This window comes from Bolinopsis microptera, chromosome 7, assembly GCF_026151205.1.
Source record: "Bolinopsis microptera isolate Bmic1 chromosome 7, MBARI_Bmic_1.0, whole genome shotgun sequence".
Taxonomy (NCBI): Eukaryota; Metazoa; Ctenophora; class Tentaculata; order Lobata; family Bolinopsidae; genus Bolinopsis; species Bolinopsis microptera.
The window spans coordinates 6,905,985-6,978,073 of NC_087078.1; the positions used below are offsets into that span (position 1 = coordinate 6,905,985).

The following is a 72,089-nucleotide window of genomic DNA, read 5'->3' on the forward strand; positions in this document are numbered from 1 at the left end:
TTACCACAACAGATTCGAATTTACCAGTCGATGGAAAAATTGTGATATGCACTACCACTATATACCATAAATTTGTCTTTTACCCGAGAATCTTAAAATATTATACACCCGAACAAACTGCAACAAACTCTCATGATATTGATATTTATTAAGTCGGCATAAGATATTACTATTACATTTTGAGATATAACCCTTATCGGATCGTTGGCATGTTCAGAGTGGGTCTCATTTATGAATAACTTAGCTTATTTGGGGTTAGGAGGAGGAGACGTATATATTACTATGGTAACGTTTAGGCTCACAACATAGCCATTTTTCACGTTTGAGACTTATAACTTTATACTTTTATAAATGGCATACTGTTCAATATTAAATTGAGTATACCTGTACTGCGGAACATGAAAGATAGAACTCCAATTTTACACTATGCAAAATTTCATTCGATTTGAAACATGCTGCACAGTAACTAATTGAAATTTTACTGCTAATGAATCGCATTTACCAGTCGATGGCAAATAATGACGATGCCCCCTAAATGAAACAGTGAATAAGTGTCTCCAAAATATGTGCTAGAACAATGTACAAACTGTAACACACTGTCACGTCGGCAATCGGCATGGCAAATATAGCATTGAAAGGATTAATGGCATGTTTGTGATGGGTCAGATTTAGGAATGACTGTCCGGTTCGTGTTAAAACCAGCTTTATTCAATAGTTTTATGAGTTAAACAAGTGAGTAAAAGTCACGTTTGAATAGCGCCCTCTCAAAGAACTAGTAAATGTTTTAACATAATATTTATATTGTTATTTGTTCCGCTAGTACTAGTACTACGCCAAGTACTAGGCATCCGTATTTCTTATGACTTTATGTTTGATCTATAAAGAGGTATTAGCATAATTAAATTTAATGCCTTTGTCATAGACTTCGCTAAAGCAATGAGAGTATCGAACGAGGGTCGAGGAAACAATAGGAAATAATTAAAATGAGTAAAAAGTAAAATTCCACTTTAACTTCAAGATAAGGCTAGTTTCACAAGTAATCAATTATAAAGTTATAAGTACAGTAAAATATGTCAAAATTTAAGTCTTTGTCGGAAATAATTCGCAACAAAATGATTTCAACGGGAAATGGTCGGGACAAATTTCAGAAATCAACCCAGAGCCCAGAGGGATCCCAAAATTTCCTACGTCAGATAACTCCACAATTACCACTTTTTTACCACGTTGATTCCCCGCTAATAAGTCAACTTCAGAATGTCGTAGAAGGTTCTAAAAGTTCTATTAGTCATAATAGGTTTAAAAGATTTAGAAGGATTCTCCCAAGTCTCAACTAACACAACATATAATTTACAATGAGCATGATGTCGCGTATGAAAATAAGATGTTTTTTGTCACGTTATTGCAGGGTAAACCAGTGTTTATAAAGAGTCAAACAGAAGCATTTTTAGTGACTTGCACCATGTCCACGTGGTGTTGTATTTAGAAGAATTCTATACAGATTCGAATGACACTATATAAACTAATTTAATGTCGAGCGGTCACGTGATATGTTTGGGCTGATCACGTGGTATGTTGATAAACACATCTGACCCTCCTGATTGGGTGAGAGTCAGAACTTTATCAGCACAAGATTAATAATAAATACACCTGAACTCCATGATTTGCCATAATATACTGAACACTGCAGGAACCAAGCAGAAGCGCACAGTGAGAGGAGGTTCAGACAAGTTGAGATCAGACGAGGGTTACCTTAAAACTGGACCACTTTTATATCTTTAGTAGAGGCACCCGGTTTACTTGCTTAACAGGTAAGAGGTTCAAGATCCCAAGAAACCAATGAGATCTGTTAATTTTATTTCCTGTTTTAGTTATGTGAGTTAAATTTAACTAAATATGTGCATAATGTACGGTTGAAAGAGGAATTTTAGGTTTAACAATTTAACGGATTACTAAAGAGAGATTTGTGAAAGCAATTATCTGGTTCTAATGAAAAATATATGCAGTATGCACACATTTTCTCTGCGCTATAATTTTAATGAGAATAATAATTTAATGACACACATTTCCTTTAGGTCGAAGCTTATTAATACGAAAAAGCAGCTGTTTAGGAGACTAGACAAGATACGAACTCGAAGTAAGGACCTGTTCGGAGTATGAGTTTTTGAAGAATTCTGATCCCGTTTATCGAAAAAACCCGTATAAAGAGCCTGTTAAGTGTTCAATATTGTGCGATGCTGTTGAAGAAAATACATGTCTCCAGATAAATATATACATGTCTCCAGACGTATTTACTATTCGGACTGTGATTGGATAAGACTGGATTTCATTTACAGGTAATATCTCAAGCCTGACCAATGAATAGTGTGCATTTTGTAATCACACAGAATTTATCATCATATTTTAAATTAAATGGAACTAAAACCTACTGCTTATCTTAATCTACCACCATAATGGGACCTGATAAGTGAAAACTGCAGTTGGTAACCCGAACTGAGTCAGAAATTTCACGCAGGTCACTTTAAAACCAGACGTCAGGGAAGTAGTTACCACTACCAGGTTAAACTGACAAATTCTCTCAAAACGATATGTTAAATTTTCAGAGGATTCACTGGAGATAGAGTGGGGGTGACTGCCAGTTCTTCAGAGGTTCAGGTTAGTTTTAGTTATTAGTTATTAGTGCTTTTCAATATAAATAAAAAACGAGGCCTTCGTGTTATGGAGCCAGGAATTGGATAGGCTTTTACCCGTTTAAATACCCAATAAATGCAATAGACTTGAAGTGTTGTATTACTGATCTGTTTAATTACTGTGATAGAGTTAATAGTGTAAAATCCGGATTGGAGTATTATTTATGAGTCGCATTGTTGTAATGTATTCTGGGTAAAATTATCTTTATCCCGGTTGTTGCGACAAGTAAAAATGCTCTTATTAGGGAAAGGAGATTACTCGACGTTTCAATGTAACTACATCGTATTCATGATCTCAAATTATTTGTTATATAGTAGTGTTGAAAGTATTAAAACATGAGTTAATAGTAACATAAGTACACTTGAAACAAGATTGTGAGTCCCCTGCGGGCAGAACATCTGGTTATTCAATGTTTAAATGTAATTTCAGCTCCCTCAATTACCTGTAAACACCGTTCTGATGGGTAAAGTAGATACTTACGCTACAATTTTCATTAGCGAAAGTTGTGCAGTAGCAATTTGAACCGCTTAACACAGTGCATATTGAACATTGATTCATATGATTTCCTGTGTCAAAATTTCACAGTTTTGACAGAATTTGTCGCGAGTGACAAATTATTAAGTTAACTATCGGTGGAATTAGACAGTTACAGAAAGAGTATTGATAAATGAGAAATCACTAATATGTTCTACCGGACATAATATATAAATAGCATAGCAACCAAGTGCGATCCAGGCCTTTCGAATGCTTGAAAAAGGTCAAAATGAACGGGCAAGAGAACAAATTAATATCGATCATATTTCAATTAATTTATGCCCCGGATGAGTAAAGAAAGCAAGTCACATCACACGGAATTACCCAAATCGGGCCACCAGTAGTAACCGAACTGTAAGCTAACTTTAATACAACTCTCATCTTTGCGAGCGAATCATTATTTGCGGTTAACTGCACAATCGACGGTCACTAAAGCCCAGAGAAATGAATGATCTACCATTATATTGAAATAAGTTGAAGTACTAAAGATTTAGATAGGTCTAGCTCTACCAGTACCAGGATCCTTATAAATATATATATATATTATATATATATATATATTTTGTTCAATTCTCTACAGTGATAAAGAACTCAGACAGAAATATCAAAGTGCGATTGCTGAAAGATTATCGGGTAAAACTTATCCAGATGACCCAAATGAGAAAATGAATGAACTTTTTAGTGACATACGTGCGTGTGCTGAAGAAACTATACCACTGAAAGGGAAATCCTCTAAACAAAATTTCTCCAGTGATCTAACAGTAGCTTCATTAGTTGCTAAAAAGCGTGATCAGACTCTGAAGATCAAATCAGCCCCAAATGGTAGTGATGTTAGTGGAGATAGGAGAGAAGTTAGAAAGATTCAGAATAGCATTTCTAAGAGACTTGTGCAAATAAATAACATGAAGGCTGACGCTCTAGCGGAAGAAATAAATAACACTGACGATGCTAGAAAGATGTTTGAAGCTTCAAGATCTTTAGCTGGAATAAGAAAGTCGGGTAACATAGTGGTCAATGATATCAACAACAACCCTATTGGTACTGATTTAGGGAAAGCAAACACAGCGAAATCTTTCTTCGAAAAACAACTAACAGAAGGAGTTGAAGCTGGCCTGCAACCTTTTACCTGCGATCCAAAACCACTTGATAACCCCATCACACCAGTTGAAGTTAAACTGCAAGTAAACTCAAATCAAACCGTGCCAGTGGTCCAGATAATCTCCAGAATGAGCTGATAAAGTACGCCCATCCAATCACTTTTGAGAAGTATGCTGAGGCAATTAACGAGTCATTTAGTGGGAACAAATACATAAGTTCGATAGGACAAGGTATTGTGACTCCTCTACAGAAGCCCGGTAAACCTAAGGGTCCCCTCACAAGCCTTAGACCACTTACACTGTTAAACGGATCGAGGAAGATGCTCACTCAAATTGCCTTAAAACGGGTTGAGAGTAGAATTGACAACTACACCATGCCATGGCAGAGTGCTTACAAGAGAGGTAGGAGCTGCTCTGACATTGTGTGGGCTCAGAGAATGCTCATATCTGTTGTAATGAGGAAGAAATGGACATTTAGCAAAATGAGTATTGATATGAGTAGAGCTTTTGATACCGTGAAAAGGGACACTATCATCAATGTTTTGAAAGATGCTGGTTGTTCGGAGGACGACATTCGTTTAGTTCAATACCTTCTATCGAATACTCTCCTTAGAGTTCGTGTTAACTCCTCACTGTCGGAAGAGTTTGAAAGTTTACTCGGAGCCTTTCAAGGTGACAGTTTATCTGGAAAGCTATTCACACTTATTCTTGCAGCAGCCTTACACCACCTCAGAGCTGTATCTGGGAGACCAAACCCGCCAGTATCAGAACTAGGTTTTCCAACTGAGTGGGAATATTCAGACGATTGTGACTTTGCTGACGAGGACATCGAGAAACTGAGAATTTTCCTTCCTACAGTGAAGGAGATTCTCAAAGACTGGAACCTCCAAGTAAATGAAAGTAAAACTGAATTCAGTACCTTCTACCTAGCGACAAAATCTGATAAAGATACAAACGGTCAGCCATTAGCTAATAACGAACCATGGAGTAGTAACAAGTCACTAGGTTCCTTACTGTGTACTGAGAAGGACATTCAAAGAAGAAGAATCCTAGCTGAGATTGCTTTTAAGAACTTTGAAAAAGTTTGGCTGTCTGGTAAGAAAATATCCCTTGAAAGAAAGCTGAGGTTATACGATGCTCAAGTTGTATCTGTATTGATTTACAACTCAAATAGTTGGAGTCCTAAGAAAGCAACCATGGAGAAAATGGACACACTCCATCGTAGACACCTCAGGTCCATTTTAAACATCAAATGGCCTAAAGGTATGATAAGCAACAGAGCATTGTATGAAAGGTGCAAAGTTGAAAAGTTATCCAAGCGTATTGAACACCAGCGGTGGAAAATGTTTGGACACATTCTCAGGAGTATGGAGAACACCCCAGCCCAAACGGCTCTCTCATTTGCTATTGAATCAGATAATTTATTCATTGGAAGATTGGGGAGACCTAGAATGAACTTGTTATCGGTTTTAAGAAGTGATTTAAATAGTAGAAGTTTGCAAATGGACAACTTGTATGAATTGAACGAAATTAAAGATATAGCTGCATGCAACAGATGTTGGGAAAATCTTTTTCAAGGGTACAGTTTACCGCATTAAGGTATTTTTAAGAATCATTTTTGTCGGTAAGATCCTGTTTTATAATAATAATAATAATATATTTTGTAGCTGTACTCCTACACATTAAAAGTCGGTGTTGATTAGATCTTTGAAATAAGTCTTTGCATCATTTTATTAAACATCGTTATCTGAGATAAAATTGTTCTAAAAGCAACTGGAATATTCACAAATCTTTAAAATAACTTACAAACTAGGAAAGGAAAACAAGTCTTAGGAAGAGAAACAAAACTATGTGACTTAAAACGGTACAAAACTAAAATATACTGAGTAATAATCAAACGAAAAGAATGGCTGCGTACATTTTATCTAATCTATTAAAGATTAGTTTCTCGGAAAAAGCTAGATTTCTCTGAATCAAGCAGTAAAAATATATAAATAGTAATGAATATAACACGTCTCTGATAGCAATATTGTAAACTAAACACGGGTTAATAGGCTGAGATCATGTCAAATAAAATAAATAAACTAAACACTAAGCTCCAGCGGATTTAAAAAGGATGTGGTTACTATCGAGGGTGTTCATACCCCCATATATATATATATCTTACTTCGCAACACAGTGTAACCATATTTAGCATATTGGACTAAAGTGGTTTTGACATTGGATGAAACACATCGTGAAGTTTGGCTGCCTTTTTGGGCGAAACTAATGCAATATATTTTTTGGTGTGAGTGAGAATCTCACTGTGAGATCAAGTGAAACAGGACAATATTAATTGTTTTACGATTTCAGACCGGGCAATTTCCCATATTGTCGTCCGGTTGCTGGTCTCAGTAACACATAATGCACATAATGTAATGGGCATAAATCAAAACGCTGAATGTACTTTTCTCCGGTTCTTTTCAGTCTCTGACGAATCAACAATGTTTATGCCATACCACACTTAGGTGTTTTGGTTTTTTTTCGGCTGAAATCAGTCAAAACGATCAAATTAAATGAAACCAACTGCCAACATCTACGGTCTACGCCACGAGGCCGAGGGCTAAACTTAACGCCTTGAACAGATGAACAAAAGTGGACTGTGGTCAACAATCGTGGTCGTTTTTCTGAGTATGATATAATATTAAAGAATTGACAAAAACGTGAGACGTCTAGAATGTTCAGCATGGACAAAACCCACATGATTAAATGGATTGCTTTGTTTCTGCTCATTGATTTATAAACCCCGCTAAATTATATTGCTCCACAGAAAAGCTAAAAAGAGAAGTGGTAAAATTTAATTAATATAAGTCTGGGTTTAAAGTCTGGATAAACTGTAGCTTGAACTGACCTCCCATCTTCAATTCTTTTATAGTCCATGTAGCCGTCAGCGAGGATATTTTCCGGGCTCCCATGGTTAAGAAGTAGGCACATAATCGACGTTAAAATGCACAAATTAAATTCATAGGTTACGTCTGTGAAAAGGTGGTCACTAAAAGCTCGAAGCTGTTTTAGAACTCTATTAAAAGCTGGAAAATTAGATGCCAGTCGCTGGGTTTACGAAGGTGTGGTATATTACAGGTTGCAGTTCACTGTCTACATGATAGGAAAGGGAGATTTTCTACGATCACGGTCAATCCAATTTGAAACGCGTATTTCACCGCGGATTCTCTTCATTCCATTTCTTCATCCCAGCTTAGCATCAAATCTATTTGTGCAAATATGTTTGGAATGAACCAACGTGATTTTTTCAGTATTTTGCGTACCTACAACTTGTAAAAATCCTGTGTCACAGAGAGAGAAAACAATCCTAGTTACATAGTTAGACTTGATAGTTCGATATTACCTGAGGACCTACAGCTTCACTGTTAAGGCCTGCCCACACTACGCCTCTATTCCCCGAATGTCTGCCCACACTACGCCATGTTTTGACGGGCCACATGGCGTGGGTCAAAAAACCGGATTCACACAACGAGGCGCGTAGTGTGGGCAGAGCTCCTGCCAGTTGGCGTGGAAACTCTCGGGGAATTCTGGCAAGGATTTTAAAAATCCATGCCTCTATTCCCCGAGAGTTTCCACGCCAACATGGCGTAGTGTGGGCAGACATTCGGGGAATAGAGGCGTAGTGTGGGGCGTGGGCAGACCCTTAGTGAGTCACCAACACTACTGACCTAAAAGATCCGGTATATAGTGAGTCCGGCCTCACCCTGGGAGTCCGGCCTCACCCTGGGAGTCCGGCCTCACCCTGGGAGTCCGGCCTCACCCTGGGAGTTCGCACAGGATGTCGCCAGTTTTATTTCTCCAGGAAACTTCACCCAAATAAACAAAACAGACCCTCAGCTCTGTTTCATACATGCAAAAGTAAATAGAAGGTCTATACTTTATAATGAACTATACCCTTTAGTTGTACCTACACAAGGGTATACTTATGACTTGCTTATGTTGGCTCTGAAAGTTATTTGTTTTGCTACGTATCCGAAAAATACTTGACGATCATAAAAACTGTAGATTGGTTATTGCAATCGGTATTGGAAACATCGAAGAAATTGTTAAACTTTATCAATATCCCCCGACATCGCCTACGTGGGAGGTAAGTTAGTTCATAGTTGCACTACAAAAATCAAACATCATATATGATATAATATACAAGATACGCGACGTGTTCAATGTTCATATACTGTGGCAGGAACTCTGGCGATATCGTGTAACCAATGAATTCTTTAATTCGATTCTAACGGCCCTGGTTAACTGAACTTCGTGGTAGATAGGAGATTTAGGATTATACTGACTATTCCTTTTCCCGTCAACTTTTACAGAGGGTGAGAGGGTGGGAAAGGGGTCGGGGCCGGTGTCCAGAAAACGTAGAGGCTTGGAAATATTGCCCTGTTCAGCGGATGGTTTGGAACATAAATTAATGTACAATGATTCAAAAGTGTTGCAAAGGTCATAAAACAGCTTAATTAGGCCAATAGCGGATGTAACTCTAACAGTAACGCATGTATTCTGCAGCTACACCTACTCTAGTTTTTGTAGTCAATAACTAAGCTAGCTCAGAAAACTTAAGGTTAATAAAGACAAGAGTAGTTCAATAACATGGCGCTGCTGTTGCGAAGCAATCAGTTGTACCTACTACAATATCATCAGACAAGTGGACAATCCCATTAGATCAGGAGCGCACATTCCCCAATTTCGGGGGCCTATAATACTGTGTCACAATTTGGCCCCATCAAATTTCAAAGAAGTATAAGGCCAGAGTCGAAAGGTAAATTGGATTGCATTATTTGAGCGTGACTGGTTAGCGGGTAAATTGAACTTTTATTGGTGTAATGGGTGTTTTAGAAATGCGAAACGCCCTTGCAGTGAACGCCCCTGAAGTGACGCAGAAGGAACTTGAAGTGACGCAGAAGGACCTTGAAGTGACACGGAACACCCTGCATGCAGTTACACCCCTGAAGTTACGCAGTTCTGTACCTACTCTTGATTACTCCCTACTAAAATGAATCATGTTATCGATCATTGTAAATGTAGGGCGTCATCCCTGATCTAAATCCCTTTCTGGAATGCGAATCATCGGAAATTTGATCTTGAAAAAATTCCAAACTGTGTTCAGTTATCAGGTTATAATTTCAAAAATCGAAGCTCTGTAACATGAATTCACGATTTAATTATTACGTATTTCTGTATTATTCACACAACAGCAGCGAGACACTTCTGTTTTTAGACTTGACAGTGTTTAGAGATAACCGAATGATATGTAGCGACAAATCAAATAAACAGGTTTACTTTCCACTGCTTCAATGTTATGGTATCACGGTTCAACTCAACTTTTATCAATTATCAGCATCAGTGATTAGGTCACAACTAAGAACACTGATCACCTGATTCTCATCCTGTTTTAGTGACTACATCATCTCTGATCATAACGACATTAAATTAGTCCAATATGTAGTGTGACCGCATCAGAGGACCGGTGTGAGAGGGTCTGTGTGTAACACTTAATAATATTTGTTTGGAATGTTCTAGCGTGATTTACTTCTCTTTTCTCTTCCTACTCTCCCTTGTTTGCCTTCTTGCTTTGCTATCGTGTATTCGTGTGTAGTACTAGTATTGGGAGAATTAATGACATTATTCTACAATGTTTTCATGATTGAATTGTGTTATCAAACGGCAAAACATCATGGTTCGCCATATGATAACAAATCTTATTCGACCAAAATACTTTTGATTTTGAAATCCAATCAGTGTGCTCTCCAAAGCTAATCTAACGGCATGCATCACATTGAACCCCCGGTCCCTCAGAGGCATTTGTCCGATCGCACGTCTACAGAAAAAAAGGTGCATTGCAGAAGCAGCTCTCTCGTGACAGACAATCCTTGAGAGCTCGTTCCTGCAGCTACGTAAAGACGCTCCAAACCGTATACCCAGCGCAAAAGAATCTGCTCAGAAAACATAGAGACCTAACACGCCTATAATGCTCAAGAAAACGCCCAAAGCCTAAAACTCGTTATTAAGATATTTGTTTATCTATACTTGTAAACCAGTTTTATTTCAGTATCCAAAATTTATTTATCATCATTATATTGTAAAACCATTATTCATTAAATCAATTAAGCATCAAATTTAAATTTCCGACTTTTAACTACAGTCCAAAGTATCTTAACAGATAATTTTCAAAAATCTTGTACTGCGGCAATGAAATCACGGCCCGTATATTACATATTCTCAACATTTGTTGCATTAATGTAGTCTTAAACGAGCTATTGTTGTCTTATGTTTGTCTTAAATCGTTTGTTTGTTTAATGTTTGTCTTAATGTTGTCTAATTGAGTTTGTGTCATTAAAAATAGACAAAAAAAAAAAAAAATTTAAAAAAAAAAAAAAAAAACATTTTTAATGATTATCTTAATGTTGTCTTAATGTTGTTCTTAATATTTTATCTATTTTGTTCTATCGTGTTTGTTTGTCTTATTGTTGTCTTTATTTTGTCCCTTATTGTGTCTTATTGGTTGCCTGTAATTGTTGTCTTAATGTTGCCCTTAATGTTGTACTTAATGTTTGCCTTTAATGGGGTTGGTTAGGGCCCCTTAATTGTTGCCTTAATGTTGGTCTTAATGTGTCTTATCGTTTGTTGTCTTATTGTGTTTGAAGTTTCCAACTGGAGATAAAGATAAAATCACTTACTCTCTCTACACACAGGTTTCCGCTCAAAGTTGAAGACTCTAGCATCTCTCCTGGAGCAGTTCGCCTTGAACTCCCATGTAACTGTGAATCCCCAAACTCTTGGATCTGAAATGGAACGTTATGCAGTACTTCGACAATATATTGTTGCACTTTAAACACAGCGTTGAGGTATATTGTAAACACTTATAAAGAGATCAATGAGTTGAGTATATCAATTGTTAGTAAAACTGTTAAAGTTAGACTGTGTGAGCATAACATTTGTTAGTGTTACTGTAAAAGTGAGACTGTGGGCCAAAATTGGCACAATCGTTGCTACTTATTCGTGGAACAGGGTTCTAGCTTGTAGCTGTAGCATACTGCATACAGCTTATTTGTATATTGATTCGTATTTAAATTAAATAATGTTGATAGTTTTGGATCGAGAAAAATTGTAAATGCTCTTGAAAAAAGAAGTAAAATCTATGATTAATGCATAATGAATAGGGTGACTAAATACGACAAGAAGAAGAGATGAAGCGTGGTTCTGGGAACATACAGTGCGACAAGTTAAACTAATAATAAGTTTGAAGCATCCCTGGGATCCCTTACCAGCATTCCCTACTGCTCTTAGTATTTTAGAAAAATTAAATTGGATATGAGGATCGGACATTGTTAAATGTTTTTGTTGTGCATTCAACATAATTTTTATCTAAGAACCTTTGGGTCCCCTCCGTTATAAGGATCTAACAGTCCAGAAGATGTGCCAGTTATATTTAAATTATCGCCTAGCGGTCTATAAAATCTGGGACATCAGTTAGATCCAAACAATGAGGCTTCGCTTCTCATCGTTCCATTTAAGCACGCCGAGCCGGGGAAGAAGAACGATAGAAATATGGTGCGAAGTGCTCTGACAAAATTACAGCCCCGATTCTGATAAAGACAGCAGTCTTATAAAGTTAGAAGAAAAACATAAAGCGTTTACACAGATTACACACTTTAAATGACTGGCCTCTTCCAAAAGCACTGAAATGTTCACAGCAATAGCCAATAGTACAGACTGACCAATACTGAAGGCCAGTGAACAAGGAGTTACATCATTTTTACAACTCACATCTAAACCAAACTATATGTAGACTTACCAGGACCACTTCCAGTACCGGAGATAACAACACAGATCAGTATCGATAGGAGCAAGAGGACACATATTGCAATCATTTGTAGACGGAACCGGAGGTCAAACTAGATAATGTGGAAAGTAATTAAGAAAGAAGTCCTGTGGCATAAGTGCGTTACAAACCACGCGGTCGCCTCTTCCACAGTACGCCTCTTCCGCTGTGAGATCCCCCAAGGGCCCACGTGTTGCGCGCAGTAGTTTTCCAAGTATAATAATTATCAATTATCATGTTTCGATGAGACCCCTCTACAGTTAAAAGTACTGACAAAAGTACTGATAAAAGTTTGGAATTTCTTATCGATTTAATTTGAACTTTGACTAATGTGAAATGGTGAATCGTTCCTTTTATTATTCTATAATCGTTAATAATATTGTTATTACTTTATTATAATATAATAGTTCCTTTCATTATTCCTAGAGAGATAAGGATTCACGGTCAATTTCATGACTGGTATTCCGTATCGTAACTATAATATATTAATCTTGTTTGCAGTTTGCTATACAAAACCTAGAGATTAAAAAGATATTGACTGGCATGAATGTTTCAAACTATACATGCTATACATGCTATAGTCGATTGTAGATAAATAGTCTGATTTTAATAGTCTGATTTTAATCTGCGGATGTATTGATGAAAGAATGTCTGCTAAAGTTTACATGACGAGACAAATTTCGGCACTGATAACTAAATTCCAACATCCGATATGATCGGCTTGTGTCATTATGTAATTAATTATGTGGGCATCAAATATATTCACATTATAACCAGATCTGGTGCAGGAAAAGATCATAATTTTTTTGCCTTGCTGTAAATATGCAGCATGATATTTGTTTAACTTCTTATTTTTTCAGTCTTACCACGGGATAAACCCAAATATATCATTTTTTAATTGGTCATTTGCATTATTTCCGTGAATCGGTTGATTAGGTCAGACTCTTTTCCTAATCCAATTACAACCCAGCTACGCTGAGAATTTTACAACAATCCGAGATCATAAGCATCTTAGGGCAAATAATTTTATACGAAAATAAATGATTCTGATTTCTGATTTCTTATCAGGAGCTCCACACTAAATCCACAAGCAGTACTCCAAACCCTGAAACTGTCTTTCTCTGAAACACAGCTGTAAAAGTCACGTGCTATTAATAGTCACGTGATGTGCTGGATAGACCACGTGACGCTGGTCTGATCAGCCCGTTAATTAAAGCAGGCGCTGTGATCGTAGTTACCATGACGACTGTTATAGTTACCATGACAACCGTTCCTAGTTACCGTGTAGACACGTTGCCGGGGTCGGTTCTGTTGCTTTAGTTAAACTGATACATATACCCACTATAATATAGTATAGGTAACTCGGTAATCTGCCGATGCACATCTGGGGCACACCTCGGGCACACCTGGGGCACAAACTCGGGCACACCTGGGGCACACCTCGGGCACACCTGGGGCACAAAGCGCACCTCGGGCACACCTCGGGCAGAACCACCTGGGGCACACCTCGGGCACACCTCGGGCACATCTCGGGCACATCTCGGGCAAAATTCGGGCATGGTAATTGGGGAACCTTGGGAAAAGAACCTGGGCACACCCGGGGCACATCTCGGGCACATCTCGGGCACATCTCGGGCACACCTCGGGCAAAACCACCTGGGGCACATCTCAGGCACACCTGGGGCACATCTCGGGCACACCTCGGGCAAAACCACCTGGGGCACGGTCATTCGGGCAATGAATTATGGCTGGGCTACTAACCTCAATGATATCATTTATTACCTAATTATATTTGCGATAGTATTATACTAGTATTATACTATCGCAATATAATATATATGAGCAATATAATTTTCAGAGACACATATCTAATATCTATTTATTTACGAACAAGTGAAAAACACGATTGAACTGAACATAATAATTTCATTAAACTGTAAGCAATATATTACATAATCAATCGGTATATTTACAAAACTATTAAACACATTCTAATCAAAAATTCTACGCATCAACTGCGGGAGCTCCTGGTTAAAATATCTTCTGACGGAAGGGCCGGAGCGGGTCAGGTGGTTCCTTCTCAGCCAGATGAATTCAGCGAGGGCGATGTAGAGGGCTGAGGTGTCTCTTCGCGTCCTGCCGTGTCCTCGTAGCATGTGCCTCTTGGCGTGAAACCACATGCCCTCACATGTATTCGTATGAACACCGGTGACGGGGTCGACGAAGCCTCTGCTGTGGTTTACGACCAAGTGGGTGTAGCCGTGGTGTCGGAGGGCGTTGTACCCCTTCCACTTGTCGGTAAGGATGATGGTCCCAGGAGCGACGTGTTGCTTGATTAGACGAAGAAGAGTGTGGTGGTTCCGTTTGTTGTCTGTGCACTCCACCAAGAAGCATTCGCCGGTAGTTCTGCAGTAGCCTCCAACGATCCACTTCCCGATCACTCGTCGTCCACGGTGGTACTTCCGTTTGCCGAACTTCGACTCGTCGATCTCCACGATGTGCCCGCGTCCTCCAATCTTCCTCGTTGCTCCGTTCTCCAGAAGGTCCTCCACCATACACTGTCGAATAGCTTTGTAAAGGGATCGCACTGTTTTCTCGTTCATCGACAGGATTCTGGCTGCATCAGCAACGCTGGTACCGTTGACGAAGATCCAAAGTAGGTGGAGGAAGTTGATAAAGGTAATGTTGCGGTTGTAGAGGACACTTCCTGCTCTGACAGAGAGGTGGTGCTGACCGCCAGGACAGGACCAACAGTAGCCATCGCTGTACTTTGTGGAGGCGCAGGATCGTAGCTCCATGTAGGTGTGGCACTCTGGACAGAAATGGTTAGGACGTAGGAGTTCCACATCGAGGCAGTACTGTAGAGCTGTGGCTTCTGAAGAGAGGACTCCAGTTCTTCTGAGATCTTCGTAGGAGAGGAAAGTGAGAGCCATATTGAATGATAGTATTAGCTGTTTGCTCATGTTTATATATCTCGACTGGAATTTTGACCGCTTGCTGGGACGTCACAGAAGAGTACCTTATATTTGTCACGATCGCAAGACTTTGTTGTTCTTCTTATCACGTCACATGACTAGATCAAACATTCCGATTACGATGAGGCGAAGGCATTTTGATTTCTTGCCATAGCGTCACGTGAGAGGGGCTGTGAATACTCACCACGTGATCCATGTTACCGTGTTATGGCTACCATCTTGTTGGGCCATGCGATCCATGCGATCAATGCGATCCGAACCGTGAATTAACAAGCTCTGATCCCGAAACCCTCGGGTATAAAGGTTGTTATCGCATAGGTTCCTCATACCAGTTTTCGTTCTACTACCACAACATATCTACTACTATTCATCATGCCTACACGATCCGGACTTCGACTATCCCGACCTATTCCTCCCCCAACTTGCAGTCATTGTGGCGCACGAGGTCACATCAACACAGTGTGTCCACGATCCTCCTACTCTCCTGTTATCCCAGCCCTCACCTGCCCCCACTGCATCCGAACAGTCCGAAGTGGACAGAGTAACGAGCCAGACGGTACGCAGATAGTGGTTACGATAGACCCCTGCGATACACACTCCTCTCCTGTCGTCAGACCGTCTCCCCCTCCCCCTCACACCCCTGCTGCTCCTACAGCACCTGTGGTTCTTCCTCCTCCTCCCCCTCGAGCTGTCGTTCCGGTAACCTCAGCACATGTTCCAGTTCCCGCTCCCGCTCCCGCTCCCGCTCCCGCTCCCGCTCCCGCTCCCGCTCCCGCTCCCGCTCCCGCTCCGGCTCCGGCTACTGTTCCGGCTGCCGCTCCTGGTCCGGCTGCCGCTACAGCTCCCACCGGTCCTGTTCCGGCCCCTTATCCTGGTTCGAGCCGCACCTTCACCATCGACGGAGAAGTTTCAAAATACGACAGGATCCTGGCACGTGTCCGGAATGGTGCTACGAAGAAGGAGGCACTCGCTGCAGAGGGGATATCTGAGTCCTTTTTCGGCAGGAAGCGCTGCATAGCAGAGGCAGCGAGGATTGACCTACCTTCTCTCCGACATGGACTCCTCCAGCTGATAAATCCCACGCTAAAAAACCTTCTACCAGTGGCCAGGGATATCTGCAACCGGAACCAAACTGTGCTTCGCACACTCCACGCTTCAGGAGAAGCACTCCCTCCCAAGAGGATATACTGATTTATTTTGTAGTTACAGTAATACTTATAGTTTTTAATGGTTATGAGATGTTCCGATTGATACTTTAATAATATAATATTGCTTACCTATTAAATTTATTAGATACATTATGAACAGATCAATCGTATTTTTCAATTGCTCGTTAATAATAATAAATACATTTTTTTAATAATAAAATTGTGTCCATGAAAATTATATTGCTCATACATATAGTTTAATACTGTCACCAATATAAGTAATATAAATAATGATATCTATCATCACAGTAATAAATAATAATCCATATTGCCCGAATGACCGTGCCCCAGGTGGTTTTGCCCGAGATGTGCCCCAGGTGTGCCTGAGATGTGCCCCAGGTGTGCCCCAGGTGGTTCTGCCCGAGGTGTGCCCGAGATGTGCCCGAGATGTGCCACGGGTGTGCCCAGGTTCTTTTCCCAAGGTTTCCCAATTACCATGCCCGAGATGTGCCCGAGGTGTGCCCGAGGTGTGCCCGAGGTGTGCCCGAGGTGTGCCCCAGGTGGTTCTGCCCGAGGTGTGCCCGAGGTGTGCTTTGTGCCCCAGGTGTGCCCGAGGTGTGCCCGAGGTGTGCCCGAGTTTGTGCCCCAGGTGTGCCCGAGGTGTGCCCGAGGTGTGCCCGAGTTTGTGCCCCAGGTGTGCCCGAGGTGTGCCCGAGGTGTGCATCGGCAGATTACCGAGTTACCATAGTATATTATACTTATATACATCACCCAATCGCATTTTAATGTGGAGCGCATAATATGTTTGTTTCTGTCGTAAATGTACTATATATTTTTGGTTGGTTGATTTTAAGTTATAACATCGGCACGTTATACACGATTTAATCGCGCAACCCTCGGAAATGATAATACCATCAGCTATATTACTAATATACATAAATCGGGGAAAGTAGAAAATATTTTCTCGAACATTGCATCGATTCCCTCATTAACTGGTGATTCCCACGCGAGAAAGTGCAAGCAAGTAAGTAGGAATAAGTTGGTAGGTGTGTCAGGTTAGCGTGGTTTCCACGACAACCCAATATCAAATACAAACACGGACCTAATGACTTGTCAGTACATGATTATTGTACACTAACTTGCCTCTCTACGGTCTGCCTTTTCATATGTTTTTGTATTTTATTATTGCAGGATTATAAGTCAATCATATATGTCTGCTCTTATTTTAATTTTCAGTTATACTTATCCCATTTATGAAAAGGATGCGATTTTAATATAATTTATAATTTGATAACTCGAATCGAAAGCGTCGGCTTCGGTGATTATGAGGCAGTTAGACGGTATAGATGAATGCTTTTACTAGACTTGATGTACATGATATTGTTGCTCCAACCTTAGGGCGTTGTCATATACACGGTTACCATGGAGCCTGCACCATTTGACAAGAAACTCAACTTTGCCATGAGACGAGAGCGTCCAACAAATACAACCCTGCTATCTATCGTTACAGGTAATTTAAATTATTAGTTAATGAATTTCCTAATTTTACCAATTATTATTAAGGACTATTACTAATCGAATATTCTTTTTCTCCAAAAGTTGATTAATTATGCCGTTATAGATGTGTTTCGATTGATTCATTTCACGAGTCAAACTATCAGCTATAACTTGTAATTGTATTTCAATTTGAAACATTATTTACTAAACATTGTTTATAGTGCCAACTATTTTTTTAAGTAAGCTTTTAAATCATTATACGATTAACTAAATAACTATTTTGTCCGTCAATTTATTAATGTTTTTAATGTCTTTTGAAATATGGCCTGGACGATTGATCTAAATTCATTCGTTACCTCTGATTCTATAAATCATCGAATATTGATCATTATTATGTTATTCTCCTAATCATTTCCAGATCCCGCAGATTTGCTAACTGGTATGAATATCGAGTTTTAGCTGAGCTGAACTTTATTTTATACGCTAGTTTTAACAGTCTAACTATCGGGCGTAGTGATCTTGCAAGAGCTTCGTTTTACCCGATGCAATAACCATAATCATTGATTTGGTTTTGTATCTTTAATAATGCTGTATGTTGATCTTGCAAGAGCTTCGTTTTACCCGATGCAATAACCATAATCATTGATTCGGTTTTGTATCTCTAATAATGCTGTATGTTGATCTTGCAAGAGCTTCGTTTTACCCGATGCAATAACCATAATCATTGATTTGATTTTGTATCTCTAATAATGCTGTATGTTGATCTTGCAAGAGCTTCGTTTTACCCGATGCAATAACCATGATCATTGATTTGGTTTTGTATCTCTAATAATGCTGTATGTTGATCGCTAAAATTATAATACTAACAGTATACCATAGGATTTTGTTTCTGCACAAAAATTATAAAACGGGAGTGTTAGTGCTCCCTATGAGAATTTAATCTTTAGTTTCTGTTATATTTCCTGTCTTATTCTAGTATAAACCCTTAACTCAATACTACAGGTGTGAGTCAGGAAGACGAGGAGGGACTGGTAGACAGAGAGGAGATCCCCGAGACTGACTACCCTGACGTTGATGAAATGGTCATAGAAGATGAGCAGCTCTATAATACATCAGGACTGAAAGCTACTGGTAAACACTCAGCAGGTATTGTAACAGAGGCATGCTCGGACTAGGTATCACAATGCTGGCAAGCATTACCGTTGCCATTATATTCACAATACTATCTTACTATTTACCCACTATACTATTATATCCCCTATATTGTTTTTCAGGCATTAAGACTCATCGAAAGTAGTTCAGCAGGTATATTTAAGCTCAAAACATTCATTGTCGTGAATAAGTAAAAAGTGCCATATTCAGTCTGTTATCGACATATATGCCTACCTAAACACAAGGAAACATTTTCAAAGGTAAAATTTCGAAATCGTTGAAATTACCTCCTTATTAATGAAGTTGCGACTGTGTAAATTATCCTGACATTATAATCAAAAAGATATGATATTTGACCAAAACCCATAATCATGGGTAGAGTGAACCGCTGCCAGTGTCTCTCTTTTCCAAAGAAAAGGAAATGATATTAATTTGAGGTACCGTCCGCAAATGCAAATTGATACCGAGAATGAAATCGATCGCTCGCTTTTCCTATTCATTCACGGCTTACGAATTGTAATAAAGCTTATTGAATGTGAAAAGCGAGCGACCGATTTCATTCTCGGTATCAATTTGCATTTGCAGACACTTCCTCAAATAATATCATTTCCTTTTGTTTGTAAAAGAGAGACACTGGCAGCGGTTTACTCTACCCATGATTATGGGTTTTGGTCAAATACTGATATAGTACTTATTGCTTTATTGGGAACTTTGTCCCCTTACTTCAAGGCTTTATTTTAAAATTAAAATAAAGAATTCTTACTTATCTTGACTTGAGATTTGCTAACAACAAACCTCTGTAGATAAAGAAAAAGCAAAGAAGAAGAAGAAGAAGAAGAAGATAGTTCCGCACGCAGACCTGAGTAGCGAGGAGGGTGATATGGAGAGTGTGACTATTGTTAACCCTATGCACTCCTATCTGGGGGATAGCCCTGACCAGATGACTATTGGTAGGCATCTTGTTACTTTGTTACGAACTAAACTTGGACAATATTTTTTCTTTTTATACGGAATTGTTAAGTCATCACAAATCATTGTATCATGATGCATGAATAATATTACCCTAAACATGAATTTTCAGCCCAGGATTTTAATTTAGAATTACTTTATAATTGGTTGTTATCTAATTAATCAGGAAAAGACGAAGAAGAGCAGAAACCAGCTCTAAAACTACCAGACATGAATATATCTGGGAAGATCCAGTCCCTAAAAGACATCAAACAGACCATTAAATCAGAAGCTGGGAAGTTAGGTCACAAACTCAAAATCAAACAACCACCTAGTGCACCGGGTGGTAAGAAGCAGGTAGTGTTTCTTTCATGTTTATGATCTTTGATTGTGTTCACTGAATGTGGTAACTGTTTAGTTACTTTTTCTGGTCGGTCAAAACTTTTCAACTGCTGCCAAGATTCGTTTATCAATTCCCGGTACTCGGTAGCTTTCACCACGGTGCATTTATATCACAGTGTTTCAATCTCAGGGTGGCGCACCTGAAGATAACGGGTTGACCTACACTATAGACGAGGCTGTGGCACATATGGGAATGGGCAGGTGGGTTTTCAACTTCCGCTGTTTTACTGCTAAGATTAGAGATAGAACAGATATTACTCCTCACAACTAAACTTATTATAGTTATACTTCTGGCATCTGGCTGTAATGACTGTATCACATGATGCAAGTCATGTGGTTGCCCTGACGAACACGTGGTAGCCCTGACGAGACACGTGGTTGCCCTGACGACATGTTATCCCAGGTATCAGATAACTTGGTTTATCCTACTGGGCATGAGTTCAATGGCACAGGCTTCAGAGATAGCACTAGCCAGCGTCATTCTAAGTGATCTGATATGCGAATGGAAAATCTCTGTTGCGAAGGTAAGTCTAATTTAAGACTTTTGGGTCATGCAGTTTGTTCAAGTTACACCCTGTTTTGTATCAAAATATTTTGTATTTTTGTGCGAGTACATGGATGAACTATGCTAATAAAGCATAACCACTTTAGGCATCACTTATCCCCGCTCTGGTGTTGCTGGCTGCCGTCCCAGGGGGCTATATCGGCGGGGTCATCGCGGACAGACGGGGCCGGAAAACTGTCATGATTACTGGCCAGTGGCTCATCTTAAGTGAGCGACAGAGTGTGATACAGAGTGTGAGCATTGTGTATTTTGATGGTGTAAGCATTCTGTTTTAACTAATAATGCCATTTCTGAAAATTCTGATATATTTGGTATATTGAGTAAATGTGCCGTCCAGGTGGTTGGTAAAGTGCCCCCGGGGAAGCCTCATCAGTACAGCGACGATCCAACTGTCGTTAAACTTTCAGCAGAGAGAAAGTCCCTTCAGCAAGAATGTAGTCTCACAGGGATAAGCGACAGGAGTGACATCAGAAAAAGAATCAACCATCTCAAACGTACCATCAAAAAGAGGTTGAAATCCATCAACGAGGCCACTGCTAATGCCCTAGTAGATGTCATCAACAACACCGACAGCTGCAGAAGCATGTTTGAAGCGAATAGAACTTTGGCCCAGTGTAGGATGAAGAAAGACGGAGTGACTGTCCACGATGCAGACGGGAATACCTTAGGTTCTGACTCATTAAAAGCAGAAGCCATTAAAGAATACTTTAATAATGAGTTCAATGACAAAGATGAACCCCACCTCCCAGCATTCATAGACCCTCCTGGAAGCCTCCTCTGTCCCATAACACCTGAAGAAGTTGGCCGTGCTGTTATGAAGCTGAAATCCGGTAGAGCGTGTGGCCCTGACGGTATACCTAATGAGCTAATGAAAGCTGCTGGATATCCCCTCCACTGTGAGTTGGCTAGGATCTATAATCTCTCCTTTGAGACCAACACATACATCCCAGCTATTGGAGAAGGTATCCTGACACCCCTTCAGAAGCCAGGAAAACCCCGAGGTCCGATAAAGTCTATCCGGCCCCTCACATTGCTAAATGGAACTAGAAAAGTCCTATCCCTCGTAGCCTTGAACAGAATCAATTACCACGTTGATATGTACACTGGACCTTGGCAGGCGGCATACAAGCAGGGTCGCAGTTGTGCTGACCTGGTATGGTCTCAGAGAATGTTGACATCAGTGGTTACCAGGCGCGAGTTTGAGTATAGTAAAATCAACATTGACATGACCGCTGCGTTTAATACTATCCGCAGACAGACCATCATCAACCTCCTCATTGATGCAGGATGCTCTAGAGACGACATTCGCCTAGTTCAGTACCTCCTCTCAAATACAAAGCTCAAGGTGACGGTCAACAGATCTGAGTCTGGTGAATTTGTGATTAATATTGGCGCTTACCAGGGAGACAGTCTGGCAGGTAAAGTGTTTACATTGACCCTTGCCGGTGCCCTGAATCACATCAGAGCCGTGATCAGTGTCACGATTCCTAGACCGAACCCCCCAGTCTCTGATAGAGGCCTCCCGTTAGAGTCCGCCTATGCTGACGATGCTGAGCTTCTGAGTGAAGATGGTCAGAGCCTGGTGAAGATACTAGAGATTGCCAGTGATATACTAAAGGATTGGAGTCTCTTTGTTAACGAATCAAAGACGGTGTTTACAAGAGTGTATTTGGCAGATACAGATGCTTTAGATGCCCATGGCAATAAAATTAGAGGAGATGAAGAGTGGCGAGAGTCAGTGCTATTAGGATCAAAGCTCTGTTCAGAAAGAGATATTGTCAACAGACGCAACAAAGCCAATGTTGCCTTCTACACCTACAAGAAAGTCTGGTTGAATAGCTCTGTTCAGATCAGTGAGAGTAGAAAGCTGAAGCTGTACGAAGCTCTTGTCACTTCAGTGTTGTTGTATAACTGTAGCAGCTGGGCTGCTCCTGAAACCGTAATGGCATCTGTCGACGTTCTTCAAAGGAAGCATCTGAGACAGATAATCAACACCTATTGGCCTACGGTTATCAGCAACGAGAACTTATATAAGAGATGTAATGTCAGACCCCTTACTGAAAGGATCAAGAAAGCAAGATGGAAGATGCTTGGGCACGTTCTTAGAAGCGGTGATGACACTCCCGCCTTCTTATCTTTCAGATTTGCATGTTTAGGATCTTTTGACTACAAAGGAAGGAGGGGCAGACCTCGTTCAAATTTATTTGATTTATTATTAAAAGACATTATGACAAAACAAATTATTGTGATTGTAAATAAAAGATTTAGTTTAAGTAATTTTAATGATTTAGTGTACAAAGCTCATGATAGACGCCTTTGGAGAAGTTATGGGTGAGTCGAGACTACTCGGCCACTCGATTTTATGATTTAATTTATATTATCTTGTGTTTGCTGTATATAGTTGATTAATAATAATAATAATAAGTTTTGTAGATACATATAGTTTCTACACCTTTATCCTCTGGTCCCTAGGGTCAGCTGATCCCGGGCCAGAGGAAAACTACCGACTGCCAAGGTCTGACGCCTAGGCAGTCGAGACCTCTTATTGAGACCCTTTATAATAATAATTAATAATAAGCATTCTGTGACTTAATAATGGTGTGTGATATTAGATTGTGTGTTATTGAATTGTGTGTTTTCAGTTTGAGAATTGAGTGGAAACATGTTCGTGCTTCGCCGGATTTTTATGTTTAAGGATGTGTCTCTCATCATATCCATAAGATTTTTTGGAAGTAATTTATAAAGCACGTAATTTTTAGTGACTGTCGTCACATTGACAAAAAACAAAACCACTCTGTCCACCTAATATTCTTCAAACCTCTCTACTTTTCTACGCCCTCTAAACTCTCAAACTATCCCAGTATTCGGAGTTCTGAGCGCGTTCATGACCAGTTACCACTCCTTCGTTCTAATCAGAATGGTGGTAGGGTTTGGGTTCGGGATCGTAACGTCACTGGTGATAGTTCACGTGAGCGAGATCTCTCCTCCTCAGTTCAGAGCTTACAGTATCGCTCTCAACGTCTTCATGTGGTCGGTTAGTAGCTTGGTGGCTTGGTAGCCATGGTGACTTATCAAATGTAACGTTGTTTACGTTGGTTATTTAAGTATTTAGCGATAACTTACAAAATCAGAAACTTAGTGATCTTGGTAACCTGGTTACTTAGTAACTTATCAGCTCACCAGCTCCCCCCTAGATAGGAGACTGTTTCATAGTGCTGATGGGTTACTACTCCCTTGGTTACGGGTGGAGTGTGGTGGTGTTAGCAGCCTGTATACCTGCTCTCATCATGTGTGTTGTTATCCTATTCCTGGACGAGTCACCCAGATACCTCTCTATATCTGATAACGTGAGTGAATTTTTAGAGTCTAGTTAGTATTACTTGACCTCTTTTGTTTTCATGTTTTAGCAAAAAGTTAGTTGTTGAAATTGATCATTTATTCAGTACGTTGCGCAAATTAAATTATTTAAAAAAAAGCCTTAAACACTGTAACCATACCAGATACACGAAGCAGAGAGAATACTAAATAAAATGGCAATGATAAACTATAGTACCTTACCACCTGGGAAGCTAACAGCAATTCCGGGTGGGATTTAATTACCATTTTAAAATGTTAAAGTGTAAAAGTATAAAAGTGTTTTGTAATTGTGCTAACTTCAATATCCTACTGACCTGAATAGCATGATATCGGAATTTTACCAGTTTTTCACACGCAGTTTTTAATATGTTGGCTGCTTGAATCTATTCTCATCGTCAGAATTGGAAATAAAGTGTTTAATGAATTTGATAATATAATTATTTGATCAGAGCCTGATAGAGGAAACATTAGGGATATGTTCACTGGACAGTTTAAAAGAAATTCTTTACTACTGCTCTTCACCGTCTTCGCCGCCAATCTCGTATATTACGGGAACATCTTCAGTCTTCCTTACCTCTTTAAGGTTCGACCTTCGAAAGAAATGTGTAGATGTTAACTTTAAATCGCGGTCGAATTTTGAATTAAATATATATAAGCGTGTTTTTAGATTAATCCAGTCATTTTAAAATTTGACGTCTGAATAAATCAAATATTGGATTAACTTTTTAAATTCCATCAAATTCACTGAACGGAAGTCGAAAATTGAATTAAAATTACTGTAGTTGTTATATTTAGACTTGGCATCTTTGTAAGCATATGGATGTTTGTGTATAATGTATATGTATAATGTATAATGCATAATGTATAATGTATAATTTGTTTATTTCAGGACGAGTACTGCGCAGTTATGAACTCCACAAACCTGAATGTGACCTTTGTTGACATCGACTGCACTTTCAGTAAATCCGAACTCATGGCAACCCTTGAGGTATTTATATGTATTAGGATTGATAATGATACCGAAATTTTGTGTGTTTAATCTGATTGTTCCACCATAATTTCCATTTCAGCTCCTTTGATATAATTGATAAATAACTCTAATTTTTGTTGGTGAAGCGAATCAATAGCCAAAGTAAGGTTTTTGAAATCTTATATTTACTCAATACTCATCATAACCCAAATAAAACCTTAGGTGTCAGCAGCTGAATTCCTCTCTATCCCTATATTCGCTCTGCTGGTTGAGAAGCTGGGCAGAATCAAGACCGGCATGATACTAGGTGAGGCCGGGTATAATTTGCTGTATTGTATAATGTACTATTTGTAAAAGTTTCAAATCAAATCAATTTGTAAAACTTTCCAGTGTCTCCACTTTTTGAAACAACAAAAAACTGGACCAGCATAACTAAAATCGAGCAAATCGAAATTTTGGAGGGAGTAAAGTTACGTATAATCCGAAAATTAATCCTCCTATGTATTGGTATAATTTTAATTTGGCACCAAAAACCAAAATCTAATCGGAACGGTTTAATTCACGGCCCATCCTTATCTTGTCCAAAGTTTGGCGGATCTCTTCCAAGGTGCTGTTATTCCGATTTGATCACCAAGTCACACCACCGTATCTTCAGGAGTAGCTACTGCGATCTCCACTGCTGCTTGTGTCCCGTGTCTGGGTCTCATACTTTTCAAATCAGAGCTGTTTTTACAACGTATGGTGGTGAACGCCTGGCTCCTCCTTATCTTCATCTACTCTCCTGAGCTCTACCCAACTTATATCCGCAGGTTTCTTGAATGTTTTGAGGAAGTGCTGTTTGCAAATTTTAATCATTTAGATTGCCATTGATTGTAGAGGGCAGAGAGCTTAGTGAGGAAGTATAAACTCCTAAATTGTCAGATACCCACTACCCATTAGGACCAGCCAATCTCTACTCAGTGCTCGACCAACATCTCGACACCAAAGTCCCACTCTAATATTTAACAATAAAAACTGCTCCCTCAGTTCACTATTTCACTATTTCACTATTTCACTATTTCACTATTTTACTATTTCACTATTTCACTATTTTTCAGTGCTGCGTTTGGGATGATAATGGTGTTCTGTAACCTTGGAGGAGCGTTTGCCTCCCTCATTGTATACGATGTGGGTCTGGACTACAGTTTCAGAGCCATGTTTCTCTTTCTTTCTCCCTTCGCTCTGTCAGGGGCCATCCTCACTTTCTATTTTAAGTAAGTACTAACGTTGTTTGTTCCAAATCAGAAATTCTGATTCACCAGCTCTTGGTTAAATTTTGTGTGGCCCTCTTACATTTCATCTCATAACTTTTTGAATGACTCGTATCAGGGCACTTCTAAAATTTATACAACAATTACCATTCTTGATCTTCATCAAATAAACTGCACAGGGAAGAGACGAAAGGAAAGTTGCTAGTTGACAACAAGACACAAGAGGACACTGAGCTGAAGACAATAACAGATCAAGAGAAGAAGCAGTCCTCAGCATCTTCAGCAACAGATGAGGAGAAGTGTAGTGATAGGAAACAGATGTCCCCCTACTAAGATTATAGAGACTAGAGACTATAATCGGGATTATTATCTTCATTATTATCTTCTTCATTTCTCGCTTCTAGCTGAGCAGCTGTGTTGTCAAATGTGATAGGACTTTGGAAACTTAGGAACATTGATTCAGGAGACGCTGTGGTGAAAAACAAAAGTATTTTATATGTCCAGCAAGTAAATATGAAACAATGATTATATATTAGACTAAAACTAAAAGAGATAACAGCATTTTTGCCCAATGTTTGGGATGATGGCGTTTAATGGCCCTGAATTTTAGGTAAATTATAGGTATTAATGATGTTAACCTTTTTTGTTTAAAAAAATGTAGACGCCTTTTTGGCGAGGATTTGAGCGAATTCAATATTTAATGTAAGCTGCAAGTTTTTTTCTCGATCAGTGGTATTTTCCCGTCCGACAAATTTAACCGTTTCAATTTGTAATCAGTTAATTATTACTATATTGATTTATCAACGAACAAAGACTTATCACTTCGGTTAAAAAGATCAAATAAAGCTACTGACCAGCTTCTTTTAACAATATCCACGTGACCAGCGTGAAACAAGCATATTCGCTCACAGAGAGCTCACACACTTCAACAAGCACACCACGAGAAAGCAAGATTCGTTCTCGACGTTATTGTCTGTTAGCTTGAGTTTCGGTAGGTCGCTAGTAAGACATTGCGTGGGATTGACTTTGTTTTTGTAACACCTTGCGGTTTTCATGTTAACAAATTTGGGCTCACTCCTAAAATATTAAACCGCAGGATCTCTGCTCGATCTCAAAAGCTGATCTTTGTTATTTTGCGGTTACTTCCGATATTTTCATTACTCAATCACCCTCCCCCGTGGCTTATTAGCTTATTGTTGAAAGTTTTTTGTGCAAATGACGCCCCCTGCAACTGATATAGTAACAACAAAATCACTATCATTCATCCAATATTAACCAATAATGAGAGATATTTCTACTAGTATCATTCAGGAAAGAAAGTTAACTTTCCTTCACTCTCAAGTGATGTAGTGCACGTGGGTGTCGTTTTATACAACCGGGGTAAGTTTAAATAACTTAATAAGTTTTAAAAGACAAATCGTCTCATTTCTCGACAGATACTCATGATCTTGATAACAGTTCGATGTCTGCTCATGCACTAACATCATTTCTTTTTTACTGGGTTTCGTTAATTTCAAAGTTATCATTCATTGATGGATTACTATGATACTGAATACAATGAAGGCCCTCCCCAGTTATCGGTAAGAGCTTACCCTGACACACACACTGACACACTGACACACTGACACACTGACATTCTGACACACTGACACACTGACACACTGACATACTGACACACTGACACACTGACACACTGACACACTGACTCACTGACTCACTGACTCACTGACTCACTGACTCACTGACTCACTGACTCACTGACACACTGACACACTGACACACTGACATACTGACACACTGACACACTGACACACTGACACACTGACACACTGACACACTGACACACTGACACACTGACATACTGACATACTGACACACTGACATACTGACACACTGACATACTGACACACTGACACACTGACACACTGACACACTGACACACTGACACACTGACACACTGACACACTGACACACTGACACACTGACACACTGACACACTGACACACTGACACACTGACTCACTGACTCACTGACTCACTGACACACTGACACACTGACACACTGACACACTGACACACTGACACACTGACACACTGACACACTGACACACTGACACACTGACACACTGACACACTGACACACTGACACACTGACACACTGACACACTGACACACTGACACACTGACACACTGACACACTGACACACTGACACACTGACACACTGACACACTGACACACTGACACACTGACACACTGAAACACTGACACATACAATACATGGATAAACGTCCGAAATTCAAAGCCTAAGCAGAGACTCTGATAAAATCCTGATTTTTGAGCCTGATAGTAATAGCTCTTGATACTGGTGGTGAATCATATTTAATTTGAAAAGTGACTATTGAAGATATGGTTCACCTCTTCACCAGCATCCAAATCAAATACCAAATCTTACTGGCGGAACCTTACAGTTACATAACTAATTACGTTGCTTTAATTTAATACCCCGATTTCCCAGGTCACAGCTCTCGTATACAGAATGGGACTGTTTGAGGTTATCACTTCCTTCGCTATCGTCGGCAAGAACTTCAAAACAAACGTCTACAAATTGATAGGGGTAGACGACGGATTCGACCGATGGAACAGAGGTTTCATGGTTTTTATTAGCGTTCTGTTCGGAACTGCAGTGGTTATGCATCACTGGATGTACGACGTCATCAACTGCTTGGACTTTCAGTCGCCTCCCAACGGGTACCAACCCACTGAGGCGACATCAAACTTCCAAAGGTTTGCGGAGGAGTACTGCTGGGCGTACGGAATGTACACAATAAAAGAAGCTTACGATCTGGAGAACACCGCTACACCCTTTCCAGGGATTATCCCCGAGGAGATGTCCGTGTGTATGGAGAGGGAACTGGTGGGGGGAGGTAAAATTATTTGTCCTAAAGCTCACGAGATGAAACCTTTTCAACGGATATATCTCAGGTGGTACCCGATTGTTTTCTTTTACTTCTGGATCGGGGCCATGCTCTATTTCTTTCCTTGGAGGATTTACAAGTTGTTGGGATTACGAGATCTGAAAGACGTGGTTATGATGCTCCAAAACAGACCTCAGTTCGCTGACGATCTCCCATATTACGTGAACCGGGCAGCAAAGTGGCTTCACAACACACTAACAGTCTACGTTGAACAGCGAGACAGTCTCCGCGGTAAAATACTCCGACATTGGTACCTCATCCTGTTAGTCGGGTTTAAATTCGTGTATCTTGGTATCAGTTTAGGGTTGATGCACTACACCAACAAGATGCTGATCACAAACCACAACCACGGTGCGTCCTTCATGAACTATGGTCCGCTTTGGTTCTCAGATGTGACCAACAACACCGCCTCCAGGTTCACCCCAATACAAAACAAGTTGTTCCCAAAGATGGTGGCATGCGAGGTGAAAAGATGGGGTGTTAGTGGACTGGAGGAGTGGCAGGGCATGTGTATTTTATCTGGAAACGTCCTCTATCAGTGGTTGTTTCTATTCTACTGGGGTGCTATTGTGATATCCATCTTCATTAACTGTGTGGCTATTCTCACCATTCTCTGCTCCGAGATTCGCCCTAACATCAGCTACGCTAGGTTCCTAAACTCTACCTACGTTGAGGATACCAAACAACTCAGGCTTATCTACCGGAGTATCGGCTCCTCCGGCCGCATTATCCTCAGAGTGATTGGGAACAATGTGGAACCAATTGTTAGTGAGGAGTTGGTTAAGTACATGGTGAGGTTTATGATGGATCAAGAGGATGATCAAGGAGCTGGGGAGGGTGAGGTCGTGAGTCAAAGATATAAACAAGTGCCATTGTTCGAACAGACTTCTAGTGATCTCCTCGATAAGTTAGCTTTAAATGAAACATAGTTTTAAGCATTCAAGCTTGTTTCGGTATTATTGGTGTTGAGTCAATAATACAAAAGCATGGAGTGTGGATCAAATTCATGATGTGTTACTGAAGCTGAAATTTTGTTTCTAAATTTGACAATGTTACTTGTAAAAATGTTACTTCATAAAAATAAGCCAATGCAATCTAGTGAGTATATATTCATTTTTAAAGACAAAATCTACTTTTGGCATTTATAAAACAGGTAATCCGTGAGTCTAAGCTGACTATTAACCCTTAAGGGGGGGGGCCAATGGATATTTTTTTGTGAAACTTGATTTCGAGATAGCAGTTGACCAACAAACTAAGACCAGTGACCGAACTTTTGAGGGGGTCCCGGACCCCAACCGCCAAACGGTGCCCGCGGGGCAGCCACGCCCTTATTTGGTCCAAATTAGGCCCAATTTAGCCAAATACTCTGAACATGCCCAAAACCCAAATTTTAGGTGCTCTACTTGTAGCTAGTGGCCTCTTGAAGTCGTATATGAAATTTCATCAAGATTGGACAAAAAATGACTGAGTTATGAGCCAAAAACCATATGCCCATATTTGGGCATACGCACCAAATTTGGTAGATTTCGTCCCATAAATTGGTCAAATATCAATATTTTTCACTGAAACTTACTTTATATGAAAGGTAAGCCTAAACTACATATTCTCTGTAAGTTATAGCTTTATATCTGTTTAAATGTGGATACTAAGGCGAAAAGACCACAAAAAATGAACTAAATTGCCCATATCTTGGTTCGCGATATTCGCGGAATTGATCTCATTAAAATTGTAACAACTCAATCAGTTTTCAAAATTTTTCCATGAAATTTTCGGAATCGACTCGAAATCGCATTTCCACCTTAGTTTGAGGACAGATTTTTGATTAAGGCCTCAAAAAAAATTTGGCGGCCAAATTCTGAATTTCTCCGGGAAAATTTTGGAATTTGGCCGCCAAATTTTTTTGGAGGCCTAAATCAAAAATCTGTTCTCAAACTAAGGTGGAAATGCGATTTCGAGTCGATTCCGAAAATTTCATGGAAAAATTTTGAAAACTGATTGAGTTGTTACAATTTTAATGAGATCAATTCCGCGAATATCGCGAACCAAGATATGGGCAATTTAGTTCATTTTTTGTGGTCTTTTCGCCTTAGTATCCACATTTAAACAGATATAAAGCTATAACTTACAGAGAATATGTAGTTTAGGCTTACCTTTCATATAAAGTAAGTTTCAGTGAAAAATATTGATATTTGACCAATTTATGGGACGAAATCTACCAAATTTGGTGCGTATGCCCAAATATGGGCATATGGTTTTTGGCTCATAACTCAGTCATTTTTTGTCCAATCTTGATGAAATTTCATATACGAGTTCAAGAGACCACTAGCTACAAGTAGAGCACCTAAAATTTGGGTTTTGGGCATGTTCAGGGTATTTGGCTAAATTGGGCCTAATTTGGACCAAATATGGGCGTGGCTGCCCCGCAGGCACCGTTTGGCGGTTAGGGTCCGGGACCCCCTCAAAAGTTCGGTCACTGGTCCTAGTTTGTTGGTCAACTGCTATCTCGAAATCAAGTTTCACAAAAAAATATCCATTGGCCCCCCCCCTTAATACTATTCCAGTGTTCCGAGTGATCCGAGACTCAAATCGGTAGTCGGTTTGTTGGCCTAACTAGATCTTATTGGCCTAACTTTAACTAGGTATATCGAAAAAAAAACCGGACGGATGGCCTTTATGAGACGTTAACGGCAGTTGAAGTTTCCATTCTGTCAATTCTCAATTCTGCTAACTAGAAATTTGTGTTTAATCTTCAAGTTCTTACAGTTACAAATAAATATATATCATAAATGTATATAATAGTTTATGCTTGAAAACTAAAATCCCCTTTATCATGGGATGGCTCTTATTATAAAACATGACAATACGGTTATAAAATACCGTGCGCTCCCTTTACTGATTCATAGGTTCTATTTCTAATCGTTTAGTCAAATACAGCTTCAAAGTTTTACATCTATAGCAAGGTTAAACCCACATTAAAGGTCCGGGACCTCTCTGCAGTCTGGCAAGCTATTGACTTATTCAGTGATTTGCTGCACTCCCTCTCTACTCACCAGGTTACTCGTACATTGCTCTTCTGCAGAACAAAATTATCTCTCGATAGACCCAACCACAGCTGATCACGCAGCACGCGTGAGATGTGAATCGCGCGGCACACGTGAGGCTAGGATGTTGTAAAGACTAAAGACCGCATTCTCGATTTAGGGGCAGCACATTACATTTTCTTAGCTCCATTTTGTCAACCTGAACTGTAAGTTTAAAGGGGATGGGTTATCGGTTACCTCATCTTATTATCTTACTACTCGAGTAAACATCTAGAGATCGGGATCGTTGGCGTGACAGTTTTTGATCCTTTACAATTAATAGTAATACTTTAATAGGACATAATATAACTAGAATTGCAGAAGGATCAGTTTCAGACAAAGTAGTTAAGCCCAAATAATTTTATAGCTATGCCTGAGTTGGTTTGAAAATGGGGAATGGGCCATTATGTTAGCCCTACGTGTTTTGGTAGGAATTGTTACTGAGTCAAATTTTACTAAGAACATTAAAAACTGACCCGTTATCTGTCTAAGTTAGGAAAAAATACAAAGTTGTACCAACGAATTTTAAAGATACGTAATTTTATTACGTCTTGGCTATTGTCTTCTCGTCCCCGTTCGAAAATAAAATAATATTAAGCGTGACTTGTGTCTTATACCATTGGCATTGGTTGGTATGAAATATACTGAAAGAGAAACTGAGATGGAAGCATTTTCTGAGTTTTGCTTTCAATCATATTCACGGGTATTTAAATTGAATGATTGAAATCATTTTGTCCAAGTGATCGTGTTTTAATGACACTTTGAAAGATTTCATAATGTCCTTTTGTTTCACTTTCACATGTAAGACTTGTGTTATTTTTTGAACAAACAACTTGCCTGAAGATTGCCGTTTACAGTTTGTTTGTAACTTATGCTACTTTTGAATAATGGAACAAATTTAACAATTTCAATGCATTGTTGATTGTGAAAATGTCTCCATAAACACATTTATTCAAAAGGATAGGTATATCGTTAGGTTTGAATAAATTGTCTCCCGATAAAGTGTATTTAAACTTACATGACTTTACATGTGTTCAAGAAGTCTTTTTTGATACGCTAGATTTTGTTCAAGAAAATTGAGCTCCCTACATCAATTTCCACGATTTTGACAATAGTATTTGAAGCAATCATAAGATTATGATTAATTAAAGTTATTACATGTTAATAAAGTATTCGCCGAATTTAGTGCCGGTGGGTATACCTTATCGGACTTTATTTGAACGGACATTAATTGGACGCTGGAGTCCCTAACGTTCATTTTAATGTCCGTCTGACAAGGTAGTCAAATTAAATACCTCCGATTGTTCATTTTAATGTCCGTTCAAAATTATGTCCGTTCACGTAATGTCCGGTCAAATAACGTCCGATAAGGTAGTACATTTCCTGACATGCCTGTTTAATGTTTATTGTTTAATTTGATATCAGATAAATCTCAATGTTTTTCAATAAATTTCATACCTTCTGAAGATCTCATGAAAATATTGTATCTGGTTCTCCTCCTTTTTCGGAGTTGCTCTAGCGCTTATACGGAAGACGATGGTAAGAATTTATTATATACATATTATATATATATTATATTTTAATATACTTTATATATATATTATACTTTAATTTATTATACAATATACATATACTTTAATGTCGAATCAATTAATTGAAACAGTAGTTTTGAAAACTTAAGCATTTTTTGATACCTATAAATACAAAAAATTGCTATATAAAAGTCCCGTTTCGTTTATAAACGAATTGCATAAATGTGAGCTGTATAAAATTTAGTACTATACCTGCAAATTAGAGATTTCACAGAATTTTTAAAAAAAATTGTATTAATACTCGTAAAAAGATGTTGGGATAGCTGATCCACCAATATTTGTATACTATGGTAGTCATTTAACTTTAACGCGGCAACGTGCCTGAAATACAGCCTAGGCATTAGTAATTTATGCATTACCGATTGACTGTTGGTTCTTTGCAGGTTTCTTAGATATTTTTTAGGAAGCGCTATATACTTATAACTATTACAATAGCTTCCGCCATTTCATAATACAAAATACAATGCGAATATCCTTTTTTTACTCTTCAACTTTCACGTCCATGTTTTAATAATTCGTATTTTTTGTTTTCAGGAGAGCCGGAATGGGAAATTCAACAAAAAAATGTCTGGTTTCCACACTCCTGGGAGGATATACCTTTTGAATTGAAGACAACCTCCTCGATAGGAAGTGGTGATCGAATCTGGTTTGAAGTTGGGCACTTAAACGGCAATGTTTTTGCAAGAGTTGTAGTGCGATTAGTTGATACTCCTAACTTCGAAATTGACAACTGCCAAGGTGATACTACGCTGCAAAATCTACCCGACGCTCAAAATGACGTGAGGATTTGGACATTCATTAAGCAGGGATTGAAAGGAATTTCAATCAAGTGTAACGGAGTATTGGTTGCAGAAATGAATTTTGCTGAATCAGATCAATGTTCGTCCTCAGTGTGGGTGACTACTACAGTAGAATTCATCAAGCTTAATCCTGATTGGGATAGATCAGTGGGATTCAGATTTGGTCAGTGGGTCTCAGGTGGGTTAATATTGTGTTATCATTATTACCTGGGGACCCCAGGCTATTCCGCCGATCAGAGATATATAAGTTCTCGAAACTTCAAAAGTTTAAACCAAATAGATCTAGTGAGCTCGTAGGATCAAATAATTTACTGGCTAGCTGCCCGATACTCAGCTGCATGCTAGCGAGGTAAATCAATAATAGTACTAAATAGAATAGTAATACTTAATAGAATTAAATTTTCATTCTGATAATATAATCTTCTCACTTCATATTTTGTTCATTGTTACAGAATGTCAAGCTGGAAAATTCAGTGCTGCCGGATCTGCAACCTGTTCTGAATGCGAAGCTGGGGAATTCAGTGCTGCTGGATCTGCAACCTGTTCTAAATGCGAAGCTGGGGAATTCAGTGCTGCCGGATCTGCAACCTGTTCTGAATGCGAAGCTGGGGAATTCAGTGTTGCTGGATCTGCAACCTGTTCTGAATGCGAAGCTGGGGAATTCAGTGCTGCTGGATCTGCAACCTGTTCTGAATGCGAAGCTGGAAAATTCAGTGCTGCCGGATCTGCAACCTGTTATGAATGCGAAGCTGGAAAATTCAGTGCTGCCGGATCTGCAACCTGTTCTGAATGCGAAGCTGGAAAATTCAGTGCTGCCGGATCTGCAACCTGTTCTGAATGCGAAGCTGGGAAATTCAGTGCTGCTGGATCTGCAACCTGTTCTGAATGCGAAGCTGGAAAATGCAGTGCAGCCGGATCTGCAACCTGTTCTGAATGCGAAGCTGGAAAATTCAGTGCTGCCGGATCTGCAACCTGTTCTGAATGCGAAGCTGGGGAATTCAGTGCTGATGGATCTGCAACCTGTTCTGAATGCGAAGCTTGGGAATTCAGTGCTGCTGGATCTGCAACCTGTTCTGAATGCGAAGCTGGGGAATTCAGTGCTGCCGGATCTGCAACCTGTTCTGAATGCGAAGCTGGGGAATTCAGTGTTGCTGGATCTGCAACCTGTTCTGAATGCGAAGCTGGGGAATTCAGTGCTGCTGGATCTGCAACCTGTTCTGAATGCGAAGCTGGAAAATTCAGTGCTGCCGGATCTGCAACCTGTTATGAATGCGAAGCTGGAAAATTCAGTGCTGCCGGATCTGCAACCTGTTCTGAATGCGAAGCTGGAAAATTCAGTGCTGCCGGATCTGCAACCTGTTCTGAATGCGAAGCTGGGAAATTCAGTGCTGCTGGATCTGCAACCTGTTCTGAATGCGAAGCTGGAAAATGCAGTGCAGCCGGATCTGCAACCTGTTCTGAATGCGAAGCTGGAAAATTCAGTGCTGCCGGATCTGCAACCTGTTCTGAATGCGAAGCTGGGGAATTCAGTGCTGATGGATCTGCAACCTGTTCTGAATGCGAAGCTTGGGAATTCAGTGCTGCTGGATCTGCAACCTGTTCTGAATGCGAAGCTGGAAAATTCAGTGCTGCCGGATCTGCAACCTGTTCTGAATGCGAAGCTGGAAAATTCAGTGCTGCCGGATCTGCAACCTGTTCTGAATGCGAAGCTGGGGAATTCAGTGCTGCAGGATCTGATTCTTGCAGTTCTTGCGAAATAGGAAAAGAGGCTAACTCTGAGAAAACTAATTGTAGTGAGTATCGGGATTTCAATTGTTAATTTTGTATTTCAAAATTCAAATAAATTTCACATCAAAATGTTGCAATTAAATTTACACAAGACCAAAATATCTATATAATGAGGCAACAACAAGATTTATGAAGGTACAAGGAACATGATAATGAAAATCAACACTACCAGACTGCAGCTGAAGTGAGGAAACATTTGACTGTGGGATATACTGAAGGGAAAGGAAGCAGTTCTAACGAGCTCTTCTCAAACACAAGGATATATCTTGTGAACGTGGCTAGTATAAATGAAACATTTGATATGGAGTTGTAGAGGGAGTTATGTGCCTCGCCGGGCTTAAGTAGTGGATGACCTTGCTGTACGCAGTGGCGTAACGTTGCCTGTTGGCGCCCCCCTGCCGAAAAGGCGCCCCCCTGTTGGCGCCCACTCCCCTTTTGGTGCCCCTCCCTAAAATTGAACAAATTAGGTGATTTTAGAGGATACGCCGGTAAAATCTCTAAAAAAGTGTGTATCTAGAGCAAAACGCGCAGTTTTGCTAGTACTTTAGTTAAGTTTTCGAAATTGTCCCACATTCAAACGACGATTTGGCGCCCCCCTAAGACGGCGCCCCCCTGCACAGCGGGGTCAGCAGGGCCCTTCGTTACGCCACTGGCTGTACGGCAAGTTAAACAAGGATCTGAAACTACTAGGTTCCGTACAGACTCAACTCTGCACCCGTGTCAATATGTTCATTATATGCAAGCCTCTTGATTTATAATCACCGAGTCTAGTAATTGTTTAAGAGAGTGCTCTGGCAGTTACGAAACTCGAGAGACTGTGGGATACTGAAGGGAAAGGAAGCAGTTCTAACGAGCTCTTCTCAAACACAAGGATATATCTTGTGAACGTGGCTAGTATAAATGAAACATTTGATATGGAGTTGTAGAGGGAGTTATGTGCCTCGCCGGGCTAAAGTAGTGGATGACCTTGCTGTACGGCAAGTTAAACAAGGATCTGAAACTACTAGGTTCCGTACAGACTCAACTCTGCACCCGTGTCAATATGTTCATTATATGCAAGCCTCTTGATTTATAATCTATTTCGATTAAACCAAAACAGTGCACGCGACGGTTCAACCATAATGACATCAAGTGTAATATTGTCCAGGAACAAGAAGAGTTGTTCGTAATCAGAGTAGTATAGTTTATTTTGGCCAGTTGGTAGATCACCGACCGGCTATAAGCCGGCTACTAACCGGCTTTAAGCCGGCTACAATTTTTATAGCCGGCTATAAGCCGGCTTATAGCCGGTTAGTAGCCGCTTACATTTGTTGTTGAGCGACGGCTATTAGCCGGTTATAAGCCTGCTATTAGCCGTTTTGGTATTAAAAGTGGTTATAAGCCGGCTATAAGCCGGTTATAAGATACTAACTCAACTACATCGTACTGAACGATAGTCAGGAGCCGGCTATAAGAAATTCAGTGAAAACGGCTATTAGCCGGTTATAAGCCGGCTATTAGCCGTTTAGGTATCGAAAGTGGTTATAAGCCGGCTATAAGCCGGCTATAAGCCGGTTATAAGATATTAACTCAGTTCAGTACGATGAAGTTAAGTTAATATCTTATAGCCGGCTTATAGCCGGCTTATAACCACTTTCGATACCTAAACGGCTAATAGCCGGCTTATAACCGGCTTATAGCCGTTTTCGCTGAATTTCTTATAGCCGGCTCATGACTATCGTTCAGTACGATGTAGTTGAGTTAATATCTTATAACCGGCTTATAGCCCGCTTATAACCACTTTCGATACCTAAACGGCTAATAGCCGGCTTATAACCGGCTAATAGCCGTTTTCACTGAATTTCTTATAGCCGATACCTAAACGGCTAATAGCCGGCTTATAACCGGCTAATAGCCGTCGCTCAACAACAAATGTAAGCGGCTACTAACCGGCTATAAGCCGGCTATAAAAATTGTAGCCGGCTATAAGCCGGTTTATAGCCGGCTTATAACCGGCTTATAGCCGGTCGGTGATCTACCAATTTCCCTTTATTTTTAAATAGACATGGAACCAACTTCCTAATGGTTGATAACCTTTTCAGTGTCCTGTCTAGCGGGTACCTACAAAGACAGTTCCATGGAAGCGTGTCTGCAGTGTTCTAGTAACACCTACAGTGCAGAGAGTGCGGGATTCTGTACTGCTTGTCCTCAAGGATCTCAAGCAAATGAAAATCGGACAAAATGCGGTAAATCTTTTAAGTTTTTATTTGACTCGAAGCTTTGCAATTCATTTTTTGCTATACCTGCCTTATATTATGGTTTTGGCAAATAAATGTAGGACTTACGACGTAAACAAAGTGTCTGTAACCTTGCACAAAAATCATTTAATAATCCTTATTTGAACAAATAAAAAAAGTATGATTAACAACAATATCAATCATGTACTCCATCCTCAGTTTCATGTGAGAGCTTGCCCTCAAGCTGGGAACAGATAATGACACAGTCACAGTTCCCCCTCGCACCTGGGAGTGAAGTGTCCTTGATGTGTAGCACCGGACACACTCTGACTGGAGCCAGCACTGTCACGTGTATTGAGGAAGATGACTTCTCCTTCAACGAAGAGCCTTTTTGTGTTCTAGGTTTGAAGATCCGCTGTATTAAAGTATTAGATACGCTATTTTTTTCCTCAAATTTGTAATTTGATGTAGTAATATAGCATATTATCATTAATAAAGTGTTTCTGTTAACTTTTCTCCATCAAGGCTTCATTTTGCTTTTCTTTAAAAAGTTAATTTAAAGCATCATATTTTTCGCATATGAGTGTGGTGTTAACTGTTAAATCATGTGTTTTTTCTCCTTTTTATTTCCTAAGTCATTTTAATCGTCGCACCTTGACTTATAGCTTAGTAATTAAAATATACATACAGACGACTGCAGCAAACTGCCGAACATCCAGAACCTAGGAACAACCACCCAATTTCCTGTTTCCTACGATACCCGGGTAACAGTGCATTGTGATGCTGGGTACTCTCTTGTAGGTGGTGACGTCATCACATGTATCCAGGATGATAACTATAAAACTATTGATGGTCAACTTCCTTCTTGCGAAGAAAGTGAGTTTATCGTTGTTACTTCTACCATTAACGGTTTTATGTATTTAGAGCTGAATATGGAAAAGATTTCTACTTTGCCAGGTTAACCACACAATTGCACGATACTGTTGACTGTTCACCTTCTGAATTAATAAAAACTTTTCATAATAATCAGAGTTCTGTTCCGGCGTACCTCCTGATATCTCACATTTAAAGTCGAGCACGATCTTCCCTGTAAGTTACGGAATAGTTGTGTCAGTGAGCTGTACGGAGGACAGAGAATTGAGGGGCGACAAAGTGATAACGTGTAACCAGGGTGTGCACTTCGAGTTCCTGGAAAAACCCAAGTGCAATGATTTCGGTACGTGCGATTTTGAGCTGACATATACATCTTTTTGAATTTTATACAATTTCTGTTTCAGCCGGTTAGAAAATGAAAATCTCTTCACAAACAATGTTCACGCAGAAGTGATAACACGTAAATTCAATATACTTGCACAAGTTTAGCATTTATATAATATAAGCAACAAAACAATTCGTATAATACCGGAGATAATATTAGATTCCACAGGAACTTGCACGGAGTTGCCGATAGGACGACACTTGAAAACGGATGATGTATTCCCGGTGAAGAAAGGAGCTGAGATATTCGTGAACTGCTTTGAGGGGTTCACCCTCACTTCAGGAGACAGAACGATAACCTGTGTACAAGACGCTGACTATATCTCATCGAGTCAACTGCCTACTTGCATCCCTGGTAAGAAATTATTATTCAAAAGGTGAAATACATTGTGATGCCTGCACTATCGATCTAAATTCAAAAATTATTATACCAAGAAAGACAATCAGAAATCAGACTCTATGTAAATACTAAAATTTGTTTACAGAAAAGTGCACAAAATTGCCGAATATATTTGACTTGAAGACCAGCACCTCACTTCCTGTGGATCACGGTACAATTGTGGAAATGGACTGTATCCCGGGGTACAGTCTGTCAGGGAGCAGACTCATCACCTGTATCAAGGACGAAAACTGGAGTTACTTGGATTCCCCACAGTGTATTTTAGGTAGGATTTTGTAGTGCTCTAAATAAGGGATTATGATTAAGGAATTGAGGCACGTTAGCAGTGTTAATTTGTGAGAAAGGGCAATTTGAGAGCACTTGGTATTATATCCAACCGGCAGCCTGCTATTGTCAACATTGAGATAGGTAACCGGTAACATCAGGAAAACGAAAAATTGGTTGAATTGAATAAATATTTCCGTATTCACCTGAAATTCTTTACTTCGCAGTCTTTGTCCAATTTATCATATCCTGTCCACAAACGGTCACCCCATCATCTCAGATACTTGTACAGAACTACCAGCAGCTGTATCAGACATGATAACAACCAGCACCTTCCCCGTGATAGTAGGAACAGTGGTGGAAGTGAACTGCAAGCCTGGCCACACTCTCGCCGGGGACAACGGCATTACGTGTATCAGGGACACTTCCTTCACAATCAGTCAACGCCCTACCTGCACCATAGGTTTGATAACCATTAAATCACAAATTTAGATCCATCATTAATATCAGAATAATGAAGAAATTTATGATAGTTGACAAGTGGAAGATACTAAAACTGTAACGTCAATCTGCAGATCGCTGTACGGGTATGATGATTGAGAACTACCTTTCAACTAACGCTACATTTCCTATCACGTACGGAACTGCGATCACAGTAGCTTGTGATCCTGAGTACTTGCTGGCGGGCAGTAAAGTGATAACTTGTGAGAAAGGGATTGTCTACTCTCACAAGTCTTCACGGCCTCAATGTGTTAACCCAGGTGAATAAGCCAATTTACTAGCTGATATTAATATTATTGCATGTGGAAATAGCATATTAAATAATAAAATATGTTTTTTTTTATATAAGATTATCACAAATGTGATGAAAGTTGTAAGTAACAAGAAGTTTCTGATCAAGTGTTTGGATACCTTTCAGTGACCTGGCTCATTATCACTCACTCACTATTTCCACATTCCTGTTTCATTGTTGGAATGTGCATTGTGCAGTGATAATGCTATCAGATGGTTCTAGTTGACGACCCGTCCAATTGATGTGCGTGTATGTTGTTATGTAGTGTTATTTAAGTCACCTCAGGATACTATAACGTCAGAGTTAAACCATAATTCCTTAAAGACAGATATCTTGTAATGAAGCAGGTACAATCCATGCTCGATATTTTATCGAGGGAAAATAAGATTTTAGTATCATGTTTGAATGACATGGATTGATTGTGGGTTATAGTAGTCGAAATCTTTCAATACCAATTAATTATCGTTCATTGAACTGACCAAACTGATAGCAGGTAAGTGCAGATTTCAAAAATAAGCTGGTAAGGTTATTTGTATTGAGTTGAAAATTTTGAAACCTCGAAGCGACTCACCTGATTTAAATATTTTAATCTGTTTGGATATTAAGTTAGTTTCAATGCAAAAAACTAGTATATCTCTGTACCGCGATTTCACGATCTCGTCGCTTATTAGTCTAACTCTATGTAATAAGCGCTATGAGCTGGCACAGAATTTTTTGTTTCTGATTTTGATAAATTTGGTACCAAAAGTTGCCTCTAAATGTGAATAATGAAAATTCACCGTGTAGCACGATAACGTCGAGCTGTATGTGGGCCTTTTTTGCATAGCAAGAGTGTACAAAGGACGAAAAATGGGTAATTTATTACCTAAAATGCATATAACTCCTAACATATTGAATATTTTGAAATAATTCATACAGGATCGTAATGAGCTTAGTCAGACGCAACTTTTAGTACCAAAATTATAATATTTGAAGCACAAAACTTTTCAAAAATTTGTTCAAAATTTCACACAAGGGGGGACCCTTGTGTTCAGATTTAAAATTTTTGAAAATAATTTTCCTTTAAATCTTAAAATATTAGTACTAAAAGTTTTGTCTCGATGAGCTGATTACGATGCCATAATAATTATGTGATAATAACTGAAAATGTGAAAGTTATAGGCCAAAAACTAAAAATTTGCGCGAAAAAAGCACGCGCAGCAAACAAGCGCCGTGAAGCATTTTTAGCGAAAATTGCTACACGGTGGATTTATTTTATTCACATTTTTAGACAACTTTTTGTATCAAATTTATCGAAATCGGAGACAAAAAGTTCTGTGCTCGCGCTTGGCGCTTATTACACTGACTATATATGAATCCCCCATTCAGTGAAAGAAAATGTGAGCTAAGGAGAAGAAAATGACTGCGACTATCAACAAACTACGGACTACCGCAACTTCGTCGGAATTAAAGACGAACAACCTATCTAGCATCAAACATGGTGAGCGTTTTTTATTTTAAATCAATGATATCTGAGTTCAATTGCATTTTAAGATCTAAAACCACCATAATTTCCATTCATTTTGCAATGAACATTTTTATGGACAATATATGTATATGTTTAGTTGGAAACATCAATATTTTTGTCTGGTACTATATCACTCTTTTAACGATACAAATCATTATCATGATGCACTGTGCTTGAATCTTGTTGGATATTTCATATTCAATACGAACTCAGACTTGAAAATCATTTCGACTTCGGACGTTGTTAGTGACCACTAACCTATGTCCTGTGACCTGTGTGAATGGTTCGTACAACTTGAACAAGTACGCTGTGTGGTTCGTACTTCGTACAACAACTTTTGTTATTTGTCTTCTTTCAAGATAAGTATTTTTGATCAATTCTAATTTCAGGCAATAATGAACAATGAACTTTACATACCTATATAATTTTATTCACATTATATCCCAGGTTAAACAAACACCCAATGTCCCAAGTGTTGGGCCATTTGATAGATTTTGTAATTACTCCTTTAAAAATAACAAAAATGAAAAATATACTTTTTATCCACCACAATCCATTTCTACTTTAAAATATCAAATTTTCCTAAAACATTGTCTATCAAATGGATCGGTGAGGGACCAGGATTTATTTAATAACATTACCAATCGCTGATAATTTTTATTGCAGAATTGTCAGTTGCACAATTAGATACTGGTATACTATAAAACCTTCGCAGTGGCACCAACCCCCCCCCCTCTCCCTCTCTCTCTCTCACCCTCTCTCTATGAGCACTGGGAACACTGCGGTATCGACCTTATTTCTGAGAAGTCCGACTCTTGATCTTCTAAAGGAAGTAAGTTCATTTGACAGTCCTTAAATATTCACTACACCCTTACTATTTTCTAATAGTAATAATTAATATCTTTACCTCTTTTCAATTTTCTTTCTTACGGCTTACCCACACAATTCTCGCAAATCTCCCTCTAGCTCGTACAAGTTAACAAAATATTGCTTGGTTTAATTTGCATCACTCGTCATACATCTTCCAGCTCCTTGAAGACAGATACGGCTAAAGAAATGAAGACTTCTAAAGAAGCTAGGCTAACACTGACATACAAAAGCGGAAAGCCAAACCCGGTTTGATCGTTATGTCTTTTTTTTTAATTTTTTAAATTTTTTTTAAGAGAGGCTGGGCCAAGATAGCCCACGAGAGGATAGTATTGAGATGCTCTGCCTACCTCTGGGGTGTGGCAACCCTGGGGAAGGTTGCCGGTGAAATCAGAGTGATTGGTGGAGGATGGTGTAAGAAGTGATATGAGTCAAAATGATACGCTTAAATGCCAGCTTAAGCATCGTTATGTCTTGTTCTGTGTTCTTTAAATGTCGGTGTAAACCTTCAGTCGGTTAGATTGTGACATGATCATTTAATTAAACATTTGATAATTTAAATGAAAGAAGTGTTATTATATATTGATACTTGACCAGTTTAACAAGATTCCAAACGATCTCAACTGTTTTTATTTCACAAACTCATGTGTCTGCCGTTAGAAATGTAAAACACATTTCATCAGGTAGCAGCAATAATTGCAGCAGCACCTAACGACGAGAAGGAAGTTTCGAAGAGACCATGAAGACTGTTCTGCCTTCTCCAAGAATATTGATCACAGATTAAATGATTAAGGTAAGATTTGAGTTTTTATAGTCATAATTTATTAATCTTCCTAGTGGCTCCCAAGTCAATTGATTCTTATAAAAACCAGAGGTACAATATCAGCTATTGAACAAAACTGCCAACATCTATTCAGAGGTGTTTACTTTATTCCTATCATCATGCTATAGTAGGATTATACTACTACTATATTTTGTTAGTACTACTGCTGTGTCATAAGATATTAGTTGTGTGATCCAGGTTGGCTGTCAGAACGATGACCACACAAAGCAAAAATATCCCTTAAATCTTTTTCTTATTCTAAACTTATTCGAGCTTCTGAAATCTGAATGCATGTTAGAATTATAGCCAATAGTTAATCTGCAATTTTTGTTGTATTTATTAAGTTATTAGGCATTGGCACCCTGAATCTTTATCTCTCTGTGTGTTTTTGAATTTTCATGAGCTGAGCAGAGGGAAGAGACTAAATTCTGACCTTCTCTTCCCTTCTCTGTCCTGGGCAGGGAATATTAACGGGTTAATTTACTAGAACTTCCAGTCTTCTGAATGTGAGTCTGGGATAAGGTATATTTGGTTATTCAGTATCGGCCTATTGGACCTTTATCTTGACTCTGTATCTTTGAATTTTCATGAGCTAAGCAGAGGGAGCCAGTCCTAGTTTTTGATCACCACATTACTATTAGATAACAGGTCCTGGGTCGGCGATTAGAACAAAGCAACAACCGTTTTATGAGATAAGTACGCAGACTATAGGCGCTTTTAAACTAGACTATGCAAATACAAGTCGCACAACTCATGATCCGATCTTACTTGAAGTTGATATCTATAGAATCTTAGGATTTGACACTTGGTCCTTATTGATCAATGATCATGCAATAGCTTTACAAAATAACAGTCCCGTAGAATTTAAAACAAAGCAACTACGGTTTAGAGGACCAAGTATTTAGTATAAACATTAAACGCCCTAAAACATGAATATTCAAATACTCGACTCCTCAAATCCTTCCATTCATGATACTTTTAAAATCTAAAAGTAAAGTGAGGTAAAATTTGCAAAATCATTGTCATTCTCCATTCACTGGATAATGTGTAATTATAAATTTATTACGCGCTTTTTCATAGGATATTATAGATTTCTACTATCTTTTACTGATCAAGATCAAAATTCTATTTCAGGCAGTCGTGCTCTTAACCTAAATCTTCATCACACCATAAATATTAATTATCGATCTCGTGTTGATTCTGAGAGAGGCAACAGTTAATATTTCAGATCAATTCTGTAAAAAAGAAAAAACATTACAAAAAGATATTCAGCGGAGACAAGATTGGATCAGCCTAAAGGAGCAGAAGAAGCATGAAAATTGATCAGCAGTCCTCTCATTTGAACATTGTGAAATCAATAGATTACTGTGCACAGACATGATAAAAACACTTATTCACTTTTTAGTCATTCATGATGGGACATATTTTTAGAAACCAATACCTTTAAAGGTATTATTTCTATTTCACTTTTACTCGGGTGGTGATTTTCGAATTTTTAAATAGAATATTTTGGACTGAAGATGAGCCTTCTAAACGACTTCTGAGTCTAAATACTTTTATTTTTCTCTTTTAAAACCTCCGGTCGTAAAAAGTAACTTAAGTTACTTTTTGTTATTTTTCTTGGTTTAACAGAATATGTCTGTTTTATTGAATGATTACCCCTTTAAAGTTTAAACCTGGTATCAATAATATAGAACAATTAGACACTGTTAAGGGATTTCTAATTTCTAGTACTTTAAACTTTACTAGTTAACTTTTTAAGTTAAGATTCAAACTCCATTTCCTATCTCGAACCCCCATAACTTGATGTTCTTCAAAGGTGAACGTGGGTTTACAATTTGCCCCCCGCATTCATTATCCGAGTCAGAGTTTTCTAAGTTAAGGTGAAGGTTTCTTTGGAGGTCAGGCTTATCATCCTTCGGAAACTTGTCTTGGGCTAAGTTTATGGTGTCCCCACTGAGGACTTTAAGTTTAGGGGACTTGTCGCTCTTTGAGATGGAGTTATAGCGTCGGAAGGTGAAGACCTTGTTGGGTTGAGATATTTTATCAGAGTAAGCATGTTCAGCTTTTGATTCTTCAGGTGCACCAACATTCAAATCACCGTTCTTTCTATCGGTGTGTGGAATGTTAGACTGATTTTGACAAGCTTCCCGATAACTTGGGGGCGACGTTTTATAAGGAGCATTGATACGAATTTGTTCGAGGTTTCCATCGGAGTCATTCGGGGTGTTACTAAGTTTTGCAAGCCTTGCTGTCGATTTACGATTAATTCTGCTAACCAGACATTCTTTCCACTTATCCTGAAAAAACGTGATGGTGGTAAGTTTAATTTTCAAGTTATTCCTTGATATTATCAACAATCAGCAATTAACGATCGATTAACCACAATTAACCACTTGCAATGAATATTCAAAACATAAGTTTCCTGTTTACAAACCCCAAAAGCATTGACCTCCTCTAATGTTAGATAAACTTCCTCCTCCACCGCTGTAACTAGGTAATTGTAATGATCCTCTTCAAACCTGCAACAATAGATTTTTATCTTTAACACAAGGTGCTGGAAATTGATAGATAGGATCGATGAGATAATCATAAATAGAAACTTTGTTTAGCTGGTAATGGTAAACTCTTGGATTTATTTTTAACTAATTTTATACAACTTCAAACATGTCAGCGTCCAATAATGTAAATAACGCACTGTATAGCGATGGCATAAGGATAGTCCCCGATCTTTATTGAGAAGTACTCTCCTTTTCTTGGGTCTAGAGCTAAGATGATTATACTAACTTCGTACAAACAGCTCAGTATCGCAGCATCTATGTACCCTGTAATTAAATTCCAATTTAAGTGATTAATCCGTATTAATAAACTTAATAATGAGACTAACGGTTCCACGAAATGAATTGCTAAGGAAGAGCCCTGAGCATATGAAAGTAGCATCATTTGATGTATTGTATGTAACACCCCCATACCATTATAATAGGGTTAAACCGCTTTCCTAATGTGTTGAGTTATGATTAAAAAAACTGTTTTGGTCACGTGCGACAGTCTGATATTAATAAAACACTGATTTGATTTTTTACTGTTTAGGGCTCGGATTAAGGGGGCATACACCAAATCTGTCCAGACCAAATGACCTCATAGGCAGTTCAGTGACCTTCTAGCGCACCGTTTCCACACCAAAAAAAATTATTTTGAGAATTCCCATTTTTGTAATCGAGCATTTCCTGGTTGAGAGTGCAATTTTCGGAAAAAATTATTTTGTGGTTGAGACGCTATAAGTTAATCATTTCTTGATTTCTGCTTATTTGGTTCACAGGTTTTTCCTAGACTCCGTGATAGGATATTAGCTTTCTGTACCAGTTTTAAGGAGCAGGAGCAGCCACTGGTGGAGTGGGCTTTCTGCTAACTATAAGAGATACATCGCAATCAGCCTCATTAAACCCAATGGCTCAAGGGTGCTGACTCCTCTTACAACGGAAATCCAGACTCACAAATATAACTGCCTATAGACCTACCGAGGCAGCACTAGTTGAAGAAAGCGAGATTTCCATAACACCCATAGACAGGCATGATTGATGTTCCATCGCACCACCTGCTGATCACAAGGGAGATATGAACGCACCGGCTTGAACGGAGAGGAGAAGAAGATTCCCGTTTGTGTACTTTCATACTCGTACCAATCGGAATGGAGAGCTACTGAGAGACACTGCCCTGGATGCGATATGGAACTTACCAATATCCCGCCTTCAAGAAAGAAGGTCAACAAGAGGGTGGACCTTCCTTAATCCGATGGACACGTAACAAGGTCAGATAATAGTGAACAATCATATCCTCAATACGGACGGAAGTGGAAAAACTCATTACAGAACACTGAAGATTTACAACACTTTCAGTCGTTGGATACTGATCACAGAGTTGATAGTGTGTAAGATCAAAGTTAGCTTTAGAGAAAGCACAGGCCTCCGAAAAAAGTTAACAATGATATAGTGCCCTGAAGTCGGATGTGAAGCTTCCAAATAATTATGCAATTGAGTTCGGAATAGATTTCTCTGGCCTGGTCGAGGAGGATGATGGGGCCACTGAAAGCTACGGAAGCTGAGGGTGCTATTGAGGCGGCAAACAAGAGCCTTCTGCCAAAGAAGACTCGACAAAAGCAGATTGACCCCTCAAGTGACGCCAAGAGTGACAGTGCAAGGAGTTGACTGTTCTTGGCCAAAGGACCAAAACCAACAGAGCCTTGTTGAGAAAGAGAGAGGAAGTCGCCACTAAAAAGAATTTTACAGGCCTGCTACAAAGAGGTAAGGAGGAATCCTGAAAGGGAGAAAGATCAGGAAAGTCGAGGATACTGCTGACGTTGTAAGAACAAGGAAAGCTGGAAGCTTGTCAACGATATTTCAGGAGACAAACTCAGCTCTGGACGTCGTGGAAAGGGGCAGCTCAACAGAACGTCTGAGGAACTGGAGAAGCCACTTCTCTGGGGTTACTTGGGACAGGCCTCCACAGTCCCCTGACAATAGTATCCGATCAGGCATATACAACTCCACCACTGAACATAGAGGATGGCTCCCGTTCACCATTGATGAACTACGTCTTGCCAGAAAAGCAGATAGTAGTAGGCAAAAGCCTTAAGGTTATGATGGTATCTCACCTGAAAAACAAGTATGAAGAGGGTGACATCTATGACGTCCATCCTGAAGTTCTGCAACTATGCATTAATGTGATGGTCCTCATGCCCGATTCATGGAAACTCAGAAATATTGTTTCCTGTGCCAAAGAAGGGGACCACTAAGACCGCAACAACAAGAGGAATATCTCTGACATCGATAGTCAGTAAAACACTGAACAAAATGTTAGCTGAACAGGAAGAAGCCAAGTCTTGAGGAAGATTTTAAGGACAACCAACTGGTCTTTAGACCCTGGGCGCTCGTAACAACATCGCCACATCCTTCTCTACGAAGAATTATGGAGGGTGCTATAGCCAAAACATCATAAGGCCACCATGGTTTACGATAGCTTTCAAAAAGGCGATCGATCTAGTGTGCATAGAGTTTGCTCATGAAGAATATTGAAAGCATATGGCCATACCAGAAGCCATAAGTGCGGCTCATTGAGGGTATCAATACTGAGCAACAAAGGCAAAAAGTATTACAGCCGATGGTATATAACAGAAATGTTAGATATCCTGGTGGAGTAACTGCAAGGAGACACTCTTGCCCCGTACTTTCATTATCGTTATGAACATATCATGACAGTGTCTAAATAGACGATGATGACTCGGACTCGGGTTCACTCCTCAGGCCTGCACGGAGTAGAAGGATTGGTGCCGAAAAGATCGCAAGAACGTCGACTTTGCGATATGTAGGCCCTTATCACTATACCGATTGCAGGGGGGGCAAACTACTCCTGGCAGGCTTGAGAAAGCAGCACTGATTGTTGGCAAGCCATGAACGCACTAAAACTAAGTTCATGACTCTGAACATGACCGAGAGGCGAGTAGTCTTAATAGTTGTTCTGTAAACCACTGGAAAAGGTACAGACTTTTGTTTACCTTGGAGCCTTGGATAGCAACAACAGAGAGGGAACCTTCGGGTCAGAAAAGCTAAGGCTTGGCACCTGCCACAAGCTTAAGAAGATGTGGAAGTCTGACCTTAGATGAGGACTGAAGATCCGTCATTTGTTGCTACTGTGGAATCAATACTCTTTAAATGGTTCTGAAACGTGGACTGTTTGACATAGCAATTGAAGAAACGCAATTGATGGCTGCTACAACTAGAATGCTAAGGATGGCACATAATGTGGGATTGTGAAAGCAGCGCAAACCAACCAAAGAAGTCTATGGCAACCAACGAGAGCGAACCATGAAGAACCAAGAGCGCAAGGAATGCGACTAGCGGCCATAATCCACCGGCACCCAGGGACAAGTCGCAAACTCGCTTGCTACAGCTTGGAACCAACTCATGGGTGGCGGAGTAAGGGTAGACCACCATGACCTCATGTTATAGCCAACGACTGACACGGTCTCAACGACACTGGAGAAATGGTCGGACTATGGCGGAATAGAGTTTTATAGACAGCGCACCAAAACATCGGACCTGAAGCGCCTTAGTCAGATAAGTCACCGCTGCATTCAGAAATTCTCCGGGGGCGCCGTCATGCTTCTATCTATCACCATCACGGCCTATACAAATCCCAGCCTCCAATAACGAGAAAATCAGTCACACTGCACAAAAATTGTGAATATAAGACAAATGACCAAATGATGCTACTGGGTGAACAACCTAACCCACAAAAGATTTCTGCTGGGTTCAACAGGCTGCAGAGAATGCTTGAGAAAATTTTCTCCAGCAAATGATGTCTCCATTAGACAGCTTCAATCCACACGATAAATTTCAGTAACACTATTAGGTTTAACCCCTTTAATCGCGACCACTACCATCAAATCAAATAGTGAACATGATGAAACTGATATCAGATTTGACTCGCAAGGGAACACAACGTCTAGTCTTCTAAATAACTGCAAAATAGTATACTGCGAACGCGATCAAAAATTACAAGGCTATGAATAAAAGTTCTCGTTAAACGTTAGGTCACTTAATGGAAAACTTGAAGAATTTCGGAGGAATATAGATCAATACACAAAAATACGACGTTCTCCTGGCGTCCATGAAACAAATTGAACACGGAATGTTTGCCTTTTCTGGGCGAGGAGGCTGGGAACTAGACAGTTTCATCCCCACCGTTTGTTCAGACTCCCCGCCCAGAACGTCAAATACGTGGTGAGGTATTAATACATATATGCTAACAAAAACCTATGTGAAAATTATCTGAATAAACTTTTAAGAGCGCTCTAGGTTGCCATGATAATCCTAAGTATAGAGAATTCTATGGTTTGCAGAACTAACTCCTGAAAGGGCACAAAACGCGCAAACTGTAATAAAATCGCTATCCAATTGGGGACTTGAAAGGTTTCCTTGAACACTTAAAAAATTTTCCTCCCGTAGAATACAAGAATCGAAACAAAAATATCATACTGGCCGTGATACTAACAGAGACCTACTAGAATTACGGGAGAATAGACTCTGTACTAAGTATGAGGACACTCTAGCAGAGTCAATTTGATCGCTACCCGTGATATCAATACCAACTGGAGTCACAGATCACAGTGCGACCTATCATTGACATATTTTCGTCATAATTGCCATGCTGTTACAAAATCGGGAGTAAATTTCTGAATCAATCTCTGACCACCGTTGCAACTTTGGTCACAATTAAATGGGTTGATCAGAATAGGCTCCAGTATGAAACTTCAAGAAGATACACAGAAACATCTTCTCGAGTAATAAACGCTGACAGCATCAAAAAGTTTCGAGAACGACATTTCACCGTAGACTGTAACTTGGTTAATTACTATGAATCTGCAGATGAAAAATTTGAGGCTTTCGAGAAAAAATTAGTGAAAAAAAAAAACTATACGACCGAAATTCCCCAACTTAAGCAAAAAAGAGTAAAACAGGCCGCCGTAAAAACACAAAGCCGGTGGATCCAAGAATGGTTACGGTTTTTTTTGGCCGGGCCAAAAATAAAAAAAAAAAAAAAATGTGATCGAGAAAAAATAATTTTAGGAAAGATTTTATAAGGTACAAGAAAATGAAGAAATTTGTGTAATAAAACACGTGGATAAGGCAGAAAACAATGGCAAATTGTTGTTAACAAGAAAGAAAAAAGGCAAAATTAAGATAAACAAAATTAACTATTAAAATATCAAGGGAGCGAGAAACAGATTCTGGAGCAAATTGCGAATAGCTTCAATGACTTAGTTTCTGCAATATAGGCTGATACTCTAAGAGAGAAAATGGGTACCTCGTATGCTCCGAGGCCGGACTATCGCACAGAAACACAAGATAGCAAATTCCGAGATAAAAGGAACAGAATGCAACCGCCCATAATTAAGGGATAAAAAAAGAAAAGAGACAGCGCATAAAACTAAACATAACAGCAGTGATGTTCGTCCCTATCACGTGATGCTATGCCGCCCAATCACACGCTACATGCGGCCAGCTTGCGTACTGCTTATCTTCTTATTTTATCTTGTAGAGTATTAACTGAACACATAAATGAGCTCATGATTATATCCGGAAACTCCGTCGAATCATGTGTAATCCTGAGCAGTTGTATAGCGTCGGCCCTGAGGGTCCGTCTAGTGTGCGGGTTTCATGTTTTTATAATTAAGTACGATCAAGTATAGCTTGGGAAAATAAAAAGGATGTATTGAAATTAAGGGCTTTTCAATAAGACTATGTTACCGGCTATTTAAAAGAACCCCGTAAACAAAATAATTGATTTCGACTTTATAAACTTAGTAAAGCAACGACAAAGCATGCTTGGATAAATAATTCAAGGGGCTATATTTATGAGTCTCATCTGAACTTGATTTCTCTTGGAGAATTTCTCTTTACATTTCTTTACGTGCGAATAATTGAAGACATGCAGACTTTAAGCTAAAACTTTATTGAAAAATACTCAGTCCACGTAACTAACGGTCCCTTCTTCATCTGAAATAAAATTGTAAAACATGTGTAAAAAATAACGACGGAAAGAATTATAAAATAACATTAAAACACAAAAACGAGAAATAAAATTTAACGAAATATGACCCAAAAATGTAATTGAAAAAATTCAAACAACAAAAAATACGGACAAGAAGAAAATGTAAGCTAATAACAAACCCAAATACTGAACTACTCCAGATACTATACAATTAGTAAATTAAAAACTGGTTGAACAAAATCACAATTCTGTGTCAAAACTATTGATAAACTCAGCAACTAAGCAACGATAACTTCTGTTTCCATGTTACTAACCAAGATAGTCCTATCAATACATTACTTTACTATTTAAATATCGACTACATAATGTACAAATAACTCAACCAGAACGAACATTCATTACAGGACTTAATCTCAATAAATACATCGCTTCTACAAACTTCATACGAAACAGTTTTTACTCTGTAAATCAAGTACCTTAACTCGGGAATATTAAAGCGGTTTAATTGTATGACTGGGAAAAGAAATAACCGGAAAATATGGCGGAATTTCCCAAAACCCCCCAAATTATCGGTAATGTATTTACCTTTGCCGAACCTTTCAAGTTTTTTTTCAGAGGTCAACTAATTTTTCAACCGAAATATCTTTTTTTGTTACTTGTTAAAGAAGTTATTTCAATTTACAGTTTACTGAATTACTCAGAAATAGAAAAAAAGACACGTCCAAGTATTTAAAGGAAAATAAATCTATAGCAATAATAAGTCAAATCTCATTAAAGCGTATTCTCATTCTCATTATCGCTAATGTCCCCTCCAATATCATTAAGATAACACCCTGCTGCGACCGTCAAATCCGAAGTAGTATTGTTGTCTAACAAGACATTTCATTTTTGTCCGCTAACTGGGGCTACAGCACTGAAGTATCCGGAGCTTAATTTCCTGCCCACCGCATGGTATTGGGGAACGTCCCTTGCTTTGCATCTCAACGGCCCAGTAATCATCCACCGGGACCATGGAAATAGTGGCACCGTAACTCACTTCATGGGCAATAAAAGTGAGAATCACGTCCACACCTGAAATCAGATTTCTATAACCCAATTGTATTTTTATAACGAAATTAATGGTAGCAACCGCCAATAAAGTTACAGCCCTCCATCCCTGCTTCAACAATTCTTCTCTACACATATGAGACTTCAGGTAAAATATGATGAATCACCACCCCTTGGAACCCCCATAATCTGAGTCGGCGGGTTTTTTTATGACTGGAAAAATTTTTACCGAAAAATATGGCGGAATCTTCCAAACCCACCACTTTTATCCTAGTTATAATAATGCCGAGTAAAGGTAACTTTAAAAATAAAACTGGTGGTTACGGTAGGATGAAGAGAAGCGTAGTGCTGTCCAACCCATGCTCTGGGAAGTGCTCCTAGGATTCCTACACCTTCTATGCTCCATAAGACAGCATGGAGGCTTCCCACAGTTTCCCCCAGCATCTCTTACACATAACACGCAAGTAACTAAGTAAATAGCCTCCTTTGTTTGAGCATGTTTTTCCTGTGAGTCTAGGGCAGATCTCACAATTGTTTAGGGTTACCAAGTGCACAAGTCTTCTTAACCAGTGGACGAGAGCGGCAGAAGATGTCCTGTAACCAAGCTGCTTGGTTACTAACAATATTTCAACAGCACTTAAATTATTCATAACTACGGACTCTTCAAAATACTCAATTATAAATGTATTATAACTCCACTTTTGATCTATTTGACGGCCACTTATTATTTATCATAATTGCAGCCGGTTTTTCCAGGGAGTGCGATTACAAAACTAGTTGCACTGATTTTCCTGAAAGATACTGTGATATATTGAACTTTTAATAGCTTTTCAGAGGATAGATTTAACGGGATGATACATGGGTGGTTGAAAATCCACAGCAGGCATTCAAACGTTCAAAACAATCATCACAACAGCGAGATAATAGGGACGGGCCGGAATCTTGGTCATCATCCTAAGCGCCAATACAATCGATAAGTTATGTCACTGACGGGGGGGGAAACCGACCAATCACATCAAGGTAGCAAACGAGCATTGGACGGTTATGCTAAGTTTATGTTTTCTTATCTGTAATGACCCTCTGTTGAAAATGAATTAACCAGACATTTTTGTGGAGCTACTATCTTACAACTGAAAGAGGAGTCTGGCGGATGACGTCACATCGTTTCTCGGAGGAGGTTTCGGGTTGAAGTGCTCTCAAACAACAGTGCGATTAGTTTTATAACCTCACTGTTTTTAGAGCAACTACGAACAACACAGACCGTGCGATTATAAACTAATTGCACCGCATATATAAAACCCGAAGCGTGGAGATATACGCGAATCTAAACACATGTATAATAATCGATTACACCAGTATATTGCACTCGGTTCACCCTCGTGAAATAACTGAAATAATCGAACTCGGCTCGCCTTCGTGGATTATTGTGGGCAACTATCCGTCTCGGAGGTAGTGCCCAATAATCACTCGGAGAGGTTTTCGGGTTGAAGTGCTCTCAAAACAGTGCCGATAAGTTTATAAACTCACTGTTATTAGAGCAACTAACTACAACAGTCCCGTGCGATTAAAAACTAATTGCACCGATTATATAAAACCAGAAGCGTGGTAGATATACGCGAACCAAACTGCATGTAGTAATACGAGTTACACCATTAATGAACTCCGGTTGCAACTCGTGAAATAACTGAAATAATCGAACTCAATGCTTCGCCCTATTGATTATTGGGCACTATCCTCGCGGTAGAGGTCCGCGGCGGAGGCCCGCCGGACTCCGAGCGACTCCGGCGCGCTTCCGCCAAAATGTCTTTACACTGGACTCGATTACATTTTGCGGACTCGGAGTGGGAGGCCGAGCGACTCCGAGCGGACTTTAAAGTCCGGCCGGCGGACTCCGAGCGGCTCCGCGGCGGCTCGCGGAGTGTCCGCCGCGGACTAAGCACTAGGCGGACTCACGTCCGCCGCGGACTCCGGCTGAGGTGCTTGCGGACTTCGCCCGAGCCTCTCCGCCAGACTTGAATCCGTCGGAGTCCGGCGGAGCTAGCGGACTCCCGCCAGCTCGGCGAGACTCCGCTCGGAATCCGCCGGACTCCAACAGGTCCACAGACTTCCGACCTCCGACTCCGACCTACGCTAAATATTTGTCACGTGACAACCCAAAGCATTTTGCAATAATGTGGTCAGGATGAAAAGGTCGCTAGTGATAAACCTTAACCATTACCCTCACTATGTCAATATGTACAACTCTAGTCCTATAACTTTGACCCTATAAATGTATAAAACGTTGACCCTACCCCTCCACCCAAACCTTCCGCACGAAATATAATGTCATTGACTGACACTGTGACCAACACAATTTTTGTCATATTATATCTCAATATTAGGGAAGCGTTTTTAGTTTTAACCTACACGCGTTGCATGGTGGCGTCAATCGTCCGGATCCCAGCAAGCAAAAATACGTCCGACGCGATCACAGTGGAACGACGCAGCCCAGCACTCACTATCTACGCTTTTCGAGCTCCGATCGTCCTGTGACGAAGTAATGACGAAGCCTAGGTCCTCAGGTAACATCGACCACCGATTGAAAATTCCATTGCATTCAGTTGTAATGACCCCCGCGCACGAAGCGCGCGGCTACCCCCTGTATCGTCAGAACGATAAAGGGGTAAAACATAGTGAAACGACCGCGGGGGTCGCAACTTGAATACAAAAATTTTCAAAGATTTTTTGACATAAGGTCAAATGTAAAACTAAAATTTGATTTGATTGATTGACGACGTCAATTTTTGACACAGCGCGAGCGCATGCGGAAAAAGGACCGCGTAGCAAGTCAAGTAATGTTTGATATGGCCCTATCCGTTTAATCAAGTAATGTGTATCACTCGCTTCACACTCCGCGATCCGAACTTACAGTATATAATCCGACAAACGGCCCCAAACATAAGGCCCCCCCCCCCCCCTAAGTAATGTTAGAGTACATCCAGAAAGCACTCTGGCAAGTCATGGAGGGATGAGCGCTCCGAGACGGGATGACTTTACCTAATTATTCACCTCATCCTCATTAAAGAACGCGCCGCTGGGTAAAAAGAAACCTAGCCAGATAAGAGTGGAAGTCGGCGCCCTCATTAAATTTTTGGGAGAAAATTCGCTCGCCAAAATTTGTGACCAGTACTCTGTCCTAGCCCTGGCAGCTCATTGCGCCGTCCGCAACGAGCTTCCGTTGTTTCCGTCGACGTGCGAACGAGCAACGAGAAAAATGTGTGGCACTCGGGTGGCACATCATACCGGTGATACGCGTATAAATTTCGATCGCTGACGTACAGCGAGCAGCACGCTGCGAGTGGCGTCAGCTAGTCGGATTTCATCCTACAAGGCACATTGCGTTTTTACCAAGCAAACCAGGCATTCCGCCTCCGTCGGTCCGCCGCCTAACTGCAAGCTTACACTGAGTACCCCAGGCATTTAAATGATTTGTTAAAAAGATTAGGCGGAATGACAGGCTGAGACGCGGCCCATAACTGCAAGCGAGAGGGCTATAGTTAGACTTAGAGGGCAAACACATCGCGCCACAAGCCAAATATTATCAACATCTAGACTAGCTACGCGTCCTTTTCCGCATGCGCTCGCGCTGTGCACAAAAATTGACGTCGCGTCGTCAATCAATTAACAATCAAAAATTTTAGTTTATTGACATTTGAGGCTTTATTTGCAAAAAATTTCTGAATTTCAATCGTGGGTCGATGTTAACCTGAGGAACCCCTCAGGCTTCGTCCCTTACTTCGTCCAGGACGATCGAGCTCGACGAGCGTAGAGAGTGCTGGCTTCGACCTGTGATGGTCGACGTAATTTTTGCTTGCTGGGATCACGCCGAATGACGCCAGCATGACGTGTCGGTGTAGGGTAAACTAAAAACGCTTCCCTATAGAATAATATGACAAAATTGTTTTGGTCACGTGACCAGTCAATGACATAGATATTTTATCTTTCGCTGCTGGCGGTTTGGTAGGGTTCGTGGTCAACGTTTATACATTATAGGGTCCAAGTTATAGGACTAGAGTTTGTACACTATGACATTGTGAGGGTAATGGTTAGGTTTATCACTAGCGACCTTTTCATCTGGACCACAATACCGCAAAATGCAATTTTGTGGGCATTAATGTTGGGTTTAACAAAAAATTTTGTCCCCCAAAACGGTTGGGACAAATTTAGCCGAGGTTCTGGAAGTCGAGAAGTCCGGAAGTCAGTGGACACTGTATGGAGTCCGGCGGACCCGAGCGGAGTGCCAAGCTCCGCCGTGACTCCGCGGATTCAAGTCTGGCGGAGAGGTCCGGCGGCAGTCCCCAAGCCTCCGCCGAGTCCGCGTGGGCGGAACTCCGGCGGAGTGCTTGGGCGGACTCACCGCCTGGACCTCTCCGCCGAACTTAACTCCGGCCTGAGTCCGGCGGAGCTTGGACTCCGCTCGGAGTCCGCCGGACTCCAACAGAGTCCCACTGACTTCCCGACCTCCGACTTCCGACCCTCGGCTAAATTTTGTCACGTGACATACACATAGCCAATAGCATTTTGCGATATTGTGGACAGATGAAAAGGTCGCTAGTGATAAACCTTAACCATTACCCTCACAATGTCAATAGTGTACAACTCTAGTCCCTAAACTTTGACCCTATAATGTATAAACGTTTGACCCTAACCCTCCACCAAACCGCCAGCAGCGAAATAACAAATATCAATGTCATTGACTGTTCACGTGACCCAAAACAATTTTTGTCATATATCTCATATAGGGATGCGTTTTTAGATTTACCCAACACCTCCACGTTGGCAAGTGCGTCAATCGGCGATCCCAGCAAGAAAAATACGTCGACCATCAAGACGACGCCAGCATCTCCTCTACGCTCGTCGAGCCCGAACGTCCTGTGACGAAAGTAAGGACGAAGCCTGAGTCCTCAGTAACATCGACCCACCTGATTGAAAATTCAGAAATTTTTTGACATAAAGTCAAATGTAAAACTAAATTTTGATGTTAATTGATTGACGACGCGACGTTCAATTATTTGAGCTCAGCGGCGACGCATGCGGAAAAGGACCGCGTAGCTATCAAGATGTTGATATATATTTGGCTTGTGGCGCGATTTGTGCTCTAAGTCTAACAATAGCACTCTCGCTTTGCAGTTACTGGGCCGCGCTCCACCTGTCATTCCTCCTAATCTCTATAACACATTTAAAGCCTGGGCCTCAGGTAAATGCCTTGCAGTAGCGCGCGACCGCCGGAGGCGGAAATGACCTGGTTAGCTAGTAACGCAATTGTGCCTGTAGGATGAAATCCTACTAGCTGACGCCACTCGCATCTGTGCTGCTCGCTGTACGTCAACGATCGGAAATTTATAACGCGTATCACCCGTTAAAGAATGTGCATCCCGACGTGCACACAAATTTTTCGTCGTTGCTCGTCGCACGTCGACGAACAACGAAGCTCGTTGCCACGCGCAATGAGCTGCAGGCTAGGACATCGTCCTGGTCCCACAAATTGTGGCGAGCGATTTTCTCCAAAAATTTAATGAGGGCGCCGACTTTCCACTCTTTAACCTTTGGGCTAGGTTCTTTTTACCCAGCGCGCGTTCTCTAATGGGATGAGGTGAAAATAAGGTAAACAGAATCCACCGACTTGGCCAGAGTGCTTTCCTAAAACTCTATTAACTAGCTTGCGTTGTAGGATTATATACTTAAATTTCGTATGCGGAGTGAAGCGAGTGATCCACATTACTTTGATTAAACGGATAGTGCCATATCAACATCTTGACTAATGCACGCGTCCTTTTCGCATGCCGCACGCGCTGAGCTCAAAGAATTGACGTCGTCAATCAATCCAACCTCAAAATTTTAGTTTTACATTAGACCTTTATGTCAAAAAAACTTTTGAATTTTTTTGTACACGTTGCGACCCCCACGGTCGTTTCACTATGTTTTACCCCTTTATCGTTCCTTACATACAGGGGAGCCGCGCACTTACGTAGCGCGCGGGGTCATACAACGTATGACAAGAATTTTCAATCGGTGGTCGATGTTACCTGAGACCTCAATGCATCGTCCTTACTCGTCACAGGAACGATCGGAGCTCGAAAAGCGTAGAGATTGCAGGCGGCGTCGTCCGTGATCGTCGACGTATTTTTGCTTCTGGGAGCCGCCGAATGACGCCACAGCCAACGCGTGTAGGGTAAAACTAAACGCTTCCCTAAATAATGAGATAATATGACAAAAATTGTTTTGGTCACGTGACCATCAATGACATTGATATTTCGCTGCGGAGGTTTGGTGGAGGGTTAGGGCAACGTTTATACATTATAGGTCAAAGTTATAGGACTAGAGGTGTGACACTATTGTCATTGTTGAGGTAATGGTTAAGGTTTATCACTAGCGACCTTTTCATCTGACACATATTGCAAAATGCTAGTATGTATGTCACGTGCCAATTTAGCCGAGGGTCGGAAGTCGGAGGTCGAAGTCAGTGGACTCTGTTGAGCCGGCGGACTCCGAGCGGAGTCCGCCGAGCTGGACGAGTCCGCCAAGCTCCGCCGGACTCCGCCGGATTCACTCTTGGCGGAGAGGTCCGGCGAAGTCCGCCAAGCCTCCGCCGGAGTCCGCGGCGGACCGAGTCCGCCACGTGCTTAGTCCGCGGGACACTCCGCCGCGCCGGCCCCCCCCCCCCCGCGGAGCCGCTCGGAGTCCGCAGGCGGACTTTAAAGTCCGCTCGGAGTCCGCTCGGCTCCCTCCGAGTCCTCCGCCAAAATGTACTCGAGCTCCCAGTGGTAAATACATTTTGGCGGAGGCACCGCCGAGACCGCCGGAGTCCGGGCGGCTCCCGCCGCGGACTCTACTCCGCGACGGATAGTGCCCAATAATCACACGAGGCGAAGCCGAGTTCGATTATTTCAGTTATTTCACGAGGTGGCAACCGAGTGCAATAAACTGGTGTAATCGATTAATACATGCCAGTTAGATTCGCGTATATCTCCACGCGTCTGGTTTTTATATAAATCGGTGCAATTAGTTTTTAAAATCGCACGACTGTGTAGTTATTGCACTAAAAACAGGTGAGATAGTAAACTAATCGCACTGTGTTAGAGAGCACTTCAACCCAAACCTCCACCGATTGATTAATGGGGCACTAACTCCGCACGGATAGTGCCCATAATCACACAGGCGAAGCCGAGTTCGATATTTCAGTTAATTTAAAAGGTTCGTGGCAAGAACACAAGATGCTATGGCGGTGGGAGGTTGGAGCAAAGAACTTAAAATAGTTGAGCACAAAGATTTCTTCCTGCGGTTGAAGGGGGCGGGAAAGAAAGTAGTGTTCTGTCCGGCATTCATCGTAGTAGACGATCACAGCCGGACTCAGGGAGTGGAGCTTGTTGGAGGATTAACAGAAGTGTTCAATCGAGAGAAGTACAAGTTGCTCAGGACTCTACGGTTTGAAACCATGGAAATGAAGTTTTGTAACCACTGGAACATTGAACAAGTAATAGGGACAGATAACCAGTACCCTGCCTGGATTGATGACATTGTCTAGGTAACCAGGTAACCAGGTTACCAGGTAACCAGGTAACCAGGTCACCAGGTAACCAGGTAACCAGGTAACCAGGTTACCAGGTTACCAGGTAACCAGGTTACCAGGTTACCAGGTAACCAGGTTACTATGTAACCAGGTAACCAGGTTACTATGGTAATAGGGACAGATCACCATGCCAGTACCCTGCCTGGATTGATGACATTGACTAGGGGTAAAGCATATTTAGGTAAGAATACTGTGATATTAAGCTATGCTCAAAATGTATTTCATCTTCAACGTAACGTCTACCTTTTGTATTGAGTGGATTGGAAGCTCTACTGGTCAGAAAGACTTACTGTAAGTGACATATCAGGTCATGATACTTAGTTTAATTTGTAAAACTTACCTTACTCGGGATTATTATAACCGGGATAAAGTGATGGGATTTGGAAGATTCCGCCATATTTTTCCCGGTCAAAAATTTTACCAGTCATAAAAAAACCCGCCGACTCAGATTATGGGGTTCCAAGGGGGTGGTGATCATCATATTTTACCTGAAGTCTCATATGTGCTAGAGAAGACTTTTGAAGCAGTGGATGGAGGGCTGTAACTTTATTGGCGGTTGCTACCATAATTTCGTTATAAAAATCACAATTTGGTTATAGAAATCAGATTTCAGGGTGGACCGTGATTCTCACTTTTCTTGCCCATGAAGTGAGTAAACTGTGCCACTATTTCATGGTCCACGGTGGATTGATTACTGGAGCAGTTGAAGATGCAAAGCCAAGACGTTCCCCAATATCAAGCGGTGGGCAGGAAATTAAGCTCCGGCTGACCTTCAGAGCAGTAGCCCCATTAGCGGACAAAATGAAAGTCTTGTTAAGACAACAATAGGGGGGGGGGGGGAGCCAAGTAGATATTTGTAAATATTTGTAGATTAATGTAGAATGGATAATCCACGAAAAAAGTGGATGACATTTTACAAATTTATACATTTATCTCCAAAAATTCAGTAGAATTTCTGGGCACATATTTGAGATTACATTTTTGTAGATAAATGTAGATATTTGTAGATTATTGTCAATGGATAATTCACGAAAATTCTACAAATTTATACATTTATCTCCAAAAATTCAGTAGAATTTCTGGGCACATAATTGAGATATACATTTTTGTAGATAAATGTAGATATTTGTAGATTATTGTAATGGATAATTCACGAAAAAAGTGGATGACATTATCCAAATATCTACAAAAATCTACTTGGCTCCCCCCCCCCCCCCCCCCCCCCAACAATACAACTTCGAATTTGACGGTCAGCAGCAGGGGGATATCAATAATGATAATGGAGGGGACATTAGCGATAATGAGAATGAGAATACGCTTTAATGAAGATTTGACTTATTATTGCTATAGATTTATTTTCCTTTAAATACTAGACGTGTCTTTTTTTCTATTTCTGAGTAATATCAGTAACTGTAAATTGAAATAACTTCTTTAACAAGATTAGTAACAAAAACAGAAATTTCGGTTGAAAATTTGTTGACCTCTGAAAAAATCTTGAAAGGTCGGCCACCGGTAAATACATGACCGGGATAATTTGGCGGGTTTTGGGAAATTCCGCCATATTTTTCCCGGTTATTAATTTTCCCAGTCATAAATTAACCCGCTATAATATTCCCGAGTAAGGTATGTTTGTATGTTTGTATAACTGATGTGCTCAAAACCACTTGTTTTTATTTTAGCCTGACATATGTGCACGCCTTATTTAAATATTATTGTCCTAAATATTGTGTACATTTTGTTAACCCATTAGGGACGATAGGGTCGTTTTTATGACCCACCTTTTCTAGACGAAAAACCAAATTACTAAACGCTATAACGAATCTATAGCATATATACTCAAAATTTATTGGGCTTCATTATATGTAGCCCAATAAATTTTGAGCATATATGCTATAGATTCGTTATAGCGTTTAGTAATTTGGTTTTTCGTCTAGAAAAGGTGGGCCATAAAAACGACCCTATCGTCCCTAATGGGTTAATAATGTAAAGGATACTTTAATCGAATGTTTTGGATTTCGTAAAATTCTTCTAAACTCCAAAAGATGCCAACAAATAACTAAAGTAATCCACGAAAAGCTCTACTCACTTGAAAATCTTTTTCGCGTACTTGCCCCCGCAGTTGAGAACAATAACTTTGGTGAGCGAATCTTTGATAAGTTGAAGCTGCTTCTCGAAGACAGGCAGATGATTTGACAGGTCCATCCGCACATCAAAGTGCTGAACATCCTTGATGCCGAAGTTATCGTCTTGGGACGCTAAATATTGCAGATACACGATACTGTTTATTCCATAATCATCTGCTGAGGCGAGGATTGAGAACTCGTACCATTTATACTCCTTCAACAAGTCGAATATAGCCTGACTCTGGTGGGCGTCTGATGGGGACAGCCGGATCTCAAAATCATCTGATCTGTGAAAGTCAGTGAAAGGATTAGTGGCAACTGCAGCTATGAGAGTAAGATGGAACTGATTAGCTAAGTTAGCCTGGATATCTGTTAAAGTAAAATCACATGCTGATATCACAGCTACCACCTCCTGCTCCAGTAAAGCACAGAAGCAGGTCTGGAGACTGAGGTAGGTGGAGTCGTGGTACTGCTCCACTAGCTCCACAGTAGTGTCACTGCTGTCTAGTCTGGAGATGGTGTACTCAGCTAGTCTCCTGATGGCATCCGCCCCCTCATGATCTTCAGAATCAAGGATGAGTCCTATCTTGTAGCCATGACAACACGCGAAAACAAGGACGAAGAGATGCGGTAACATTGTATCCTGAAGATATGAAATGATTTCACAAAAGGTGATTGTGGATTTGGTTTAGTCACCACTATGCGTGTTAAAACACTTGACGCTTTGTAGTTTTATTGAGAAGTTGGGAGAATGCACTGTATGTTAAACAGTGGTCGACTGGGGGCAGGATTCTGACCGGAACAATAGACTCAATGGCCAGTTGGTAGATCACCGACCGGCTATAAGCCGGTTATAAGCCGGCTATAAGCCGGCTTATAGCCGGCTACAATTTTTATAGCCGGCTATAAGCCGGCTTATAGCCGCTTACATTTGTTGTTGAGCGACGGCTATTAGCCGGTTATAATCCGGCTATTAGCCGTTTTGGTATTGAAAGTGGTTATAAGCCGGCTATAAGCCGGCTATAAGATATTAACTCAACCACATCGTACTGAACGATAGTCAGGAGCCGGCTATAAGAAATTCAGCGAAAACGGCTATTAGCCGGTTATAAGCCGGCTATTAGCCGTTTAGGTATCGAAAGTGGTTATAAGCCGGCTATAAGATATTAACTCAACCACATCGTACTGAACGATAGTCAGGAGCCGGCTATAAGAAATTCAGGGAAACCGGCTATTAGCCGGTTATAAGCCGGCTATTAGCCGGCTATAAGCCGTTTAGGTATCAAAAGTGGTTATAAGCCGGCTATAAGATATTAATTCAACCACATCGTACTGAACGATAGTCAGGAAACGGCTATAAGAAATTCAGGGAAACCGGCTATTAGCCGGTTATAAGCCGGCTATTAGCCGGCTATAAGCCGTTTAGGTATCAAAAGTGGTTATAAGCCGGCTATAAGCCGGCTATAAGATAATCAATAACGAAATTCTTTGATGAATATCTTAGTAATGATACTACTCAAATTACAGAGGTGAATCCCGGGGACACACAAACTATAGAAGGTCGAACCTACTCTCTGAACTGTGACGGTGTAGTGGGGGACATGCTGTACCTGACTGATCTGGATTATGATGCAGAAGCGGGACACAACATTGCTGAAATTGAGATATTCGGATTAGGTGAGATGAACCGGTCTGTCAGGCGGTGCGGTAATAAGAAAGTTAATTATAATACTTTAGTGTGCACCTTTCAATATTTGGACTTTTATATAAATAGCTCAGTTTAGAGATTGAGTCGGAGCTACAATAACATATTATCTTACTGATACCATTTCAGACATTTTGCCGATAGTACGATCTAAAGCAAAAAGCTGGTACAAAGACTCATCTAATGAAGCTACACATTATGCTCCTGAGAAAGCCTATGACGGAGATTACACGACTACATATAGGGTGAAGGACATTGATGCTGAAGGAAACTTCTTGAAACTGTTCTTGTCACAAAAGTACAGAATAGGCACAGTGAAGCTGACAAACGTAAAGGAAGATTGTTGCGAGCAAAGAATACTTGGCACAGTGGTCATGGTGTACTCAACTGAGGGGGAGGAAGAAACGAAAGTTGCAGATTGCGGTGAAGAAATAACTGGTAAGATAATTGACTTATTAGCGTCTAATATTAATCTAGAAAAGTCGTGGCAGTACAGAAGAGACAGAAGAGACAGAAATTTCACTCATAAGATTTACATTCAAAACGATTTGAGTTTTAATGATATTTTCTCCAACAAGATTACGACGACAGTGTAGAATTCCAGACATTCTCTCTGGACTGTAAAGGAGCTGCAGGTGATATGATCTACATCACTGATACAGAACTTGATCAACATGAAAATCATGGAAAAAGCCTAGGTCACCTTATATCTGAAGCAAATGTATTAGAAGCAAAAGAAGGTGATAATATATGTATTTGTATGTCTTAATTTAATAAGACTGACGACACAATTTAATCTGTGGACAAGATTTTTCATCAATACAATGAAATCAACTGATTTAGGCATGCACTGTTAATGAGTTTTACTTCAATTTGGAGTATGACTATATATTTTTATGTAAACGTGCAGAACAGTTTTGCTAGACTAACTTACCTTTGGACTTATTTCGGTTGTTATAGTGTACAATAGTGTAAGAATAGGAAGGGCGACGGGTGTACTGTCTTCTCTGAGTTTATTATCAATTTATCAACATTATCTTCAGAACCAAATTATCTTTCAATCTTGGTATTAATCGCTTAGATCAGAAATCACCGCTCATACAACTCACAGAAACCTGCGGGAGTCTTCCACAAATTGATCGTTTGGTGACAAAAGTAAAGTTTCCGATCGTAGAAGATACAGTGATAGAAATCAGTTGTAACCACCCGTGGTATGGCTTGTCAGGAGCTCACATGATAACTTGTGCTAAAGATCAAGAGTTCATCTTTGAGGAAGCACCTTCTTGTACTAAAGGTTAAGGAGCTAATATATCAGTCAGAATGACTTGAAGAAGAAATTGAGAATTCTACGTATAATGGAATAAATTCCGGTTTTTTAAAGAATATAGTATGTGATTTTGTTAGACAGACAGTAAATGTAACAGCCCCAATCTTCGTTTCAGATGTGGGACTATCCTGCCTGCCACTAGACACAAAGAAAGAAGAGCAAGCGTACCTACCTGTAAAGACGACGGGTGGAGATGTGACCTGGGACAAACTAACCTGGGCAGTGGTGGACCAATCTGGAGAAGTTATAGTATCTCACACCTGTCTGGAAAAATGTGGTATAAATGAGATGTTCTTAAAGGTTGATGTTGCAGGAGTGTATGAGTACCGTGTGAAGATGCTGAAGGAGGGAGAGGAGTTGGAATGTGGCAGCGAGCTTTTTGTTGACTTTGGTAAGGTTTTTTAACATAATTATATAGCATTAGAGCTCTAACAGATAGCACATAAGATTAAATATTAGGGCTAATTCAAAGCCGCATCGAAAAAAAACATACAAGGTATCAGGTATTGAAACAGGTAAATTTAATTATTAGGGGATTTTGATCATCAAAATTTTGGGCATTTTGAAGATGCAAAACCTTAGCGAATTATTTTAACATATTGTTTGTCAAAATATGATTTTATATCGAACAAATGAACACAAATAGTGTGATATTGAAACGATGTTTGAAAATTACGAAACTTTTGAATTTATGTATATTGTTTGCTTTCTTCAGTTTGGCTGCTGTTTCACCTCTTTCAGGGCCAAATTATGTCGGACCATACCTAACAAGATGGACAGTTTATCGTAACTATTCTCGTTTGGTAGTTCCTGAAACCTCTGTTTCGACCAGATCTTTACACATGACTCAACAACTGCATGAAATCCCAGGAAGTCTTCAAACTATTTAACTAACAATGGACGGAATGGTCGAATAATTAATAAAAAAGACAGGTGCAGTCTTATTAAATCGTTCAAATACTGATAAAATAATAATTTAAGGTTATAATTATTTTATATTGATTTAAAGATATAGTAGACAATTAACTGAGGCGAAAAAAACAATAATATGTAAATAATGTGTATATTTAATATATTTTTGAATTGAGCAATGCGCAATTCCAATTCGTTACAATCAATAACTTTAATATACAAAACTAGCTTAGCAATAGCTGAGATTAGTTGGCTATGTATGCATTCTACTACTTAAGATATGAAACTTCCAGTATTTGAAACCTTACTTTTGAAATCTGCAATAAATTACTCATCACTTGAATTACTGATCATTTAACGATGCACCTTATTAACTAATTAGTAATTAACTAATTAGTAATTAACCAATTAGTAATTAACTAATCAGTAATTAACTAATTAGTAATTAACTAATTAGTAATTAACTAATTAGTAATTAACTAATTAGTAATTAACTTATTGAGTAATTAACTAATTAGTAATTAACTAATTAGTAATTAACTTATAAGTTATTAACTAATTAGTAATTAACTAATCAGTAATTAACTAATTAGTAATTAACTAATTAGTAATTAACTAATTAGTAATTAACTAATTAGTAATTAACTTATTGAGTAATTAACTAATTAGTAATTAACTAATTAGTAATTAAAATAAGTGGAGTAATTAAACTTAATTAGTATTTAACTAATTAGTATATTTCTAAACTCACGGTGTGTTTCCCTGTGACTAGCTAATCCACAGTATAATCTCTCCAAACACGTTTCAGGAGGGAGCGGTTTAATATACTGGGTACTGATATGTTGTATCAGGTTTGTTAAATCAGGGGTTTAAGGGATCACAGTGTCCCGACTTAATCGTCACAACATTTCACATATACTATCACATAGAAACAACTAATTTAAGAATACGGGTCGGTATCCCAGTATTCGCAATTAATTATGTCGCGTGAAAATCGATACTTGAAGATCGGCCCTATTTTGTTGGATTGCGCGCTAACGTCAGACACCGCAATAGAAAACAGTGTTGAAATGCACATTTTTATTCATGTGCTGTGGCGCCAAATTTAATTGATAAAATTCTTCAATTAAACGACACTTGATAGATTTGACTTTTATCTTTCGAAAATTGTGGTTGTATAAGGTGCATAATATACACTAGCGTTCAAAATAATTGTTTTATATATTTACTAGTAGAAGCTCTAACGGGCATTTCTGCTTGATACGCTGGGACTCCACATAATCTTTCTAGGACTTATTTTTGACCCGATAGAATCGATTAAAAGTGGTTTTTGATATGATAAAGTCTGAGTTTCCCTAGGTTAAAATCGCAAAAAACCGTTTTTGGGGCCAAAAGTATGCCAAAAAAAACCATGTTTTTTTGAATTTTTTGAGCAAGTTAATTTCGTTGGCATTCAGCAAAATGTGCATGAAGATTAGCTGAACACAGCCGCACTGCTGGCATTAAAATTAAAAGCTTATTATTCAGGGATTTCGTGCTACATTCAAGTCCATGAAAGTGAGCTGCCTTAATTGCTTGTAGGAAACTAGATTTAAATGCTGTACACCAAATTTAGAAAGATATGGAAAATATAATGGTTGATACCTGATGGTTATCTTGTCGGTTCAAAAAAATAACCCAAAGAAAACTTGTTATGGACGATTTAAAAATCAGGTGTTTTTTACACATGTCGTATATGCTATCTATCACCTAGCCGCAACTTGGAAAAATGTAATTGATTGCCCCCTATTATCTCAGCTTGTGAAGCAAACTACGACGGAGCATTTTTGGATTGCGGCAGAATTACCAAAGCCTAGATCATACCCAAGTGTCGTGATTTTTGAAGAATCGCAAATTTACACTTCCATGATCTCTTTAACTATGCCAACAAGTGTAGAAGGTATAATATAAAGGGGGCCCCACAGCTATATATCACATTCAGAATATGTAATACATATAATTTCTGAGATATTAACAGGTACAAATATTCCCTGTGCAAAGATTGGCTCATTGGGGACACTTCAATCTAATTCAATGTAGAGAAAAGAGGGAAATGGGTTTTAAGAAAAATAAAACTGTGAAGACCAAATTATTGGAATACTAGCGTTCTATATACCAATAATTATTCAGCCAAATAAAAATAAATCAGCTTTACAATATTGAAATTACAGGAAGATAAAATGCGCATTCACCTCAGAAGGGAAGAAAGTGGAAGCAGATCACGTGATGCCCTAATAAGGAGATGTAAAACACACGTGATGCCCCAAATAAGGAGATGTAAAACACCACGTGTTGCCCTATTAAGGAGATGTAATAACTCCCGTGATGCCCAAATAAGGAGATGTTAAACACCACGTGATTGCCTTAATTAAGGTGATTTTGTAAAAACACCAAGTGATGCCCTAATAAGGAGATGTTAAAACACGACGTGATGCCTTATATGAGAAAAATGCGCTCTCTCATCAGGAGGGAAGATAGTGCTCGTTGTGGATGGCAGAGAAACAATATAGCTTTAGGTAAGTGGTAAGTTTCTAGGGTGCACATCCCTCCGGCCCTGACAGAATCCACATATAATTAACTTATTATCTAATGACTAATTATCTAATTATACTAATTATCTAATTAAGTAATTTACTAAATAAGCAGATCAATACTAGCTTTAGCTCTTTAGGCAAGTTTTTAGGGTGGCCCACGAGAGGATAGCATGAGGATGCTCTGCCTGCCTCTGGGGTATGGCAGCCCTAGGGGAAGTTGCCGGAGAAATCAAAGTGTTGATATGAAGATGGTTGGTATTTTTATACAAGAATGGTAATAAAATTTGTTTGTAAGGGACAAGGTAGTGGATGATAAGATTTATAATAATGTTAATGATATACATCTTAATGTTGTTTTTTTTACGTTGCGATTTCTAACTTTTAATGTCTTTAAGTTAATTTGGTTATGGATCTTTTTTATATCATACTCATCAACTGATTATTCTTAGTTTAGGGTATAATTCATAGGCAGCCGCTTTGACATCGGCAATCTTTATTTTTATAATTTGGTTTGTTGATATTTGCGGGTTGAAAATGCTTTATTTCATTTCATTTCATTTCACTTCAAGTGTTATGAGGGGGATCAGTGTTGTCAGTTGTAGTATGAAATTGTACTTCAACCATCATTTTCTTTTGTTTTGTAGACTAATGCACATACACATTAAACACACGTTCATAATATAATAATACAGGGTGGGCCAAAAGTCAGTGGGCATGCGGTGGGCCTTAATAGCTCGCCGTGTTTTATATTTGAGAGGCTTTTGCTTCTGCGTATGGTTCGAACTCAAATTAAATCAATTTAGCCGATCCGACTATCCATACTAGGAAATTAAATGCAAAAATGAACTTCATTTGAAAAAATGTACTCGAATATTTTTTTCGATTTGGACAAATCCTGCGAACCAGTGGTGGTAGTAAGTCATACCAGAAAGGATTATTTCAATTGGTCAATCAGTGACCGAGATATTAAGGCCAACGTATGTCACTCGTCTTTTTGGCCCACCCTGTATTTAGTTAAACAGGTTACTATTATATATATAATAAATTAAATTGTACATACTAAAACAGTAGAAGCCAGCATTCCATGTTGATTGAACACGCACCAATCATGGACACATTCTGCTCTTCTGGTGTGGTTGTCGTTTTTGAGTTTTCAAATTTTTAGTACTACTGAGAATAATTTTCAATTTTGTTTTGGTCTTCGTTTTAGTTGCTGTTTGAGTTTAATTTCTTTAGTGCTGCTAATTGTTTCTAATTATCCCCTTATAGGGTTATTGTTTTCCTTTCATTTGGGTTGCTTAGATCTGGTATATAAAAAAATACAAATTTAAACAGCAAGTAAGTAAAAACAACCCTTCAGTTCGTACAATGGTTCTTACAACACGTCTCTTCTCTGGCCGTCTCTGGAGAAAGGAAAACGATCCTTTCCTGATT

At 39.7% G+C, this 72,089-nt stretch overlaps 5 protein-coding genes across 5 annotated transcripts; 4 read left to right on the forward strand and 1 right to left on the reverse strand.

Moving 5' to 3' along the window:
* Positions 1 to 14,174: 14,174 nt before the first annotated feature.
* On the reverse strand, positions 14,175 to 15,116 carry LOC134818647 (uncharacterized). The gene has a single exon (XM_063828285.1). The coding sequence runs from the start codon at positions 15,114 to 15,116 to the stop codon at positions 14,175 to 14,177; it is 942 nt and encodes a 313-aa protein (XP_063684355.1).
* A 9,542-nt stretch (positions 15,117 to 24,658) lies between these two features.
* Positions 24,659 to 26,780, forward strand: LOC134818648 (putative transporter SVOPL). The gene is made up of 6 exons (XM_063828286.1): positions 24,659 to 24,810; positions 25,117 to 25,215; positions 25,420 to 25,504; positions 25,853 to 26,006; positions 26,295 to 26,450; positions 26,627 to 26,780. The coding sequence occupies exons 1-6, from the start codon at positions 24,703 to 24,705 to the stop codon at positions 26,778 to 26,780; spliced, it is 756 nt and encodes a 251-aa protein (XP_063684356.1). The 5' UTR covers positions 24,659 to 24,702.
* Positions 26,781 to 27,746: 966 nt separating this feature from the next.
* LOC134818287 (innexin inx2-like) lies at positions 27,747 to 30,514 on the forward strand. Its single transcript, XM_063827778.1, has 2 exons — positions 27,747 to 27,827; positions 28,963 to 30,514. The coding sequence occupies exon 2, from the start codon at positions 28,984 to 28,986 to the stop codon at positions 30,349 to 30,351; it is 1,368 nt and encodes a 455-aa protein (XP_063683848.1). The 5' UTR covers positions 27,747 to 27,827; positions 28,963 to 28,983; the 3' UTR covers positions 30,352 to 30,514.
* Positions 30,515 to 34,948: 4,434 nt separating this feature from the next.
* On the forward strand, positions 34,949 to 41,588 carry LOC134818649 (sushi, von Willebrand factor type A, EGF and pentraxin domain-containing protein 1-like). Its single transcript, XM_063828287.1, has 9 exons — positions 34,949 to 35,072; positions 35,347 to 36,687; positions 39,118 to 39,300; positions 39,589 to 39,774; positions 39,929 to 40,114; positions 40,325 to 40,510; positions 40,641 to 40,820; positions 41,112 to 41,231; positions 41,395 to 41,588. Exons 1-9 carry the CDS (start codon positions 34,949 to 34,951, stop codon positions 41,586 to 41,588), a joined length of 2,700 nt encoding a protein of 899 aa, XP_063684357.1.
* A 24,151-nt stretch (positions 41,589 to 65,739) lies between these two features.
* Positions 65,740 to 67,604, forward strand: LOC134818650 (uncharacterized). The gene is made up of 5 exons (XM_063828289.1): positions 65,740 to 65,845; positions 65,973 to 66,281; positions 66,422 to 66,583; positions 66,955 to 67,137; positions 67,286 to 67,604. The coding sequence occupies exons 1-5, from the start codon at positions 65,740 to 65,742 to the stop codon at positions 67,573 to 67,575; spliced, it is 1,050 nt and encodes a 349-aa protein (XP_063684359.1). The 3' UTR covers positions 67,576 to 67,604.
* Positions 67,605 to 72,089: the final 4,485 nt, after the last annotated feature.

Bases quoted from the DNA above. Each gene is read 5' to 3' on its own strand.
- LOC134818648 (XM_063828286.1), top strand. From the start codon at position 24,703: ATGTTCACTGGACAGTTTAAAAGAAATTCTTTACTACTGCTCTTCACC. The intron at 25,505-25,852 runs GTGAGGCCGGGT...CCGTATCTTCAG, and splicing joins CAAGACCGGCATGATACTAG to GAGTAGCTACTGCGATCTCC. The intron at 26,451-26,626 runs GTAAGTACTAAC...TAAACTGCACAG, and splicing joins ATCCTCACTTTCTATTTTAA to GGAAGAGACGAAAGGAAAGT.
- LOC134818647 (XM_063828285.1), bottom strand. From the start codon at position 15,116: ATGGCTCTCACTTTCCTCTCCTACGAAGATCTCAGAAGAACTGGAGTC.
- LOC134818650 (XM_063828289.1), top strand. From the start codon at position 65,740: ATGCTGTACCTGACTGATCTGGATTATGATGCAGAAGCGGGACACAAC. The intron at 66,282-66,421 runs GTAAGATAATTG...TTCTCCAACAAG, and splicing joins TTGCGGTGAAGAAATAACTG to ATTACGACGACAGTGTAGAA. The intron at 67,138-67,285 runs GTTAAGGAGCTA...TCTTCGTTTCAG, and splicing joins AGCACCTTCTTGTACTAAAG to ATGTGGGACTATCCTGCCTG.
- LOC134818287 (XM_063827778.1), top strand. From the start codon at position 28,984: ATGGGACTGTTTGAGGTTATCACTTCCTTCGCTATCGTCGGCAAGAAC.
- LOC134818649 (XM_063828287.1), top strand. From the start codon at position 34,949: ATGAATTTTGCTGAATCAGATCAATGTTCGTCCTCAGTGTGGGTGACT. The intron at 39,301-39,588 runs GTTTGAAGATCC...ATATACATACAG, and splicing joins AGAGCCTTTTTGTGTTCTAG to ACGACTGCAGCAAACTGCCG. The intron at 39,775-39,928 runs GTGAGTTTATCG...CATAATAATCAG, and splicing joins ACTTCCTTCTTGCGAAGAAA to AGTTCTGTTCCGGCGTACCT.